The sequence below is a fragment of the Hibiscus syriacus genome, unplaced genomic scaffold (assembly GCF_006381635.1).
Source record: "Hibiscus syriacus cultivar Baekdansim isolate YM2019G1 unplaced genomic scaffold, ASM638163v2 tig00002847_pilon, whole genome shotgun sequence".
NCBI classification, from domain to species: domain Eukaryota; kingdom Viridiplantae; phylum Streptophyta; class Magnoliopsida; order Malvales; family Malvaceae; genus Hibiscus; species Hibiscus syriacus.
Genome location: NW_024061949.1, coordinates 215168 through 287256, shown reverse-complemented (window position 1 = coordinate 287256; position 72089 = coordinate 215168). Strand labels below are relative to the sequence as shown.

At 34.8% G+C, this 72089-nt stretch overlaps 1 protein-coding gene and 2 pseudogenes across 1 annotated transcript; 1 reads left to right on the top strand and 2 right to left on the bottom strand.

Moving 5' to 3' along the window:
• Window positions 1–7298: 7298 nt before the first annotated feature.
• LOC120160134 (cyclic dof factor 3-like) lies at window positions 7299–9826 on the bottom strand. Its single transcript, XM_039170574.1, has 2 exons — window positions 9526–9826; window positions 7299–8877 (listed from the first exon to the last, which is right to left on the bottom strand). Exons 1-2 carry the CDS (start codon window positions 9721–9723, stop codon window positions 7588–7590), a joined length of 1488 nt encoding a protein of 495 aa, XP_039026505.1. The 5' UTR covers window positions 9724–9826; the 3' UTR covers window positions 7299–7587.
• A 22359-nt stretch (window positions 9827–32185) lies between these two features.
• On the bottom strand, window positions 32186–37159 carry LOC120159665 (annotated as a pseudogene).
• Window positions 37160–39191: 2032 nt separating this feature from the next.
• LOC120160125 lies at window positions 39192–43597 on the top strand (annotated as a pseudogene).
• Window positions 43598–72089: the final 28492 nt, after the last annotated feature.

Sequence of the window (72089 nt, the reverse complement as noted above, 5' to 3'; positions counted from 1 at the left end):
GATTTTGATCAGAACGGGACGACAAGCACGCTGGTGGGAGCAGTGTACTTCGCGACGGCCAGAGATGGTTGGACGGTGATAGAAAACGATGGTGGAGGAGAAAGTTAAAACTTTTATGCGCTCTTGTTTGATACAAAAGGGAAAGCTTTTGGAGCTTTAAAATTTGATCCGGGTAGCCTTAAAAGATATTTTAAGCATTAAATTTCAATAATAGTGTCTTAATCTGATAGCTAAGTAGGGTGTGCAAATTACCGACCCGGTTGACCTGATCCGTCGACTCGTCGATCTGGATCTAAAAAAATCGGGTAATTCTCTAAACAATATTATCCGGCCGGGTCGGGTACCCAGCCCGACATTTCTCGGGTCGGGCCCGGATCACAAAATCTAGTTTTTTCGGGTACTCGATTACCCGAGTACCAGGTTAGTTTTTTTTTTTTATTTTATATATAATTATATAAATATAATGAATTATTTATATATGGATTATTATATTTTGTATTTTGAACTTTTAAATTTTATGTTCGGATATTAGAGTATGTAATTCGAAGTTTCGAACATTTAAATTTGTGTATATTTTTTTAAATTAATAATTTGAAAATAAAAAATTAAAAATCGGGTATCGGGTACCCGATTACCGGGTACTCGCAAAATCCAGATATCCGATTACCAAATACCCGTAACATCCAGATCGGGACACGAGCCGAGAAATTATCGACCCAAAAATTTCGAATACCCAAAAATCCGGATACCCGGATTTGCACACCCCTATAGCTAAGGCATGGCCAACCATCCTTATGTAATGGTTTTAATCCTTCACAGCCTCACCTAATTCATTTTTTTGGGGGGCTGATATGGGATAGGAAAACTCAAGGTTGAGTCCTTAACTTTATGAAAATTCAAAAATTATCCCAAAATTTTTAGAAACTCGTAATTCGGACCCCAAATTAAAATAAATAAATTTAAATCAAATTAAATAAAAATATGGGTGTGAGAGAAGAAAAGATAATCATGATATTCGAATAGCTAAACATTAAAAGTATAAAAAAAATTCAAAGCACACAAAATATGATATGAATTAAACGTTTTAAAATATGATAATAACATAAACGAATAATCCATACCTTTTTTTTATTGAATATCGTGTTCACTTATAATCTTATGCATAATCAAATGAAAATCGGCACATTAATTGATTAATTTAAAAATGATTTTTTTAATTTATTTTATTTTATTCACGACATCAAATTTTGAACTTTAATCTTTATTAAAAATATTTAGAATCAATACTTCATCTAAATAGATTAAATAGTAGTTGATAAAATTGTATACTTAACATTAATACGTTATTTCAACCACTTCTCCTTAATTAACGATTTCATTATTAAATTTAAAATTGAATAATGTTTTATTTATTCCTATAGTTTACTTAGAAGTCTTTTATTATTAAAGTAAACTTTCTTTATTTTTTATTTTTTATTTTTTATTTTTTATGAATTAAATTATTTGATTGATGTTGTATTTCTTAATTTATTTTGCGACGTAAGTTTTCTTAATATAAAGTGGGAATCGAGATTTTTTTATATAAGATAATATTTGTTCATAATATTTCTTTGTCATTGATAACATACACATCATGCAGATTTAATTGTTCGAATCTAAATTCTTTAAGAAAAATACACTTTATATAACCATTAATGTCATTCACCCTGTTTTTTGTACTTAATTAATCCCATGAACTCGAAAAATGATTTCAGTTTTCTATTAAAAAATATCATTTGCTTAGCAATTAACACAATATTTTTAGTGGCATCGAAACAATGTAAATAGTATTTAATTAGAGGGTAAAGTATACAAATGGTTTCCAATTATATGATATTACTTTGTTGAGTCATTCGACTATTAAAAGTTACAAAATATTTTATCAACTAGAGGATGTTGTTTTGTTGAGTTCTCGACTATTAAAAGTATAAAATAGTCACTCAACTATTCATTTATTCTCAACTCATCATTTTCGATTAAAATTAACGATAGTCTGGGTTGGACGTTAACCTACTGACTAAGATATGTTAAAATAATCTGGTCCCAGAATCTCAAATGACTATATAGCTTAAACAATTCTGGGTTCAAATTTTATCATATCTCAATCAACATGTTAACTTTCAGCTCAGAAAATCGTAAAATTTTTAATAGAAACGAATAAGTTTGTAACATATGAACAGTTGGGTGATCCCTTTGTAACTTTTAATAGTTGATGAACTCAACAAAACAACTTCCTACAGTTGGAGGACCATTTTATAACTTTTAATGGTTGGGAGACTCAAAAAATAATATCCTATAGTCGGAGGACCATTTTGTATTTTACCCTTGATTAAATTAGATAATTTATATGGTATGAGTCCTGGTCGTTGATGGGTCTGGAGGCAGCATGTGGAACGTTCCCTGTTAAGCTGGACTGGTTCATTATACAAGCCCTGATAGAAGAATGGTAGTTGATGGGCCTGGACTTTTGTGTGCCAATATTTTCTAGGTTTTTAGGCCTAATATGGATAACGGTTTTTTTTAGCTCATTAGGCATTTCAATTTTTATTTTGGGATCTACGATATTTTTTACAGTGTTCATAGAACTCATCACGAAGATTTGTATACAATTATTCTAGTGTTGGTATCAGACTTAGGGTTATTATGATTATTTATAAGTTGATAGAGCAAATATATATGGTTGTCAATTTAGTTATGGTTGTTCACGTAAACTTACAAATGATCACGTCGAGAGATCGTGAGTAGCTTAAAGATATGAAACTCTGAAAATTTTAATTAATGAAAGAGTTCTTTTAAAAAGTTTATTGATAAAAGAATAGTAACAAAATTACGACTTAACCCCCCCCCCCCAAAAAAAAATACAACAATGGGAGGTTCACATCCACACCACCTCCTTTTTTAATTAACGAAAGAGTTCTTTTAAAAAGTTTATTGATAAAAGAATAGTAACAAAATTACGACTTAACCCCCCCCCCCCACACAAAAAAAATACAACAATGGGAGGTTCACATCCACACCACCTCCTTTAACAATGTTCTTTCTTTTCTCGGTTTTAGTTTAATGCATTTAAATAAAATTTTAATATTAATATGTGTTACTTGGGTAAAACTTAATGTAGTGTCATGCACGTGTCCTAAAATCTCAGTGTGCATTTGGTTCACGGAATGTAAGATTATCAGTGGGAATAAAAGATTATCATGGATACGATTACTAGGAATGTTGTATTTTGTGTTTGGTTGGTTTACATAATGTAATAAAGGAATAAAAGATTATTTGAATGTATATTTTACCAAATTGTTTTTATTATATATTTGTTTTTTTACCAAATGTATATTCTACTATAATATTACTATAATTAATTTATATATTTTCTTTAAAAATTTTAAATTCATAAAATTTATATTTTTTTTACAAAATTAAAAAGATAAATAAGTTTAATGAAATGATAAAATTTTATTTTAATCCTTCAACTTCATATAAAATTTTAATTATAATTTTTTTTTGAAAATCTAAAATAGTTGAAGGATAAATTTATTGGATAACTTTCGTAGAATTTTTATTATTCAACGACAGAAGAATGATATTTTTGAAAGAAAAAAAATTAAGGGCATTTTATTCCAAAACGTCGGTAATCCAACAATACATAAGAGAATGGAGTAATCACATTCTCAGTAATATCCCCAAAAAAATCAATGTTGGTAATAAAAAATTACAGGAATATAATTATTGATCAATTAAACAAGGAAATAAGGATTCCATTCCACGATAATATCTTATACCGTGAACCGAACTACCATACAACATTACTTTATTGACAAAAAGGGTTAGCCTCGTAGAGTGCTTTAATTGCACCAATCAACTGCACTTTTCTACTTCAACTCCTAATAAAGCTTTACCTTCCCCCTCTTAATCACAAGACATGATGGGACTATTTGTATACATTTATTTTAATTTTTGAGTAATAATAATATCTTAAAAAATAAATTTATTTCAACTTGTACATCTTCTTTTATGCATAATTTGATTAGTTAAGAATTTATTGATTTAAATTGAGCCGAACATGGATGTGTTTCTTTAACCCTACTTTGGAGTGCATATCTCCACTCAAGAGTTTAGACAACAATAAAAATCACCAAGTTCAAGAGATAAGTTGAAGTGGAGGGTTGGACTTTTTTAGTGCAAATTATTTTATGTTTTACTTTTCAATTTAAAGCCAACTTGAATGTGTCTTCTCATGCCAAAAAGCACCGATGCAATGATTAACATTGGCGTATGAATCGATCGATCTCGGTGGTAAAAGAATTGTTGTTATTCTTTAAGATTTTGAGTTCAAACACAAGAATATAAAGGATGTGAGATTTCAATATTAAATAGTTCAGAGTTATCTTTGAATAAATAATCAAATATCATATGAATACGACATATATATTTTAAATTTTATGTAATACGAGTAATCGACGATGTTATAATTTATATAGATGTAAAATATTTAAATACGATTAATTATAACGTAATTACATATGTATACAATACGAATACCTTCCTACGAAATTAACTTTGAAATATGTGGAGTCAACTCGGCCGAGCCATATGGGTTTGTTGGTTATTGTTTATTACTAATAGATGTGATGAATTTAGTACGATATTTTATAAAGACATAAATCTGTCAAAACTCATAGGGGCGTTTGGATGTGGAATGTGTGATTTAATAGAATTCACATTCTTTCGTTTGAATGGGAGAATGTGTGATTTTATGAAATCTATATTCTCCAGTTTGGTTAGTCGGGAATTTTATTTCTGGTAATGTAATATTATCAATAGTAGATTTTTTGAGGTATATTATCAAGAATGTCATTGCCTCTCATTCCTTAGGTATTGTTGAATTACCGGTGTTTTGGACTTAAATGTCCTTAAAAAATTCAAAAATATCCTATTTCTGTCATTGAATAATAAAAATTTTACGAATGTTAAATTACAAATTTATCCTTAAACTATTTTAGATTTACAAAAAAAAAGTCTATAATTAAAATTTTATATAAAGTTCAGGGTTAAAATAAAATTTTATAATTAAACCTTTTTATATTTTTCAATTTTGTAAAAAAAAATTATATAAATTTTATGAATTTAAATTTTTTAAAGAAAATATATAAATATTTTCCAACTTGTTAAAAACAAATATATAATAAGGATAATTTGGTCAAATATACATTCCAATAACCTTTTATTCCTTTAACCAAACACGATAATCTTACATTCCTGCTAAACCAACAAAACACAAAATACAACATTCTCAGTAATCATATTCCCTGGTAATCTTACATTCCAACTGGTAATCTTACATTCCCACTCGTAATCTTACATTTCGTGAACTAATAACACCACCACCAACAACAACAAAACCCTATTCCCAATATCCAATGAGGTAAGGGGGAAGTAGGGTAGTAGGCTGCCCCCAACGTCAGGTTGAGAACTTCCGTGGAAGACCTCCGGCAGTCAAAAACATTAAAAATAAAGATAAAATACAATGTATGTATAAATAAATCAATAAATACATAGTTAAATAGTCATCATATGCACGTCTGTAATGGGAAGTAATCCTTGCACATAAATCCCTACCTAAAAAATCTCTGCATATAAACAGACATTCCGTGAACCAAACTCACACTAAAAAGTTCAAATCATTTACTTCTAAATTGGATTCAACTTTTGTATTAATATAATATATTTGACTATTTGTCTTTAAATAATTATGTATATACATACTAAGACTGTAAATGAGATGAGACAGATCGCGAGCTACTTGAGATCGTGTCGGTCAAAGCTCAATAAATACTCAACTTGAATGGATCTGATTCAAGTTCATGATTGACTCGAGTTCTTAACGAGCCGAAACGAGCTACTTGATATTCGACTCGAAAAGCTCGTGAGTAGCTCGAAAATATAATATATTAAGATTTTATTTTTTAAAAAATAAATTATTAATAATATTAACATTTATGTGTTGATTTTAAAAAAATGTAATATAAGATTTTTATGTATTTAATGTTTAGGTTCGAGTTTGAGGTTTTAATATAGTTATTTGGATTTTTTTTTTATTTCGAGCCTTTTCGAGCTTCATTTCATGTTTTCGGGTTCGAGTCAAGTATGAAAATTTTAGGCCCGTGAGTTTTCGAATCAAGTCGAACTCCATTTCAAAGTTTTCGAATCGAGTCGAATTCAGCAATACTCGAACTAACACGGTTTCTTCTTCATTTCATTTCCTAGGACATTGACAGGTAAACAGTTAGGACTGACATTAATGTCTTTCTTTTCATTTAAATGCTTGGTAAACCCGGTCACATACGAATTGAATTTGAATGTTATTAACACAATTTGACTCGAAAAATTCAAAGTAAACCGTTTGGGAACACAGGTACATAATGTCCAACCAAACTGAAGTTGTTGTGAACGTCTCTCGACAGAAACTGAAATTAGGTCAATGGAGGAAAAGCAATGGGGCGATTGCTTTCCCGGAAAAAGTAAAAGAAGGAAAGGAAGAGAAAACGATTTGATGGCAAAGTGATTTGGGGTCCAAAATCCAAGCTAAAACTCCCATGTGGTGTCTATTCCCCCTGCTTTCCCAACAAAATATCTAAACGTTTCCTTTTTTCCTCCCACCTTGACGCTACTGATGCATGGACCACATCCGTCTGCTTGAACAAAACATGGGTATGTTATCGAGTTTCGACTCGACCCGACTCTCGAAAACACCTTTTTTATCTACTCAACACATGATTTTGCTTCTCACTGCAGCAAAGTGAATCATATCAATGAGCATTTTTTTGGTTTTGGGGTTTTGGGGGGGGGGGAATACATTTATCAGGGAACACTCGGAGCTAAGCAATTTGCCTTCTCTTTATGCAAGTTGTTTGGATTCCATTGGTGAAAAGGAAAGCTTATTGGTCTCTTCTTTGAATGAAATATTCAAGCTTATCTTCAACAAAAAGGTGGTCCTTCAAAACGAAAACTCCATTTCTTTGCCGTGCCATGATAGCATACACTGTTTCTTCCATTGGTTGTTAGCACTTCCTCGGCTTTTCGCGGTATCTGATACGGATGTGTTCGATTTTTTTTTGTTCGGTCGAATTTAGATAATCGTATGTGCCATATCGGTATCAAACACGAATACTTCAAAGAAAAACCGAGTTGCTTTGGAGAAGATGAAAGTTCGAGAAAAAAGACATCCACTGCTTCAGTATGAAAATTTAGTTCAATGTGTAAAAGATAATTCTCCAATACTGTCATGGTATTTTACATATATAGAGATATATACATGAATACAAACTGAGCAGACCGAGTAAAAATCAGAAGGCATATGCTAACTGTTTATTTTACTGTTACATGAAGAGAATTAGTTTTCCCTGAGCTTCTCATCCTACTGAGGAGAAAAAGAAAAGGCCGGTCTTCGGTCTTTGTCTAAGGAAGCCGTCTAACTCCTGAACTGATCCGACAAGACACCGCCGGTAAGTGGTTTGTAAGTATTTAAGGCCTGTACGGAGCACCTAGCTTTCAAGAGCTCTCATGGAAGTTGAGGGATCTTGATAAGGCTGCAGGGTTTGCTCTCAATACTGGTGATGCTTCAGCTAGGTGATTCTTTCCATCACTCTTGGAATTGAAGGCCTTGAAAAGCCCTCCCCCGCTTAGTGATTCGTTCTTGATCCCGAGTGTTGCCCATATCGAACTTTTCGCTGCTTCACTTGGATCATCGATTCTTAATGTTTTTGGAACCAAAACGCTTCCGTTTTTCTGTTTAGTTGGCTTGTGTTTTTCTGAATCATCTAATTCCGCTGTTGTGTCCCCTTCCCTTGAATGTTTCCCTAACGTCGGATGATTCGGACCTGAAGTTGGAACCTTCTGGTTCGAAGCACTGGAAGATGACTGAGGAGACATCCAAGGAACATTCCAAGTGCCGGGAATCCCACAGTTCCAATAAGCTGAGGCAGGGTAGAACGACATGGGAAATCCAGACGGGCAAAATGCCGGTGGAGGCACCGTGGAATTCCATGGATAAGGCCAAGGAACACCAGGTAAGCAAGGGACCGGTGAAGGAAAGCCGTTAATGTTCCCCATCATATTTTCTTGAATGCAATTTCTACCTCCTTCCTCCATCGAGTTCGAAACCGTGATGGAAGAACCACTCGAGCAATCATCACCGTTTTCCCATCTGTTTGCGACAGAAACCCTTTGTTCTTCGAGGCCATGAAATCCGTTTCGGGTACCATTCAGAACCTTTTTCTCCCCAAGGTTTAAGACAGAAGCCATGGAATCACAAATTGGTGCATCTAGGCCGAAGCTAAGCACCCTGCCATTGCTTTTCAAGGCAGGGTGATGTGCTGCATTAGGAGCATCTATTCGAGCAGCTTGAAGAACCTCCGACATTGAGATGTGTCGGTAGTGCGAAGCAGAGTTCTTGTTCTTACGACGACCGGCTCCCACCGGTACGTTCCTCATCGTACCTCCGGCGGTCCAGTATCTTTGACAGGCTTTGCAGAAATGACGAGGCTGATTAATGTTGTAATTATTGAAGTAGCAAAACTTTGTATCCATGCTCTTGCAGCGGGGGCATGGAAGTATCTGATCAGGCTTTTTAAGTGTTTTCTCCTGTGGCTTGGTTCCATCACTTCGTTCTTTATCGGTCTTTCCGACCTTCGATTTTCCGTTTTCTTCATCGATCGACGGAGTTTTCGGATTTACATTAGTCTCCAGCGATGCTTCCGGATTATTTTCCGATTCATCTCTATGTGAAGCGTGGACGTCATCATCTTGTTCAGTATCAGCAACCTTCCCTGCTAAAGAATCCTGAAATTCAATAAGGTTTCCCAATAAGAAACTTGAAACAAAGCCTTGTAAACCAAAAATATTCTCAGAGAATCAATAGAATCAGACAAATTTCTCGAGAAACAAACAAGTAAAAAAAACATGATTTAAGGGTTTGAAGACCATCCCTCACTCCTTTTTATGTGAAAATTCTTGGAATTTTTAACAATTCAATTAATAAGCTAAAAACTTATCAAGATATTTAAAAATTGATTGGCTAAAAACCATTAAGGAAGTAAAATATAGACATTTGGCAGAAGGAGGACTTCAAAATTTCCAGTATAATATTCTTCTGGTTCCCCAGAACTAATCATCTTCTAGTTCAATAATCAAACCCATGATCAGTAAAAACAGCCTGGAAGTTAAATAAATACAGTAATTCACGTATAAAATTACAGTTTCCAAGAGAATTTCAAAGCTCCAAATATTTTTTTTGGGAGGGGGATAAAAATCCAAAAGGAAAAGGCTCTAATCCTAGCAAAACAAGTAGGAAACCAAAAATGGGAAAAATCCAGGAAAAAAAAAGTAAAATTGGCCCAATAATATTGTCACCATTTCAAGAAATGGGCAATCCTTAAAATCTCCAGAGAAATCAAAAGAAGCTTCATTGTTCAATCGAATTCCACCAACCTGCTCTGTTTTCTCTCTCACTTCATCTCCTTCTTCTACTTCTTCGTGTTCACCGTCATCAAATTCATAGCCCGCTTCATCCTCTACTACTGCCTTGTCGAATTCATCGACGGAGATAGTAGAGACCTCTGCTCCACCAGCAGGAAACCGAATCTTCTTACCAAACAACGTGATCCCGGGGTCTTTATTTTCTTGCATTTTGTTAACAACCAAACAAGAAACACTAGAGAGAATAAAAAAAACAATATATAATTTTTTTTTTGTGTGTGTTGGGGGTTTGGTAAATTGGATTCAAGCGTGTTGAGGTTTTGAGGATGGGTATAAATGAGAGGTGGATGCCACGACATCACCATGGTTTGATTCTCAGCCACAAGTTCTTGTGGCCTTGAGAATTTCTTTTTCCTTGGCTTTTTCTTTTGATTCGGTTGTAGGGTTGCATCCTGTGTTTGTGCTGCCGGCTACTGTTTTTGGCTGCTCTTATCACGTGGACTTATCTCATTGGTCAATCCAGGATAAAAGTGTCTCTCTTTTGATATTTGATGCTACTGCCATGATACTATTTCTTTTATCATTTTTTAAAAGAAAATATTAATATATATTTTTCAATAAACTAATAAATGTTATTAACTATATTAATGTTTTATTGTATGCTATTAAAATAAAGTTCTTATTTTTGACCAAAATTAAAATAAAATTGTTAAATTATATATTATTAAATTAATCAATTCAATTTAACCTATATATAATATGCTGCCAAAATCTTATTTAATACTTGGACGCTTAGTGATAAACCATACTTGTACCTCAATAGACCAAAATTCAAATCTATTCACCCCTTTGATAGAATTCTTTAGAGTTTAGATTTTGTTTTCTAATTTTTTTAAGGATTAAATTTATTAAATCGAATTAAAATTAAGATAAAATAATATAATTTATTTAATATAATAATAATTTTAATCTTTAAAATTTATACAATCCATTTGTTTGATTCCAATTCAAAATAATTAAATAAATTTAACTCTTTATATTTAAAAATACATTATTTTAATCGTTCTTCTTCTTCTAAATTACATCTTATTCTCCCACAAATGTCATATTATTTTTCTGCTATTTTTTTGGTATAATAAAAATTTCACTTAATTTGACGTGTTGAAAAATAGATCAAGTTGATTTTTTTTTTTAAATATAAACTACTATATTTATTGAGTTATTTTGAGTTATTAAAAAATTGATAAAATATGTAAATTTTAGAGAGTAAAATCTTATTATATCAACTACGTTAGATGTTCGTTTTAGTTTTAATGATAACTTAATATATTTATAATAATATTTTAAATGAACGATTTATTTGTAATTTTTCTAAAAAGAACAATTCATTTATTATCACTATATAATTGAATGACCTCGAGTATATTTTACACATTTTATTATTAGTTATGTGTAGCATCACTATTCATCCATCTAATGCACAAATCAAATCATCTTAGATGAGTTAAGTTTGAGTATTGTTAAGCTCGAATCAACTTGATTTCTAACACCCTAATCTAGTGCGACCCGAAGATCCATGGATTTCGATGCCACACAAGACCATTGAGATGGTCAACCCAAAACTCTATTTTCAAAACAGTTTATAATTATCAAAATCATCCATCATATCATAAGCATGATTGAAATAAAGTTTACAAAATAAGGGAGTCTCCCAAATACATACAAATACAACCCATAAGTTTAAAAATTAAAAGAGAGTTATGTATTTTCAAAAAAATAAAATAAAAGAGAGTTATGACTCGAATAAGTACAAGGTCCACATGTAATATATGCCCTCTAAGATAGACTCAAGACATACTCTGTAGTGGTTGATCCAGAATGTATTGTCACGATAAACTCCTCAATGATCCCTCTATTAACATGCACACGAAAACACATTACATACGCTGAGCTCACAAGCTTAGTGCCACGAGAATACTATGCAATACTACATGCATTCATTTCATGAACATGTCGGTGCGTAAATTTATAAACATGCAAAAGTACATATCAACATGAGATAGGCCAAGTAGTGTGGTCATAGGAATTTACGTTCATCTCGGACAACATACTAGCCTATCTAAAATTGAATAGCTTCGGGGTAAGAATCGAAATTTACGTACATCGAAACTTATAGCCCTCAGTCTACTTTGAATCCTCGAGAGGTCGAGGTGAGGTCCAGAATTTACGTGCATTAGAAGCTCATTGCTCGAATCTAGTCGAGCATAGGGTACGGTTCTGAAATTTATATGCATCAGAACTCGTACTGGTATAACCCAAAATTTATGTACATCAGATGCGTACCAAACAAACAATATCCGGAAATTCATAAACAAATGACGATTGTCATAATGCTAGAGTAACTCGAGTGTCCTGACTGTTTCTCGATCAACACACAAAGGTAAATCTTATGTCATTCTAACTTGCTTGATTTCTACGTGAGATTGAGTTATATTGATTGTTTTCACTTGTATCGAGTATTTGTTGTTTATACGAACTCAAAACACCTCAGCCCGAACACCCAAACAAATTAACCAAAATTGCCCAAAAATCATTATGGGTATTAGTACTATGCCAACAGTATCGATATTGGACCCTTGGGTATCGATAGTCACCCGAGTATCAATACCAAATTTTGATTCGTTGTTTTGAAAAATACCTTGGTATCGATACTCTACCCTGAATATCGATACTCCCATGAGTATCGATACCAAAATCAGCTTTGATGTTTCCAAAAATGCCTTAATATCAATACTGACAAGCTGAGTATCGATGCTGGACTGAGAGTGTCGATACTCCTTGAAGAGGCATCGATACTGCCCTTATAAATGACATGGTTTTTAACTTCCACGATGAATAGTAGTAGTACTGTTCTTCCAGCACTGATATTGATGAACCTAGGTGCTCTGTTTTAAGCACGAAAACATGCCCAAAACTCACCCATTCACTCCCCTAAGGCTAGAAAATGTTTTTAAAGTCTTATTTAGTGTCTTAGAGGTTAAAAGGTATCAACTTTCATGATTGTAACACACAAATACAAATTTCACCATGAATTTACTCTAACATACTTACATGAACAAAACATACCAAAATGCACATAACATGATCTAAATACATTATGGTTAAGTTAGAAATGTGTTATCTTGTTGATAGCTTGTTGAAAACGTCCCCAAAATACCCAAAAACTAGTTTTTCCTTCCCCTTACTTTAGAGCTGTCATCATTCTCTTGAACTAATTAGGACAAAGAATATGAGTTATTAACTCATTTCAAAGGTTAAAAATGTGTTAAAGCGATCCTATAACCCAAAACTTCACCAAAAACATATTAAACCCTAAGATTCTATAAACCCCACTTAAAACCACCATTGGAAAAAACTAAGCCAAATCTTGCAAATAGGGTCTTGAATGGAAGCTTAGGAGATGTATATTGTGGTTTTTACCTTGGAATTTTTTATTTAAGAATGATAAAAAATGGACCTTTATCTTGGCTAAGGAGGAAAGAAGATGAAGAAGAAGAGAGGAAGAAGAGACAAAGTTAAGATGAAAAAAAAGAAAGAGGTTAAATGTAATATCATCAACCATTAAGAGTTTTTAGCCTTTCATTCAAAACTTGGTCTAATTACTCCCCTAGTTCCTCTATATTTGGGTCCAGATTAAAAACATCCCTTTTAGAGCTAATTGGACTCATTCCAACCCTAAATTAAATCTATTTGGGTCCAAAGCTTTATAGGTTAAGGGAAATTCATTCTAAATCCCATATGAGGAGACTCGAAACTCTTAACTCGTAATTCAGGGTGTTACAACTCTATTATCTTAATAAAAAATTTCGTCCTCGAAATTTACCTGAATAGAAGAGGTGTAGATACTAGAGTTGTACATCTTTATCGGGTTTCCATATCGCCTCTTTAACGTCATGGTTCCTCCACAAAACCTTTACTAATGGTAACCTTTTGTTTTAAAGTTCCTTAACATCTGCGGCAATGATTCAAATCGATTCTTCGTCATAAGTTAAGTCTTGTCTTCCTCCACTTGCTCAAGGGGAATAACATAGGACGTATCAAATCGGTATCTTCGAAGCATAGAGATGTAAAACACATTGTGAATGCACTCTAATTCTAGAGGCAAGGCTAACAGATAAGCCAATGGTCCAACTCTCTCCAAAACCTCATATTATCCAATGAATCGTGGGGTTAACTTACACTTGCATCCAAATTGAAGTACATTTTTTCAAGGGGAAACCTTGAGAAATACCTTGTCTCCCTCTGCGAACTCTATATTCTTGTGCTTCAGGTCAACATAACATATTTTTCTGTCAGACGCCTCTTTCAACCGACTCTGAATCAATAGAATTTTCTTTCAGTTTCTCGGATCAAGTAAAGGCCTACTATATTTCCGTTGCTGATCTCCGTCCAACACAATTGGGTTATGTACTTGCGCCCATACAATGTTTTATATGGAGCCATCTGGATACTTTCCTGAAAGTTGTTGTATGCAAACTCTACATTGGGTAAGTAATCCTCCCAACTACCTTCAAGATCCAAAACGGCGCCCCTAAGCATATCCTCTAAGATCTGAATAACTCACTCAGACTGTCCATCTGTTTAAGGATGAAAGGCAATAATATATTGTAGTTTAATACCCAAAGTTCTATGCATTTATTTCTAGAACCGATAAGTGAACAGCAGGTATCTGTCAGAAATAATCGAGATAATGACTCAATGCAATATTATAATTTCGTGGATGTACAGCTGAGTCAATCTCTCTAAAATAAAGTCAATCTAAACCAGAAGAAAATGAATGAATTTGGTCAAACGATACACTATAACACAAATTGCATCGTGATAAAACCTCATCATCGAAAGGTTAGTTATGAAGTTCATCGTCACCCTCTCTAATTTCTATTATCGAATCTGAATCGGTTGCAACAATCCTGAGGGAACCTAGTGTTCTGCATTTACTTGTTGGCAAACCAAACACTTAGCAACAAACTCAGACACTTCTCTCTTCATGTCCAACCACCAATACACTGGTCAGAGCTCTTGATACATCTTGTTGCTACATGAATGAATGAAAAGAGGACTACAATGTGCTTCATGAAAAATCTTGTCACGAAGTCGTCTGTTAGACGACACACATAAACGTAATCAAAAACATAGTACACATCCATCACATAACTCAAAACCGGGGGCTCCACCTTAGAGAACTTACTTTACTCGGACCTTCAATCAGTTGTTTGAACCTTACAATCTTTTAACCTCGCACACTAACTCATGCTCAACTCTAAACTTGACCAAAAGATAACCTGAATCCGTCAAACTCATACGTGCTAGCAAAGATCACTACTCTACTACAATTTTTCTACTCAAAGAGTCTGCAACAAAATTTACTTTACCCGGATGGTAGTCGATTACACAATCGTAGTCTTTCAAAAGCTCTACCCATTTTCGTTACTCAAGTTCAACTCCTTCTGAGTGAGCATATATGTAAGGCTCTTGTGATCCATATAGATATTGCATTTCTCTCCCAATTTGTAATATCCCAAGTCAGGGTCAGTGACTAATTGTAAATTTTGAAAGTTTTGTGCTCAATTTAGAAATAAATTAAAAGTCTCGGGAGTTAAGTAAGAATTTTAATATTGGATTAAATAACAAGGATGGATGAACTAAAGGGGCAAAATGGTCTTTTCTTGGGAAAGATTTTTATCTTCCCTTTTTGAGTATTATAAAACGTGGGAAAATATGAGAGAGTTCCAGACTTTTCTTCTTCGTTCTCTCCTTTTCCACCGTGAAGCCATAAGCAAAGGTAAGATCTCTTGTTAGTTGATATTTAGCTGAATTTAGGATTTGGTTATGATTATTGGATGATAATTAAGCTTTAGGAAAGCTTAAATCATCTTAAAAACAAATGATGGTGGAATTAGGAGAGATTAAAGATTAAGAGTTTTTGAATGAAATTCTGGAATAGAGTTCTTTACTCAAATTGGAAGATAAATTTGACTTGTCAATGGTTGAATTAAGAGATATGAAGTGATGGAATTGAATTTAGAACAAGAAAAAAAATTAGTGTGATTCTTGAATTCTATGTAGAGAATTAGATTTTGAAGTTAAAGATGTATTGAATGAGTAGTAATGAGTTTAAGCGTGTATATGTAAGTTAAGAATAAGAAAGGGGATGATATATGAAGTGTTTGAGAGGAAATGAAGTAATTTTCGTGCTGAACAATGATTTCTGGGTTAGAGGGAATCGGTACCCATTCAAAGGGGTACCGATACCCTCTCAAACGAGCAGAATTCCAGAATGTCATGAGGGTATCGATACCCCCAGTAGGGAATCGATACCCCCTAAAGGAAAATTGAAAATATGAGTTTAATAAGTTCGTTTAAGTTGATAGTATCAAACTACAAAGTGTAGGTATCTAATAATTACCTTAAAATGTACATTTATGTAGATTCTGAGCATAAGGCAATTCTGGAACATTTGGCAAGTAAGATCGATCAGGGGAAAGATTAGAGATCGAGATTGACTAGTGAGACCAGGTGAGCATATTCAATAGTATATGGTGTGTGATGGGAATAAGACTTGCGATGAGTCTATTTCCTGAAGTGTTACATATGAATTCATGATTAAAGGCATGAGTTGAATATGAGTATATGTATGTTTGATTATCTGAATTGATATGTTTTGTATGTGCCATGTGGTTTATGTAAAAACACGATTAAGTGTTATTAAGAGAATATAAAATAAGTTATGAAATTATAGGAATATAGAAGATAAGTCGAGAGATGTAGGGAAATAGAAATAGATGTAGGGAAATAGAAATAGATGTTTATAAAGAGTCATAGGAGAACAAATATAAGTAATATGATAATGAAATATAAGACTATGTGAATACATGGTTATGAGATAAAATATGTAATAATAGGAAAATATTATGAAAGTGGGTTCATGAGAAGTGATATGAACTAGGTAAACATGGGTAACAATATATGCATAATGGAAACATGAGTTGGACAAGTACATAGTGGTATGATTTATTGTGAGAATTAGTATAATGGAGCTATATGAAAAGATTATAATGAATATATGAAATTGAATTAAGTAAAGAGATTAAATTAGTACCTAAATAAAAATACTATTAAATGATAAATGTTTAGAAATACAATATAATTTATAATCTAAGGGAATACAAAGAAATGGAGCATAAGGTAGATAATATGATATCAGTTATTATATATCTATATGATATATGTCATCAGGTAATATGAAAGGACTCTGAAAATTGACATAAGCTATGAGAAAGTGTTCTAGGTGTTTCTATGTGTTATATGAAGCATATATGATCATATGTGAACAAGATATGATATGTATGTTTATATGAATATCTGAGAAATGATCTAAGCTATATGATATGATATATGTGATTATATGCACTTTGGGATATATGTTATATGACATGGATCTATGTAACTACGTGAGAAAGTATATAAGCTATGTGACATGTAAATGTGAATCATATGAAAATGTTCTATGAGTAATTGAACTATGTGTTATGTGAAATGATAAGTATAAAAGAAAATGCCCATGTTATGTGTCTTGAGAGCTAGGGGTATAGTTGGCATGCCAAGAGTCGAGGGTCTACGCGGTCCTTCGGGATATATATATATTCTTTAGAACATGTGTGAAGTCTTGTGAGATACATACTTGATCCTTAGTATATGTATATGATTCTTAAGGAATGATATGTGGTCCTTATGGACATTATTATATGGCACTACGGTGCAATTCTACGCGGCACTCTACGTGGCACTTCGGTGCAATTATACGAGCTGTGGTGACAGCATTAGTGCACAACCTCTATAGACTCACATATCTATGGTTCTCACATGTGTATATGGGCTAATAAAGGAAATAATATAAAAGAACCTTGCATGATAGTATGTGATTGATTTGTAATCTTTATGGTGTGAAGTGAGATGTGTGATATGATGATGTGTATATAGCTTGGTTAAGAGGAATTGATGCAAGAACATATGACAAAAAGATAAAGAACGAAAATAAGATTAATAAAGATAATAATAAATACCTTACATATGATTTACATGTTTTGTGCTATGAAACCTGTTATAAGAATATGTGAATGATGTGTGTGTACAAGTGGATAGTGGTTGCATGATAGAATGTATGATTTTGTATGATATAATAAGTATAGATTGTGAATGCATTAGTAGTGGTTATATGTTTTTATGCCTCACTAAGTCATCGACTTAGCGTGTGAGTGTTTCACACGTAGGTTCCGGAAAGCTAGAAGAAAAGTGAAGAGGAGCAAGACCGGTCAGTTACTTCTTACCGAAGATCAAATCAGAAAAGATGTCTTGAATTAGATGTGTAACACCCCCAACCCGTACCCGACCCGGATATGAGTCAGAGATATTACATTGACTTTTAAAACACAACTCTTAACAAATAATAGCAAAATATTTGAACTTATATTAAGAAAATACGATAATATACATATTGTAATATAAGTTTACCAAAATATTCAGAGCATACACAACTTAACCCTTTAATTACATGCCAACTTCCATTTACATAACAAAATGACCTACTGATTAAGTTGCTTCTGATCTGGTGGTTGTAGGAGTAATGTTGTCCAGCTATTTAACGTGTCCCGTCTACTTTCTTGGATCCTACGTGTGAAACACTCACACGCTAAGTCATCGACTTAGTGAGGCAATAATATAATAATAACAAGGAAATGTAAGAAAAATGTCATAATGATATGGAATGAGATGAAAGCATGTACTTAATCAATGTAGTTTACATCACCAATATCCATATCTGTAAGCATATTACTTTAACATTCATGAATTTGTATTAATTATTTTATTGGCCCATGATACCATATTGAGAACCTAAGGTATGTGAGTATTGTGAGGTTGTGCATTATGCTGTCACCACATCTCGTATAATTGCACCGAAGTACCACGTAGAATTGCACCGTAGTGCTATATAATAATGTCCATAAGGACCACATATTATTCCTTAAGAATCATATACACATACTAGGGATCAAGTATGTATCTTACAAGACTTCACACATGTTCCACAGAATATATATATATCTCGAAGGACCGCGTAGAATTGCACCGTAGTGCCATATAATAATGTCCATAAGGACCACATATTATTCCTTAAGAATCATATACATATACTAGGGATCAAGTATGTGTCTTACAAGACTTCACACATGTTCCACAGAATATATATATATCCCGAAGGACCGCGTAGAATTGCACCGTAGTGCCATATAATAATGTCCATAAGGACCACATATTATTCCTTAAGAATCATATACATATACTAGGGATCAAGTATGTGTCTTACAAGACTTCACCCATGTTCCACAGAATATATATATATCCCGAAGGACCGCGTAGACCCTCTACCCTTGGCATGCCAACTATACCTATAGTTCTCATCTACATAACATGGGCTTTCACACTTCACATAATTTGTATCACGTAGACATAGTATTTTCATACCTTTATCACATAAGCATATCATTTCCTGCATATTCATGTCATGTAATGCATATGGTATAAACTTATATCATGTTTCATAATATGGAATGTAATCATCTATTAAAATATTGAATCTAGACTTATCATAAGTCTAGAACTGATTATAATACTATATCCATGCTATGCATATGCACTCACCTATATTTCCTTGCTTTTTCCTCGATCGATCCTACTTGTCGATTGTTCCAGAACTCGTTTAGGCTCGATATCTACATAGTAATTCATTGATACTTATCAGTATACTAATTAATATATTCTAAACTATCATTCCTTAGGCTCAGAGAAAAGCCAATTTCATCTTTTAATGAAGGTATGCATCGATGCACTACTGATGCATCGGTGCATAAAATGCATTTGATGTTGTATTATTACTGGGATGCATCGATGCATGCCTTATGCATCGATGCACTAATTGCATTCGATGTTTCTATTTTAAAAGAGTGCATCGATGCATTACCATTGCATCGATACACCTTCAAATAATTTCTGGGTTTTAAGCTTGATGCATCGATGCACTATGAATGTGCATCGATGCACTCTGCCCAGAATCCTCTTTTATGCCCGAAAATCCACTCTTTTCAGCTTAATACTTCCTATATCATCCCCTTTCTTATTTCCTAACTTTCATATACATAATTAAACTCATTAATATTCATTTATCTCATCCTTAACCTTAATATCCTCTCCTCTTTAGGAATTTCAAGAATCATACCCTATTTTCCACATGTTTCAAATCCAATTCTAACACTTAATACTTCTTAATTAAGCTGATGGCAAGTCAAATCCAACTTTAGAACTTCAAAAACCTTTCTATAACAAAAGTTCATTTATAAACCCTTAATAGAAATTCCTTTCTAATTCTATATCTTTGGTGTTTTAAACTTATATAAGATTTCCTTAAGCTTATATAACCCTCATAGACTCAAATCCAACTTAAAACTTTCAAGAAATCAAAAGCTAAATCAAACTTACCTTTGCTTTTGGCTTCCACGTGAAGAAGAAGAAGAAAGGAGAAGAGAATTCTGGAGAATTCTCTCCCTCTCCACGTGTATATAATTCTATTTTTTTTCTTCTTAAATTATCAAATGACCATTTTACCCTTTATTTTCTTTAATAATTACTAAATAACCTTCATCATATATATCCAATAATCATTGAACTACTTCATTCTTCTACTTTAGTCACCAACTTATGAAACTTTATAATTTGGTCACTAACCCGGTATTGAGAATGTTACAAGATGTATTTTGTATATTGAAAATAGTTGGCATGTAATTAATGTTTTGAATTGTATATATTCTGATTGTATTTGCAAAAACATTTAAGCTCTGAATAGTTCTGGAAATCTTTTGAATAAGTTACATGTATAAAAGTTTTAAATTACTCACTATTTTATACAAGTAAACGTTTTGAAAAGTCAATGTGACACCTCGGACTCGTATTCGGGTCGGGTACGGGTTAGGGGTGTTACACAACAAGTAGTGTCTCAAAATATTCAAAATAAAAACCACTGAGAAAAGCTCCAACTTGTGTGTATGATAGTTTTACTCAAGAGGCTTTATCTGCCAAGACACATAGGTCACAACTTTTCCTTCTTGCATCAAGATGCATCTCAAACTATTTAGTGATGCTTCACTAAATATGGTGAAGTCCTTACCTGACTCCGGTTATGTCAAAACTGGGGCTTGCGTAAGGATTTCTTTTAACTAATCAAAACTCTTATGGTGTTTCTTATTCCATACAAAAGGAATTTCTTTCTGGAGTAACTTGGTTATCGGTATCGTAATCATGGAGAAACTCTTAATGAAATAGTGATGGTACCTTGCAAGGCCTAAAAAACTATGCACCTTAGTGACATTCTTAGGTGGTTCCCACTCTAACACTGCCTAGATCTTCTGAGGGTCTACCCAGATGCCATCGACTGCTACCACGTGACCCAAAAATGCCAATTCGGTCAACCAAAACACATATTTCCTAAAGTTATCATAGAACTGACTTTCCCGAAGTGTCTATAATACGTTATAGAGGTGCTGATCATGCTCTTTTTCAGACCGAGAGTACGTAAGGATATCATCGATGAAGACCCTATAAATTGATCCAAGTAGAGGTAAAAAACCCGATTCATCAAATCCATAAATGCTATCGGGCTATTGGTGAGTACGAACGACATCACAAGAAACTTGTAGTGGTCACACCTTGTCCTAAAAACGATATTGGCATTGTCGACATCCTTGACCTTCAGTTGATAATACATCAACCTCAAATCTATTTTAGAGAACACACTATCGCCCTTAAGTTGGTTGAACAGATCATCAATCCTAGGGACAGGGTAGCGATTCTTGATAATCAACTTGTTCAATTACCGGTAGTCGAATTACAACCTCATCGCTCTATCTTTTTTCTTAACAAAGAGAACTGTCGCTCTTCACAACGAAACTCTCGATCGAATGAAACCCTTATCTAACAACTCTTGAATTTGGTTTTTTAGTTCATTCAACTCTGGTGCCATATGATATGGTGCAATGGGCACTGGAGCTGATCCTGGCAAAACCTCCTTACTAAACTCGACCTCATGGTCAGGTGGTAACCCTGACAACTCTTCCGAGAATGCATTAGAGAATTCTCAAATGGTATAGATAATCTTAATCGTCAGGACGAAAACTCATGTATCCACCTTTACTCAATAATCTCTGAGCCCTGATTGTCAAAACAATTTTAGTAGTGCAGCTTGTACTCCCACTGGTTATGACTACCTTGGTCATATCGTCATTGTAAAGATTAAGTTATCTCACCTTGCACCTCAAACTTATGTCATACTCGGAGAACTAATTCATAACTAATATCACATCGAACTCTTGAAATGGTAGATCCATTAAATTGGCTAAGAAAACTTCACCTTGAAGCTCTACGGGCAACGACGGTGAACCTTGTCAACCAAAACGTCTATTCCTAAGGGACTAGAAACTCTGACCCCTATTTTTAAATCCTCAGTTGAAATATTCCTCTCTCATACAAGGTCATAGCATACATAGGTGTGGGTGGAACCAGGATATACCAGTGCAATAACTAGAACGGAGAAAACTGTAAATATACTTGAGATCATATCTGCATCATCGCACTCCTCTTGGGCTCGCATAGTATACTGGCATGATGCTACTCGGGGCTTCTAAACAGACTCTGATTTGAAGGTACCTCAGTTGTACTGTCTTGAAGTGGCTCTGCCACCCCTGAAAGACCCTCGACCACACCGAACAAACCGGTCAGACATCTGAGATGATGCGAGGGCTGAACTCTTAGCACGAATGCAATCTTTAATGAAATAGTCCAAGGACCCACAGCTAAAACAACCTCCATTCGCTTCATAACACTCTCTGAGGTGCCTCCTACCACAAGTCAAGTACACAGGATGATTTGGTGTCTTCTCTGATCTGCCGGTGTTAGATCCAAAAATTAACTACAAAGGTGTCCTGCAGAAGCCGGATCTACCTCCTTGATCTGAACTATGGGTTGCTCCTCTAGACTGCCCTGACGGTGGTCTCTCTGAACTTTAGAGGTCCCTGGCCTGCTTCGTGGATGTCTAAGACTACCTAGATATCTCTTGAGCCCTTCGAGTCTGTCTAACTAAGTCACTTGTAGATTTCTTGTTCAGAATTTACTCGACTTCCTTAGCCTAACGGTTCATATCCATAAATACACGAGAGGAATTTACTGTTAATTGTGTCTGAATATCTAAGTGGAGGTCATCCCTGAACCTCATGCAACAGTGAGCCTCAGTCAAAATAAGCTCTAGCGCATACTTACTCAATATGAGAAACTTCTTCTTATACTCGAGCATTGTTCGCTCACCCTAGGTCTGATATAGAAACTATTCACGTAAGTTATCGGCGTGGGCCTCTCTGATGTACTTCTGACAAGAAATACTCCCAGGTGGGTCTCTCTGGCCCCATTTTCAGCTCTACGGTCTCTCACCAATCAATCATCCCACCTTTCAAAAGTTCAATGACGCACTCCAACTTGCTCTCGGGAGTGAGGTACAACTGACGAAGCGTGTGGATAGTCTCTCGGAGCCACTAGTCTACAGAGATGGGATTGTCATCCTGAATTTTATAAAAATCAATAATATTGTACCTATAAAGTCTCTCAATCGGAGACTCCTGGGGTGCTATTATAGGCTAAACGAGTGGCACAGGTGACATAGCAAAAAGATTTAGTGCAAACTATCTATAAAAGCTTCGAGGTCAAATCATAGAAGAAAGTCGTCTTATCGACTCCTACGTCCGTAGGTTCCTCTTGATCAGAATCGAGGACGTACTCGTTACAAAAATCTCATGCATGGAGGTATGACTCTCCTCTTGGCCCTCAAGACTAGATACATCATTATCAACCATAATCAAATCCTGAAATTAGCAAGGAAAGAGATGTAACTATTTTTATTCCAGAATATTAAGTATTATTGTCACTCTAGGGGCATGTACTGACATAAACACTTACTTACTCTGACCCCGGGTCTTAGAAACTACTAAACATGGACGCTCTGATACTACTAAATGTAACACCCTAATCCAGCGTGGCCTAAAGATCCATGGATTACGATGCTACAAAAGACCATTGATATGGTCAACCCAAAAATCTATTTTCAAAATAGTTTATAGTTTTAAAAATCATCCATCATATCATAAGCAGGATTGAAATAAAGTTTACAAAATACGAGTCTCCTAAATACGTACAAATATAACACATAAGTTTAAAAATCAAAAGAGATTTATGACTCGAATAAGTACAAGGTCCACAAGTAATGCATGCCCTCTAAGATAGACTCAAGATATACTCTGTAGTGGCTGATCTAGAATATAATGTTGTGATAGGCTCATCGACAACCCCTCTACTAACTTGCGTACTGAAACACATTTCATACGTTGAGCTCACAAGCTCAATGCCACGATAATAACTATGCAATACTACATGCGTTCGTTTTATGAACATGCTAGTGTGTAAAGTCATAAACACGTGAAAGTATATATCAATATGAGATAGGCAGAGTAGTGTGATCAGAGGAACTTACGTGCATCTCGGACACATACTAGCCTATTTAAAATGGAATAGCTTCGGGGTAAGAATCAAAATATACGTTTGGAACTTATAATTCTTAGTCTATTTTGGATCCTCGAGAGGTCGTGGTGAGGTTTGGAATTTACGTGCACCAAACTTTCACGTCTCGAACCTAGTTGAGCATAGGTAATTTCCAAAATTTACGTGCGTCAAAACTCGTACCGTTACGACCCAAAATTTACGTTCATTGGATGCGTACCAAACAAACAATATCTAGATATTCACAAACAAAAGACTATCGTCATAATGCTAGAGTAACCGGGTGTCTTGACCGTTTCCCGAGCATTACACAAAGGCAAATCTTATAGCATCCTAACTTACTTGATTTCTAGGTGAGAATTGAGTTATGTTGATTGTTTTCACTTGTATCGAATACTTATAGTTTATACAAACTCAAAATACCTCAACTCAACACCCAAACAAATTAACCAAAATTGCCTGAAAATCATCGTGGGTATCGATAGTGTGCCAACAATATCGATACTAGACCCTTGGGCATCGATACTCAGTTGAGTATCATACAAATTTTGCTTCGATGTTTTGAAAAATACCTTGGTATGGGTACCCTTATGGGTAGTATCAATACTCTACCTGGATATCGATACTCCCATGAGTATCGATACCAAAATTAGCTTTAATATTTCTAAATATATCTTAGTATCGATACTGACCAGTTAAGTATCAATACTGGACCGAGAGTATCAATACACCTTGAAGGGGTATCGATACTGCCCTTAAAAATGACTTGGTTTTTGCCTTTCGCGAAGAACAGTATCATCATTATTCTTCTTATATAGATACTAACATACCTGAATGTTATATTTTGAGTACGAAAACATAGTCAAAACTCACCCATTCACTTCCCTAAGACCAACAAACGTTTTTAAAGACTTATTTAGTGTCTTAGAGCTTAAAATGTATCAACTTTCATGCTTGCAACACAAAAATATGAATTTCACTATGAATTTACTCTAACATGCTTACACGAATAAAACATACCAAAATGTGTATACCGTGATCTACATACAGTATTGTTAAGTTAGAAATGTGTTACCTTGTTGAAAGCTTGTTGAAAACGTCCCCAAGATCATCCAAGAGGGAGTTTTTCCTTTCCCATTGCCTTAGAGCTCTCACCCTTCTCTTGAACTAATTAGAACAAAGAAGATGAGTTATTAACTCATTTTAAAGCTTTGGAAGGTGTTAAAAACGATCATATAACTCAAAATTTTCCCACAAATGGATTAAACCCCACTTAAACCCACCATTGGAAAAACCAAACCAAACCTTGCAAATAGGGGTTTGAATGGAAGCTTTGTGAGAGTAGATTATGGTTCTTACCTTGGAATTTCTGATTTATGAATGATAAACTAAAAGCTTGGACCTTTATCTTGACTAAAGAGGAAAGAAAATGAAGAAGAATAGAGCAAAAAGAAACAAAGTTGAGATGAAAAAGAGGAGGAAGAGATAAGAGGTAATATCATCAACCATTAAGAGTTTTTAGCCTTTCATTAAAAAAATTAGTCTAATTACTCTCCTAGTCCCTCCACATTTGGGTCCAGATTAAAAAAAAAACCTTTTTAGAGTTTGTTGGGCTCATCTCAAGCCCAAATCAAATCTATTTGGTCCAAAGCTTCATGGGTTAAGGGAAACTCATTCTAAAGCCCATTCGAGAATCCCCGAAACTATTAACCCATAATTCAGGGTGTTACATGATCGTACTTGAAAGCTCATGAGTTTAAAATGGTCAAGTTTGACTTGAAGTCAAAAATTAAAATTCAACTTGGGCTCGGAAAAAATTGAACTCAAAACCTCCTCAGACTTAACTAGATTGAAGCTTGAACTCAAACTTGAACCTTAACTACATAAAAACCTTATGTTATATTTTAAAAAGATATATAAATATTAATATTATTAATAATTTAATTTAAAAAATAAAAATTCTAATATTATATTTTTTTAGTTGCTTAGGAGCTTTTTGAGTCAAGTATCAAGTAATTGTTTTGACATAATAAGAATTCAAGTGAAATTAGAGCTCGAGTTAAGTTCATTCGAATCAAGTGTTGGTTGAACATTGACTGAGTCGAACTCGAGTAACTTGTGATCTGTCATGTCTCATTTATAGACCTACCAAGAAGTACACACCCTTCACCTGAACTTGACACAACCCAAGAAGCATACCCTCTATAGACTCAACTCGACTTAAGGAGTATATTTTCTCCACTCAAACCCGACCCAACCTGAATTTGTAAGATAAAAACCCGTATTTAACCTGACCCAACATAAAACATGTAAAAAAACATTTTTCTTGGATGAAATAGAGAGATATTTTTTAAAAAAGTATACTACAAGTTTAATACATAAACTATTACTTTTACTCCGTTTTGGTACCAAAACTTTATTTTTTTTTTTCAAAATCATACTTAACATTTAATTTAGGTTTCAAATTGGTAATTTGTCATTAAAAAAATAATGAAATGCTAACATTGCATTTTTATTTTTCAATTACGACGTGACATTATCTTATGGTGGCAGTTTAGCATCATTATTAAGTTTTTAATATTGGGTTCCAAAATGAAATATAAACTAAACGTTAGGCATGTAAAAAATAAAATTTGGGTATCAAAACAAAACAAAAGTAATAGTTTAGATATTAAATATGCAATTTACCCTTAAAATATTATAAAGAATGAATATATTATACCAATTATCTCTAAATTTCTCTAATTTATAGAGAAAATTATATTATTATCTCGAGTTAAGTCGGGTTATAAATATTCACTAACAAATTTGACTTGAACCTAACTTTAAAAAAAATCTTACTAATTTAAATCAAATTAAAATTTATTAAGTTCGAGTTAAATTACCATTTCTAAATGTCCTTTGATAGCCTATAGAGGTCAAACCTTAGAAATATATGAAGGTCTTTTAAAAATTTCTAAATTATAAGTCAACAGTGTTAAAATTATGTTTTTACCTTTAAACTTGTTTTTATTTCTTTTTATAAAGTGTAAAATTAGAAATCAATACAATTATAGAAATTGTATTAGTTTCAGCTTTTTAATAGATGAATTATTAGATGAGGTTGTGTGGCTCTTTCTCATGATTATCAGTAAAATGAATTGTAACACCCTCATATCGATATGGGTGACTCAATCCAATCCGAGATGTCACATTAGGGTCACCGGAGTGACCTACAGTAAAAATCTACGAGAAATTATTATTTTTTGTTAAAACATGTAATATAATAAAATAATTTATAATTAAAATACAAGTTCAGAAAACCATTCATTTATTACAAACAGAATTAAAATCTTACAAGTTCCAAACTCAGTGTAAAAAAATCAAATATGACATACATGCCCCCTAATCACACTTGTACCGTACTCTGCAAATAAAGCCTAGGAACTCCCATTATTGATGTTGATAAATGCATTTAATTTATTCTTTTAACCTGAAATGGTAAGCAAAAGAGTGAGCTTTGGGAAGCTTAGTAATACATAACAACCAAAAGATGCTGAAATATATGAAGATAAATAGCAAGCATTTAAAATTTTCTCATTCGTTCAGGTATCTACAGGTTTTCGTGATGAGCTGAGGTTCCACTGATATTTCTTTGGATAACAGACATGTAGCTTATAGCTCAGAGGAAACGTTTAAAAAACCAAGTTCAGGATATTGATACAACGTCTAGTGTGTTCCTTCAAAACCAGACTAAAATGTAATCCTAGTTTAAAAATAGTAGTAGTTATTTCACTAAAACATGTTTTTAAAATCACTGTAGTACCCTCCATCCGAATACTCCATGTGAAATTCCCCAGGACATCATCTATAAGGACTTACCCTAGACCTTTAGGATATAGGAGTCTAATATGAATGATCAGAACATAAGGGATTTACCAACTAGCTGAAAGGGTTTAATTGATATCAGATCTAAACAGATGTTCAAATATTGATAATTTAGGACCATTTAGGATCTCACGTGTATCGGAAAGGTATTTAGGAACCTTTACATCAAAATAAATTAAGATTTTCATATACAACCAGAGCGATTCCATTATTTAGGCCATCAAAGGTATTTCAGATATTTTGATTTCTAGTGGATTCTTAGCAACTTAATCCAATAATGGTGAAACGATGATTTATGATATTCAAGATTCATTTCGATTTATCAGGATATTAAGTCAACTCAAGATGAACAAATCCCAGCACTGCAATACCTATCAACCACTCAAATCGATACACTTCAAAATGTTCACACTTTAATACTGACAGCACTAGTTGAACTGATCATCTTCAAGACCATCATTGAACGGATCTTGAGAAACTGCACGTATTCTGATAGTATTTATTTTATTTATGTATTGCAGCAATCTCCAAGATGACCGACGTACTTGGGTCATCTCCATAAATTTTAAGGGTCGTTAAAATATTTAATACTTCACTAGTACTTCCAAAACTTGTCTACAAACATTTCCTTAAACTAGATCATTAGGGTATTTAGGTTATTTCAGTGCTCGGGGTTATTCTAGTCATTCTCTTACGATTTAGTCTTATCATATAATTCAACCATTTTGAACCATTAACACGTAACTGATACCTTGGTTGGTTTAGTCTTCAGGCATTTGCTTAGGTACCTAAGTATGCTTTGTAGGGTTATTCTCCACTTTGGACATAATTCTCGTCTTTTTACATCATAAGGGTATTTTTGTAATTTTACCTAATAGGGGTATTTTCATAATTTCTTTTCTAAATATTTTCGGCATTTAACCATTTTACAAAAGAAATCAAAGTTTACGGATTCTTATGTTACTTGAATTACCAATTAACCACTATACTTGAAATTATTTCTAGTTAATCTTCTAGCTCCTTATAGGAGTCCAATCAAGTCTTGTTTAATTTACCGCCTTTATACCGTATTCAACATTAGTTTCAAAAATCCTCAATAAGCACAAGACCGATCATTTTTATTCATGGAATTATCAATTATCAACGAATATGATAAAGTATTCAAAATGTAGTAAAATATTATATCGATTTTTTAACCACACCAATTGACCAATTAAACTCCATTTGGTCTCCCTTGAACTTAAATTCGACGTCCCAAAAAGTCTAGAATACATAGCAAAACAGATTACGTCAGAAATAGAACTTAAAAGGAAAAATATTCTAATCGAAAAATAAAGCGCTGAAAAATAGGTTACCATGTTCGAATTTGGCAAAACGGACTATAGATTCGGACTTAGGACGTAACAAAATATAAAATAAGAGTTTTTAGAAATTTTGACTTTTTGGGTCAAAGTTAACGGGTTGACTCAGTTTACAAAAACTCGACGGGAAACGACACCCACACGCGATCGTGGTGCGTGGCGGCACGTGTGACGGGCGGCACGTGTGACGGACGGCACGTGTGACGGGCGACAAGGACAGTGACAACGATCGAACACTTCGAGGGCAACCAAACATCACAAAAAACTCAGATTAGTCTAGAAATTAGTCAAAACTCGACAAAAATTACATAGAAAAACAGCTGAAGTTTACCTAGATGGCGGATGAAGAAAATGATGACGGGAGGGAATGGTACCGGTGTGGTTATGGTCGAAACTGAACAGGGACCTTGATGGCGGTGGCGTTGAGGGCAACCGACGAAGGAATCGAGACGAAAATTTTATAATTTTTAAATAAATATATATATTAAAATCACAACTTCTAAAATATATAATCTGATTGTTACCCCTTTTGTTGAGCAACCCTCACTGCAAGATTGACCCAAAACTTTCATTATAGAAAATCAAAGTCCTCTTAGATTTTTATCTTATGGTGTCGTTCTTGTATATTTTTTTAGTATAATAAAGTTTAAGTCAGAACTTAAAATTCAATTGAGATTTACATAAGAATTTACATATTGTCTACTAAGAGTAATATTTGCAAGATTCGAACTTAACATTATAAACTTTAATTCTTAAATTCTAACCACTTGTACCAACACTAGTTGGTACAGTTATTTGTATAATATATTAACTGAAACTCTAAAGTAAAATATAATAAAAATCTTCTAAAAATAGAAAAAGAAAAACAGTGCAATAGACCGATTAGGTTTTTAGCCATTTTCTTACGTGGAATGCTTCTATTGGAACACTATCTTTTAACACGTTGCAGTCATTCCACGTCAGCGTCACAAAATCTCAATTTTAATTTCCTTTTTAATTTAAAAACGCGTCGTCTAGCCACGTCAGCTCATACAAAATTCAAAGCGGGCCCCTACCGCCCACTTAAAAGGGGTTTCCCTTTAGTTTTTGACTAAGTTGAAAACAATGCAATGGGTTCTGGACACGTGTAAACCATTCATCAAGTTGATACTTGTCCTATCTCTGTTTTGTCCTTTCTGTTCTCTTTCCGGATCAAGCCACGTGTCCCTTATAGGGTAGGAATTCCTTTTTTTAATTTTTAATTAAAATTTTAAAATCGGTACACGTATACAAGAGATAAAAAGGCAGCTTCTGCACCTTTTGTGTCTTTCGGTGTGAAAAGAGTCGACTGATTATTGCAGTAGTATTAATTTAACAGGATACTTATTGGGTGCAATTATCAAATTCGTTCTAATCTAGTAATCTATAGTTTTTTAAAATGGGATTAGTACTTTAATTTAGGGTAAAGAACACAAAGAGTCACCGACTATAGGGTATTTTTTATTAAGTCCTTCAACTATTAAAACTTATAAAATGGCCATTAGACTATAAAATATTACTTTATTAAATCTATCGACTATTAAAAGTTATAAAATGGTCATCCGACTATTTATTATGTTTCAAATTCGTCTTTTTTCATTAAAAAATTAGTCGTTATCTAAGCTGGAGCCTGGATGTTAGCATGATGACTAGTGCGAATCTAGAAATTTTTTTGAGGGTGGACACACATATATTAATAGTATAATTTTTTTATGTGGGGCACTATAGAATTTCAGGGTGGACACACATACATTAATGAAGAAAATTTCGATTTTTAAAAAAGAAAATTCGAATTCCATAAAATTTCAGGGTGGGCACGTGCCCACCCTAATACCAACGTGGATCCGACACTGATGATGACTGAGATATGATAGCCGTTTGAAATTTCATATCAAATTTTATCATATCACAGTCAGTAAGTTAACGTTCAGTTAAGAATGCCGTTAATTTTTTTAACGAAAAAAGACGAGTTTGAAGTATAATGAATAGTTGGGTGATCATTTTAAAACTTTTGATAGTTAAGGAACTCAACAAAGCAACACTCTATAGTAAGAGGATAATTTTGTAACTTTTAATATTCGAGGACTTAATAAAGTAGTATTCTATAGTCAAGAGACCGTTTGTGTACTTTACGCTTTAGTTTATCATACAAGACTTAATTTAATAACAAAATTAAAAAAATTAAATTTCTATTTCAGGTTTATTATATATTGTGATTATTAGTTGAATTGTTTTTTATTAATTATTATTTAAATGTATATTATTTATAATTGTAATTATAATACTTTTTATCATATTCAAAAAATATTATATAAATTATGAAATGTATGATGATTTCTTTGTTTTAGAAAAATATATGGCCAAGAGTAATATGCCAGATTCAATAAGTATTTTATTGATAAAGTTAGATTAGAATAACTAAGGGCGGCCGCGTGGTCGGTGTTGCAGTCTAACAAGCATGCCTTTTCTAAATATATATATATCTTTAAAATTAATTAAGATTAAACAAAGCTAAGCTTTTGGTTGGGATATTTGTAGAAACACTTTGCCTAAAGACAATACTAAATAATATTATAAATAAATGAGTCTTTTTTGTTAAAAAATATTATTTCTCACATATATTGGTTATTATTTTTGCAACATGGAGTTGTGTAATTAGTCCTCGTGGCATGTTTTGGGATGGTTTAATTCTGTCGATGAAAAACTGTCGGAAGTAATTAAATCCAATCACTCGCTCCGCCGCCGTCACCACCACCGCAGATGGAAGATCGCGACTGAGCAGCCGTCAAAATGAGCCTTCTGATCATCTTGTAATCAGCCTTGAAAAAGGCTTGCCTAAGTCTCTTGGTAGCGTATCCCATATCCATGTCCGGCATCTCTTCCACCATCTTCCTCCCCCTTTCCAATACGTCCTCCGCTTCCTCACTTTCCCTTCTCCTTCCCCCTCCTGTAACTCCTGAATAAATTTCACCATCATTATTGAATATTATTATCGGATTCGATTCAAACAGTAAAGTGTGTACGTTATCAGATTTTGAACACATATTCCGCCTCTGATTATGTTGATTTCATCAAATCTGTATATATAACGGATGCTATAAAATCTGTATATTGATTATGTTGATGAGAGTTCGGAGGCTCATAAGTTTCCAGTGAGGCCACCTTCGGATTCCGATTTCCCTACACCTTTTCTTCAACAATGTCAAGCCAACGTTAAGCTCTTTCGCTGCTTGTGATATAGGCATGTAAAAGTACTGTGAGATTGCTTTCCTAGACAAAAACTTTGCCCTAATTTTGCCTTGTTCTTCCCTGCAGTTTGTTCTTCAACCTTGAGCACTGGCTTTTCGTACTTGCGGGGCTCGAAAAAGAAGCCCAGTTCATCCCAGAATCCATTGCCATCTTCACCACCATATGCAATTTATTGATTTAAGATGGACGATTGAATATTGTATATGTAACGAAAAATTATTCACCTTGAGATAATAAAGGATCTGAGTAGAAGCTGTTGATCGAGCTCATCGTAAAAGCTTTGTTGCATGCAAAACGCACGATACTGTTCATCAATGTAATTCCAGCTCGAATTTTCTGCGAATGGGAAAGGAAACGGCTTTTCTTCTTATTTGGCGATCGGTTGAGACTCCAACAGCGAGCAGTGATTTGCCATTTTCTTGTGATGATAAGAAAGACGGAGTCTAGGGTTTTTCCTTTTGGAAATGAGAAGAGGCGTTAATGGTGGAATTATATAGGGAAGAAAAAGTGAAGATCATTGCATTAGAAGATGGTGCGCCGTCACTTGTCATGTCCATGCATGAATCATGATGATGATCACCATGGCTTTGTTCATTTATTACTTGTCGTATTTATGAGGTTCACTAGGTTTTAACACCCAAAAAATTAGGTTAAATTGAAGTGTCGATAAGTTTACTAATCTATTTGAAAATTCTTTAAAAATATGGGGCTTTGTGTTGTAATTAATCCATAAATGTTCGGGTTTGAATACCCAAAACCTGCATTCACGCAATTAGCATTTGGTATTTAAAAAAAATATGGGCATCTTAATTGGTTTTCTCTCTCTCAATAAAATGTTTTTGATTTTTCTTCGATTCATAGTTAACCGAGAAGAGGAGTTCAACACCTTTGGTACCATCGCCATTTGCAATAGGTGAAGTTTCAAATGTTTAGGATTCGCTAAAAATCCTATCTCAATCGATCTTTTTCGCAAACCGGCCCCAATATGTGATTTCCCGCAGTTGAAATTATTTTTCTGCAAATTTTGGTATATTTTCGGTCACCGTAAAGTCCCCCGCGCTCCCATGTGCCACCATGCGCACGTGGGATTCGTCCAACAGTTTGGATCGGTTGAACCAGTCACCCCTTGGACCAAACCAGCTTGACCTGACTCGTTGATTAACTCGTTGACATGATCCGTTTGAGCGATCGATTGACCATTGACTTTGACTGTTGACTATGACCATTGAATTTGACCGTTGACTTATTTCAAAACCACTTATCTGCAAGTTTTTTGACGTCCTAAGTCCGTTTTCGCAGTCTGCTTGGCCAAATTCTGACTTGAAAACTCTGTTTTGCATCGTTTATTGCTTAAAGTCATGATTTAATTAAGTGAATTATGAAATTTTGGACTCACTTTCTGATATTGATTTCTGAAGGTGATCACACTTCTCAGCATCATTCACCAGTTGACCTTGACCGTTCTCACTCAGCTCATTTCGATTTTACTCTTTTATCTCGAGATACGCATAAGTATTATTTAGTGACCTTATCATCTTTTACTGTTTAGAATTATGGATTATGTGTTCATAGACTAGTATTGTTTTAGGTTACCATTCCACAAGACCTAGTACTATTAATGTGGAAAATGTAAGGCCTGGTCGATATGCATTTTTCTCTTATAGGTGTGTCCCCTTAACTTGTTCGATATATTTAACGTGTTATGTTATATGTTGCTTCTGTAAACATTTTTATGATATGATTATATATATATATATATATATATATATATATATATATATATATATGTATGTATGTATGTATGTATGTATGTATGTGACATATATGACTTTTGAATACTATGACATCACCATTAATTTGCATGTTGATACATTCATGATATTTACATGGGATCCTCTATGGAGGGCATAATCTCCGTCCTGATTCTGCATGAGATTTATTCCTTGTACTGATTCTGCATAAGATTTATTCCCCTTCATGATTTTGCATGGGCTTAGTCCCCGTTCTGATTCTACATGGGACCTCATTCCCCATTCTAACATCTACATGAGATAAATTCTCGTTCTGATATCAGCATGAGATTATATCTCCGCCTTGACTCTGTTTGTGATCCTCGTATGAGGGCTAAATTCCCATGTTGATTTTGGTATTCAGTTTTTGATGTCTCTTTGTAAGCTAATGTGCATATTATGTTGATTCGAAACGAAAGGCAACATTGTGAATTTCTGTTGGGACATTCTGCTGGTAAAATATATAAATTTTAATATTGGTCAATTATTATTTTGTTTATTTTTTTATATTTTTTTGCATTGCAATATTAATTGATTAAATTTTAGAGGACACATTGAGCCTTGTAGCTCACTCAGTTTATGTCTTTCTTTTTCAAATATCCAGATATAAGACCAGTTTGGCTATTGGAAGTATGGTCTCAATTATACATTGTATGCGATTTAATATTTATTTTTCAGCCTTCTTAAAATATGGCATGAGTTTATTTTTGATTTTATATTCGGTAAACTTTTTCAGAATAACTTATTAAAAAATTTCGTTTGTGAATCGTATATGTGATCAACATGATCATCCTGATTCAGTGGTAACTCCTATGCTAGGTCTAGAGGGTTACATTTATTTTTAAATATTTTTTAGATCAAGATGATGTGATTATTTTTTTTATAAATTTTAATTTGTATACTAAACTTATTAAGAATATATGATTATTAATTTGGAGAAATAATAATGATGATTAAAGGAGATCCGAGATGAATCATTGAAGTAGCGTTTTGTGGGGATTTGGATACTTAAAAGCTTGTAGAGATGAATTAGACCAGATAATATCCAATACTCAATAAAATTCATCCATCTTATTTTCTTTTAAGATAAATTTTTATCTCTTTTCTACATGTAAGGAGTGAATAATTATTTAGGAGTTATTTTTAGATGAATGAATCTTATCAGTTAAGATAGAAAACCGGATCCATCAAACTTATTAACAATGTTAATCCAAATACCATAAATTCATAAGAATGCATAAAATGACAACTCAAGTGCTATTTTAGAAATATATATATATATATATATATATATATATATATATATTATATATATATATATATATATCATATTGAACATTTTATCAAAACAATATATTACATTAAATATCTTAAAAAGATAGCTACTACGTTTGATATTTTTTAAAACTATAGGTACCAAATGTTGTACTGTTATTATTATATTATTTTACATATTTTTGTTTAATCAAAATTATCATAACTTGTATAGGTGCCAAATGTTGTCTTGCCGCCATAACGATCCCCCTTATCACCATACTTGCCGCCCCTAGCCCCATCACTAGGACACTCCCTAGCGAAATGTCCACGTTTCCCACACTTAAAACACTCCCCACCGTTGGATCCACGACCGCATCATAATCTCTCCCTGACCCATGTTGAGGCTTAGCGCTATCAACAGTTATATTCCGCCCATCCAAATCCATTCCATTCCATTCCATTCATTGCTTCAATAGCTTCTTCCATTGCTGCTTTCTCATCAAAAGTGACAAATCCAAATCCACGGGAACGGCCAGAAAACCTGTCAACAGCTACCTGAATCAAACAAAAGTTAAAGCTGATGATTGACTAAAACATCTAGAAAATAACGAGAAGTGTGAGCCAAACCAAGGAATAGTAGTATAGTACCAAAATGTGTTGAACAAATATTAAAGTACATGACAGTTAATGATGTATCGTTCTTTAAACAGATAATGCTATTACGATTACTAGTTTGTTCCATAAAACATGTTACTGTCACCAAGAGTATGCAAGTCTTTCAGCTTTTGAATTGCCTTCAATCTAAATTGGAGAATAAACTGACATCCGGAGGTAGAAAGAATAGTTTTCATAAAGGAGACGGGTCAAGATTATGCAAAGGAAGGTGGACACTTGGAGGTGCAAACAAATACATCGAAAAAGCTTATGAATTGATGAAACCTACTAACTTGTGTAATTGGAACAATGAACAAAAAACAATGTTTGACCAGGATCAGACTCGATGATGATAATCAGTAACTCAAGGATGTTGTTTTCTTCAAAGAATAAGAGAAGAGAAGAGATGTCCTGAAGAGAGAATTTCATGATTCATTTAGTACCTTAGCGTCAAGAAGATTTCCGAACTTTTCAAATGCATCTTTTAGGCCTCCATCAGAGGTTGACCATGAAAGGTTACCAATAAAACAGCGGTACTCGTCTTCTGGCATACTGTTAAGCTGCATTGTTTTCAGCAAAGGAATACCAAAAAAATAATTTTTCCAACAGCACATGCATGTGAAATTAGTTTGAGATATCTTCTCGGAAAAAACATGCCATCATCAGATCAGCAATGAGAAATGGCAGAGACATGTCCAATAAATAGAATGATTGAGCACAAGCATTTCAGTGTGAGCAACCAAAGCAACTTATGACTGTCTAAACTTCAGTTCATTGCATCCACATAAACAACTTCAATATAGAAAAGAGTAGGCACTCCTACGTTATGACTAATAGGATATTAGCTAACTGTTCCCAAGGAGCACTCATTGGCAAACCCTTAAGGTTGGATGAAATTCCTTGGAATTGGGGGAATTGGAATCAAATTCCACCACTTTCTCATGTTTAGTTCAAGTTTTTCAAGGGAATTGGAATCCCTCGTGGCTTCAATTTTTCATCAAATGAGGGAAAGTGAATTCCATCCAAGAATGGATGGAATTCAATTCCCTTGTTTGAGGGAATTGAAAATTGATCATACCACCCTCATCAATCTTTTGGTAACTTATTCATATGTTGAATAAAAATATTTTTTTTATTATTTCGGGTCGGGTCGAGTTTCTAATTCATATATTCGGGTCGGGTCGGGTGCAACTTTATTTTGGTCGAGTCAGTTTTTTTAAGTATGATATTCGGATCGGGTCGAGTTCGGGATTAGGGTGAAAAATACCTGATCCGAAAATATATATAATTTTACCTTATATATTTAGAAATAATTACAATAATACTCTTCTATATATATATTTTTTAATTAAGTCACTGTTTTTGTTGAATAAAAATATTTTTTTATTATTTCGGGTCGGGTCAGGTGAAACTTTATTTTGTTCAGGTCGGGTCGGGTTTTTTAAGTGTGATATTCGGGTCGAGTCGGGTCGGGGTTTTTTTAGTGTGTTGTTCGGGTCGGGTCGGTTTTTTTAAGTGTGATATTCGGGTCGGGTCGGGTTCGGGTTTAGGGTGAAAAAAACCGGACCGACCCGAAAAAAATATATAATTTTACCTTATATATTTAGGAATAATTACAATAATACCCCTCTATATATATATTTTTTCAATTAAGTAAATGTTTTTATTGAAAAAATAATTTTTTTATTATTTTGTGTCGGGTCGGGTTTCTAATTCATATATTGAATAAAAATAATTTTTGGTATATTTTTTGTAACTAATTAACATACTCCGATTGGAATGTATTGAAATATTGTTCTATCTTTTGGTAACTTATTAACATATTTTGATTGTGATTATTTTAACTTATGATGTTTATTAGTATGATTTTTATAATTTATTGAAATGAATAATCAATCAATAAAATGAAAGTTAAATATTTTTAATTTTTTATAATATATTACTACATGTAAGTCGTAAAACAAACTAAAATAAAGCAAAAAAAATAAGAAGGGTAATTCTGTCATTTTACATTACTGAAATCAAATTCATCTGACATGTCTGCGAACTAAACAGAATATCAGAATATAGAGTTAAATTCCAATTCTTGACAGATTCTAATTCCTTCACAGATTTCAATTCCCTCATAAACATTCCAGCAAACCAAACATAACCTAAAAGTATTTTCGTTCGGAGTCGCATGTTGTATTTTCACGATCCAAGCAAACTGTATTAATTCAATAGCTTGATGTAAAATCGTTAAATGAGCGTACCTATTATCAACTAAAAGAATTATCTTTATAGCATCCAAGCTATCAATCTCGACCATAACCTGTTAGCTCCCAAGCACACAACAGTTCTAAATACGCCCCCGCAATTTAGCAAATGAAAATTTGTCTTATTTTCTGGGTTCGAGTAGTTTGCAAATGGAAACATCTCTTCATTTAGGAGGAGAGAAGAAAATCTCTCTTATCCACTAGTGGTTTCGCCGACATATATTAATTGTTCTTGTCCGAAATTCAAAGAAGTGATTTTCCGATCCTATCCTTTGACGTCCGTTATCCGAAAAGGTTAAAATCCAAACGGCGACGAACTTCTAGAAATTACACACTATTCCTTGTCGTTGGTCGGACGTTAACCAGCCTTCACCACAAAGCTTCGGTTTTTGTTTTAGCCAAACTACAAAATCTTCGTTGAAATCGAGATTTTAATATTTTTTTTAATTTACTTTTACCAAAATTATGCATATTTTTATGTAAAAAAAAAAGAAACTTTTATATTGTCAAATTTGTTTCATTTCCAAGCGAAGGGAAAGAAAAGACTTTTCATTTATAAAACGATAAGCGAAAACAACATTTCGGACTCCAACATCAAAGCGCCATTTACGGGTAATTTGTTTATGCTGTTATGTTTTGGTTTCATTTGATGGATTCGTTCGATTCCGATCATGATTCTGGTATTTTCTTTTTTGGGGGTCTGAATTGATTTTGAATTTGGGAATTTTGGTTGCCCAGAAAATGCAATTGGATTGTTTCCTTTTCCCTTTTCATTTTCGATGGAAAATTAAATATTTTGAGCAAAAGCTGGAAACTTCCCCCCTGGATAACTAAAGCTGAAACCTTTTGTGTTAGTATGCTTGTTTTTTTATATATATATATATATATATATATATATATTTGTTTATTTGGATATCAATTGTGGGGTATAGCCTATAGCCTGTAGGATGAAATTTTAAGAGATAAATAAAGAGAAAATTTTAATTCTACGCGAAAATAAATAATAAAACAAGAGAGTTAACGAGAAAGGAAATTTCATGGCATCTGAAGATCATATCCGAGGGGTTTCAGTAATTACACAAAAAAGGAAAAAGAAATAAGATTTTTTTTCTTATGTCTTAGTTTTATTGTATTCCTAATAGTTAAGTCTACCACTAAGTTTTAAAGTCAAAGCCTTGCGTGTTAATTTGGAAGTACATTCATTTATTCGGACTAACTGAAACTTTTGATGCATTGTTGTGTGTTACAAGGGCCTTTTCATTTTTTGATAAAAATGGGTGATCATCTGGTTTTATGCGTGGACCGTCTTATAACACCTGAAAGTTTGCGATCAATGCAAGAAACTGAGGCTGCAGGATCTTCCGGTGAAGGCTCTTGCCAAGCCTCTGAGCCGGATGCTTGTGCTATTTGTGTTAAGGAAGTGGAAGGACATGGTTCCTGCGACGAAGAAGAACCACTTATACAGACAGCTGAATGCCGAATCTGCCAGGAGGAGGACAGCACTAAGAAGTTGGAGACACCTTGTGCGTGTAGCGGGAGTTTGAAGGTATTCATTGTTTTGGGGTCTTTTGAAACTTCCTATTTCAATTTATTCAGTAAAAGAGTCTCTCTGCCGCAACGATGGCTTTCTATTAGCTCTAGAAGTATTGATTACCGTTAGCTTCAAGTTATGTAAAAAGATATATCAGCTAATGTTTGAATGTCATCGTGACGTGGAGAAAGGGCTTGATGATTTTCCTTCTAACTTTGAAGTACTTTTGTTTTATTTAAGATATAGCTTCACTGGCTTATCTTCGTATTCTTGAAGTTAAATAACATTAGCTGACGTTTTTATTATCCAGTTTGCTCACAGGAAATGTGTTCAGCATTGGTGCAACGAGAAAGGTAATATACTTGTGAGATCTGTCATCAGGTAAACCCCTGCTCTCGAAATGGTTCCATCTTCATTAGTTCACCTAGGAGGAAGAAATCTGCTACCTTTTGTATTTGCATTCACCCACATCAATGTGCATATTCGTGAATAAATATCTGGTTCTAAAGGTTGACAATTTTGATTTAGTTTCATTTTTTGATGAAATAATTTAATAACAATGGTGTAAAGTTGCACGTCTACCAGGTTGACTGATGCTTGCTCTTAAAAAGGGAAGAGGCCTTTATATTCTGGCAGATTTTAATTTGAGATGAGAAAAGACTGACTAATCATACGGTTACGGCCGCTTTACCATAATTTTCATCCCCCTTATCTCAATGAATGCCTTTTGCTTTTTCCTTTTGTTCCCTGTTCGTTTATGTTGACTTGATAGGTTTTTTTGAATTGTTCATTGTAATCTTTAGGCTGAAAACATCTTATATGCTCAAAGATGTTCTCTTTTCTTTGCTATTCTAGGGGAATGCTTTTAGTGGATTTTATTTCCATTGTTGTGAAAAAAAGGTCCTTTTGGCTTGTTGCCTTTTATTCCCATCTTTTGACTGGTTTAGGCTGCATCATATAACCCGTATTGTATGATCCTTTATGCCTCTGAAGGATTTTAAGTAAGAAAGCATTAACTTTGATGCTTAAATCGAGGTGTCCGGATGAAACTATTCAAGTACATCATGGAGCACGAACCAAGTGGCCTCTGTGGTAAAGGAATTGTTGTTATTTCTTGAGAACCCAGGTTCGAGCTGCATAGATGCCTAGAGTGTGATCGTTCAATGTCGAAAGGTTGAGAGTTATCTTTGAATAGATATTGCCTTGTACTTACCCCAAATTTATCACACACAAAAATACATCATCAAACAGTAGCTCAGTTGTTTGTTCATGGATACAACTTGTATAGTCTATGAATCAATTAACATGTTGTTTTATTAAATTATCTGTTTGATCTTTCCCATGTTACTTCATCTCCCTGATTGTCATTTCTCAATCAACAAATTAAATACTCACTGTGAGTCGTGTTTTCCTGCCACATACGGTATTGAATTTATTAAATATGATGTGGTAATATTCATGACATATTTGTTGTTTAAAGTAATTTGTTTTTGCGAGTGGAAAATGAGATGTAAGCTACCTTTTGAGTTCTGAGCTTCTGAAAACCAGTGTAATGTTACTTAACCGATTGCAAAGCTCCCTAGATGGAAGAATCAATTATTCATAAATATCTTGTTCTTTCACTTTTTTAGGGTGTGTACTTCATGTCTAAGGATGGACATAAGATTTCCTTTTTCTTCCGGGAACAATTTGTCGGGTTTATGGAATGGAGTTTTACCATGGTTGTATGCTCCAGCTTTTATTAAATATCTTATTTTGGTGTCGCTTGTTTTCAAATGACATTGTACTTGTAACTATTTTAACCATAATCATCTTTTCACAAGGTGGATGTTGCTCATCAACTTCTTATATTTTCAGCATTAAAGAAGTTCCGCGTTTTTATGCTGGGGGACTTAAAATTGTCTGGCTCAAGGTGAAGTTTTTCTTAGCGGAAAAATATGGTCTTATGTATCAATCTTTCGATAAAATTTCCTTTTTTCTGGTGCATGTGGTTAAATGACAGAAAAGTGTTTTTACAAATATTTGAGCCACAGTTCTCTGGTACAAGTTATGCATTTGATGGTACTTTGTCATTGGCTGCTAGGCGGTGGTTCTTCCCATTCATGTTGTATACGTGTGGAACTGTGTATATTATTCGGCTAATTTACTAACTTTTTCTTGCTAAATATATTTAATTTGCAGCCTTACCACCCGGGATATACTGCACCACCACTGCCCCCTCAGTCAGAGGATGCTACAATTGATATCAGGTAAGTCTCACAACTGCAGTTACATATCCACAACATAGACATGATAACTCTCAGTGTCGCTCTAACTTTGATCTCATTTTTCTTTCTCGGTTTTCGTTATTGATATTGGTTTTGCAACCACAACCAAGAGCCTTTTATGTTTGTGAGGATCTATCTATAGTTTCAGTAATGTGTAGGATGGTCTGCTACTGTATGCTCACAACTTTGATCTATTATTTTTCCAATTTTTTATGTCAATAAAGTGAGGGTTGGACAATCTCTGGTGCACCTTTGGATTTACGTGACCCTTGAATTATAGCCGTGGCAGATGCAGAACGTCATCTTTTGGAGGCAGATTTTGATGAATATGCTGATACCAATGCTAGTGGAGCTGCATTTTGCCGGTCTGCGGTTCTAATTGTAAGCTTTACTTTCTCCATAGAAGTAAAATAATTCATGACCATTTCCTACTTATCGACATATGTTAATAATAAAATCTTCACGGTTCTTTCCCTTTATAGTTTTATGAAATATTTTTCTTATTCTTATTGTTCGAACCCGAGAAATAAAATGTACTGCTGTTAATTTGCTTTTGTACATGTGTGTATCTTATTTTCTCTGTTTATTTGCAGCTAATGGCTCTTCTTCTTGGTATGTACCTAACTGCTGGAGATGGAGATGGAGATGGAGATGATGATGATGCATCTGCATTTTTCTCTGTAAGCATAGGATGAATTTTCAGTAATCATATACTAATTCGCATTGTTCTATTATTTATTCGAATCTGTTTCTATGCTATGTAGCTTTTCCTGCTTCGTGCTGCCGGCTTTCTTCTCCCGTATTACATCATGGCCTGGGCCATCAGCATTTTGCAGCGTCGAAGGCAGAGACAGGTAATGTCTCTTGCAGCATATTGCTTCGTGCTTCATGTTCATGCTGTTTAATTAAACAAAGGATAAGTTGCGGATTACTTGGTTTTCCTCCGGTAAATAATGTTGTATTTTTTCCCTTACTGAAACAGGAAGCAGCGGCTCTTGCAGCAGCATAAGTCTCGTTCATGATGCAAGCCGGACAACACCGTGGTATATAGTTCACTATAGCACCGGGACCTGCGGCAACTCCTCGTCAGGAGGCATTTCAATAATGCGGCAGCCGTTTTCTCCAGTAAGTGGCAATGAAACTATGCATAAATCATTTTACCGGTTGTACCAGCATCGAAAGAAAAACGAGGTGATTCGATTATTTATTACGTTGTACTTTGATTGTTATTCAGAAGATTTGTTGTTTGAAGGGATGTTTATGTTTATACATAACTTGGAAATTCTCCAGGTTTTAATTGTTCAATAAAGTATTTGTCCTCCAATCTCAACATACTGTTATTCAAAATGAAACTTTACCGTCAACGGACGCAATTGGACACACAACAGAAAAATATAAAAAAGAATAGTTTGAAGTAGATTGCATAGGTTTGGACTAGGTATGGGTGTAGGACTCAAACTTAATGGGTTCTAATTCGATCCGATCGAGTCGGATTTTTTTTTAAAATGGGTTTAGGCTTTAGGGTGATCCGACCAAAAAAAATTATAATTTTATCTTATATATTTAGAAATAATTATAATAATATCTATTTATATATTATTTTCTTTCAATTAAATCTTTATTTTTTATTGAATAAAAATAATATTTTTTAAATAAATATATTATTTTGAGTCGGGTTAGATTTAAATTTTATCTCAAAAATATTAGGTTAGATTCGTATCAAGTTGATCGAAAATCTTACCGGACCTATGTCGATCCATAGTTTTGACCTCGACTTGTCCCCGTCCCCCCCCCCCAACAAGTGACGTGATACAATTTCCTTTTTCTCCTTTTTTTTTTTTTTGGCAAATTTACAACATGTTGGAAATCCAACCTCATAATATGAGAGACAATTAAGGAGTTTTGACACAAATAGTAGTTCGGATTCAGAAATTTGAGTTTATAATATCAAATTTGAATCTTATCATCGTCATTTTTTATAAATAATCTGTAATTTTCTATATAAACCTCAATTGGGTCTTAGATATACTTTAATCCTGAGCTGAAGAGCCACCCTTAATCTAAATTTTTTCATATATATATATATATATATATATATATATATATATATTAATTTAATTTAAAATTTATATAATATCCTAGTAGTTTTTTCCGTCTCATACATTGTTTTTCTCTTAATTGTTAAGTCCACTGTAACATTTCTCATGGTGTTATTTTTTTATTAATTTAAGATGATTATAAAACAATATATGTTGGATAGATTCTTAATAAGCGTTCAAATACTTCTATAAAAGATGTGTTTGAACCCATGACGTTTAGAAATATTAATTGTTCATTTAATCACTATGTAAACACCCGTTTTTGTCCGGGTTTTTTTTTCCGTTATTATTATTATTATTATTATCGTTATCTTATTATTTTATTATTATTTATTATTACAATTTTTGCAGGCCTAATCCCTAAGCCCAATTCAGATTACAAAAGGCCCAATCCCGGAGCCCAACAACCCGAAGCCCAACTCAGAATTGGCCCAATCCCGGAGCCCAGCAACCCGTCAGATTAGGGTTTCAAACCCTAAATTAGATTAGGGTTTCAAACCCTAAATCAGATTAGGGTTTCAAACCCTAAAACAATTTAGGGTTTCAAACCCTAAAACAGATTAGGGTTTCAAACCCTAATCCCCTACTCAGCCGCCACAGCCGTTTGACCTTCATTTTCCCAGCCGTTCAAGCTGGCTGCTTCCCTCACCGCCGCTGTCATCGGAGCTGTGAGGAATTCATCCATCCAACAGTGACCGGTCCCTGTAAAAACAGTAACCAAATCAAAGAACAGTGGCCTAAGCTTACCCCAAATCTAAAAACCCATTAAAATAACACCCGAAAATCCCGAAAAATCTGGATTTTATTCACCCAAATCAGAGAAATCAAATCCTATCTACCTAGATATCATCATCATCTCAATGGAAATCCAGATGCAAGCAAGCATAAAAGAAAAAAGAAGAGTAATCCGAAAGGGGGGGGAGAAAAAGAAAAAAAGAAAAAAATAAAACCAAGCAAAGAGAAAGAGAAAGAAAAAGGTCTTACCTTCCGAGTTATCACCGTCGTGAGCTTCACTGGACCAAACCGCTTTTGTTTCAAAGGTAAAGATTTAGTTGTTTTAGTTTGGTTGTGGGAAAAGGGGCTCTGTTTCTATGTTGGGTTTTTTAGGAAAGTAGAGGAGAAAGAAAGAGAGAAGGGGTTTTTAGGGCGTTTAACCCCGTGGCCATCGTTCGCGGTGGCCGGGGCTTTGGTTTGCCACATACGGCGGCGTGAGGGTTGTGGTAGAGAGAACTCTCTCTGTTTGTGGTATTTCGGCTGAGAGAAGAGCAAATGAAAGGGTTAAAGGGAGGTCTATGTGTTTCATATTTAGGGTTAATATCAGAATAGGTCACCGTGATTCTATGATCTCTCACGCGTTTTTTTTCATTTTCGGGGTAAATTACATTTTAAATCCCTTTAGCTTTGTAAGGGTTGTAATATGATCCTTAATGAAATTTCATCTTTCTATTTTGAGCTCTTTATTTATTTCTTGTTCCGTTTTAATCCTATATGATTAGTATTATACTTTCTAAGTGTTTAGATTTTTGGTTGCTCGTTTCATATAATATTCGTTTTAGTCCTTATTTGCATGTGTTGTGTGATTTTAGCTGATGTTCGAATTTGGCCCTCAGATTTATGCATCTTCTGTTTTAGTCACTGTTTTGGTATTTGGTTTAAATATTTTGTTGATCCCTCATGTTTTTGTGTAATTTCAGTTTAGTTCTTTAACTTATGTTCCTTCGATTTTAGCTCTTTAAATTTCTGTATTTGTATTTTGGTCCTTAAATTTCATTTTTTGACATTATTCTAGCCCTTCAAGCTTGGTTAAACGTCATTTTGGTCCTTGAAATTATCATATGTGCTTATTTGGTTTGTATTTTGGTTTGTAATGTTAACTTAGTTTTATTTTAGTTATTTATGTATGAATGTATTTTACATATTTTTTGGTTATTTGTATTATGTAATAATTTTGTCATTTAATGTAAACATTCTATGTCGCATATATTCCCATTTGTATTTTCATTGTATATTATTCGAATAATTTCAAGAACACATATTTATAGAACGGGCGTGGAAAGTATCACTTGATCGAAGTGGTACAATCCGATACGACGTTCAAGCAGAATAAAAAATGCAAATTCTTCCTTTTTACAAGCTTATAGAAATTATTTTATTGTTATTTTTTTTTTTTTTTGATTAATTTATTTGATGTTCATTGTTTAATATTTAAATTTTAATCTTTATTATTATTTCTTCATTGAATCTTAATATGAGTGATGTATGCTTTGGAAAGTATAGTATGATGCATTATGTCAATTTTCGTCATTTTTTAATTTAAAGAGAAATATTCTTTACAAGTAAAATAGACGAGGTAGCTTTCCCTGCGGAGGATTGCAAATCTCGGGATTTCTTATCGAGAAAAGGATTTTTTTTTATTTATTTTAACTAATATTCAATAAATAGATCATAATTTATTTATTATTCTATTTTTCATAATTTTTATTGTATTAATGGTTGTTATGTTAATATTAACGATACATAAATTAAGCATATTTTATTTTCTACTCATGACAATATTATTTAGTGGAAATTCAAAGATAGGATATACTTTATAGATAAGAAATAGATGAGATAGCTTTCCCGTTGGAGGATTGCAAATCTTGAGATTTCTTACCAAGTGAAGTATTTCTATTATTTTAACAAATATTCAATAAATAGATCATATTTTAACTTTATATTCGATTTGTAATTTCCACCATTTTACGACAACATGTAAGCGACACAGTACCAGTTTTTGGGCGTTGTGGGGTGCTAATCCTTCCCCACGCGTAACCGACTCCCGAACCCATCAAATCGAACATTTGGTAAACGCAGACCATTTTTGTCTTTAAAAATGATTTTCCTTAAAATTGTTTTAAAAAGACGTTTTTAGATATTCGACCTACCTAACCCAAAGGTCGATGGCGACTCTTTTCTATTTTATTCAAATCAATTCAAAATCACCCAATTTTTCCAAAATAAAGTCGTAATCGTTTTTTAAAATAATATTTAATTGTTTTATAAAAAATGGTTATGACAGCTTGGCGACTCTGCTGGGGAATGACACGAGAGTCAGGCTGTCGGTTGCTTATATATGGTCGTTATGGTGGAAATTATAAGTTCGAATCTTTAGTAAAACTATGATCTATTTATTGTATTTTTATGTATTATTTTATCTCTTTATTTTTATATACTAACATTTTAATTGTTTTCATTTTTTTCAGATATTTCTTAGTTCTCGTTGGGTGTTATTTTTTATTTTTATTTTCCCTGTTTTTGAGTCAAAGGTTTGTTTGTTTCTCCTCACACACATCGTTTTCATTAGCATAACATGAGCTCTAGACATGAGTTTCGATCCAAATTAGTTAGGGTGATTGCTTTACTCTCGTAAGAATTTATTCTTCGTATGAGTTTTAGCAAATAACCCATGGGATACATACCTTATACCTTCGTAGGAATTTATTCCTCGTATGGGTATAAGGCAGTGAATCCCCTCGAATTGAACTCGGTCCGTTTGAAACCTGTAATGGGTGAGGATTGAGGGTTTGGTAGCCCAAGGGGGCACTGACATCAAGGACGATTCGAGTTCCTTTTTTTTCCTGTTAGAGCTGAAACCATGCATATAGTGAACCATAGAATGGTCACACTAGGTAGAGTCATACTGAACCTCTGTCCGTCAATAGGTACCCAAAATAGGCGTACACAATGGAGAAACCCTCTAACCTTTTTATTTTATTTTATTTATTTATTTTTGAGTGTGTAGAATAGATTTATTCTTTAAAGCATGTGAAATAGAATTTAGGTGCAGTTAGAATTTAATTAATTTAGGAGGGTAGAGAGCATGTTTGGGTAGGACCCTTTTTGAGGAATATTATTCGGGTAGATAATACATAAATAGAATAGATTTATTTCCCGTTTTACTTATCTTTTTATGTTAAATTTATACAATTGTTTTGACTAACTGTTTTGTTTGTTTTGTTTATTTGTTTCATACTGCATAGACATATCATTAGAAAAGGCGATTGATCTGTGAGTATCGATAAAGTGGAAAGATTTTCACGATGGAAAGGAGTTTTCTAAACAAAGAAGTGAGTCCAGCAGATGTAAGGAACTGGTCCGAAGCCAAGCAGAAAGAGCAGGGAGATAGTCTATCAGGGGACTACGTGTCAGATCTGTCTGATTATACACCAGCTTCTTTAAAACAGAATGAGCTTCAGGGATTGAAAACAATTTGGGAAAGTTGGAATCTTATTGAGAGGCAAGCTTTTCAGCAGACTTATGGGGATATATTTCATCTGATATACGTGAAGGTAGACCCGGTTCTCATACGAAGCATAATACAGTTTTGGAATCCGGCCTATAGTTGTTTCACATTCAACCGAGAGGACATGACTCCAACCCTCGAGGAATACCAATTTCTGTTGAATTTGACAAGCGTTAAAGTGGACAAAGTTTACTCCCGGTCGATAAAAGGGCCTTCTTTGAAGTCAAAGCTTGCAAAGATTCGGGCACAAGCGACAAATGGTAAATGATCGCTTGCAACGCAAGGGAGAAAGTGAGGGAGTACCGTGGTCTCACTTACAAAAGATAGCTGAAGCACATGTAGATGAAAACGTGCGTAGAGATGTATTTGCTTTGGGTATATATGGTTTGGTAATCTTTCCAAAATGTTTGGGGCTGATCGAGCTAGTAGTAGTCGATTTGGTTGAGAAGTTAGGAAGAGAGGTGAATCCAGTCCATGCAATTCTTGCTGAAACTTTCCGATCTTTGAATATATGTAGAAGGTTGGGGGGAGGTCGTTTTATGGGTTGTGCTCAATTGCTTACTGTGTGGATCAGAAGCCATTTCTGGAAGGAAGAAAAAGTCAACTATAATCGTTTTTTGAAAGATTATTCTCCTGTCGCTGAGTATCTTACGAAGGAGTGGCCTGAAGTATCTCAGAAAGATCAATGGATTGATTTCTTCCGGAATCTACAAAATCAAAACATAGCATGGCGAACACCGTGGCTGATGCATACACAAATCTTGTTCAAATGTGGAGATTTGGATTGGATTATATTACTGGGATTGTGGGGAGGAGTGGGATACGCTCCTTTGTTGATATTGAGACAGTACGGTGCCCGACAGTTTGTTCCCGTGACTCATGGGTTGACTGGTGCTGAATTTGATTTTAAAGAAGGCAATTATAGAAAGAAAATCAAAGATGTGGCTGATTCTTGGAGGATGACTTTTAGGACTAAAGTGGTTGGAGCGGATGTTATCTTGACGCCTGATTATGAAGCCTGGAGAATCAGGAGGGTAAATGATAAGATACTTTTAACATCTGGAGAGGGATCAAGGTCGATAGAAGAACAAATCAGAATATCCCTTCGAATTTGGAAATCCAAAGAATTGAGTTTGAAATGGAAAAGGCTAAAGATTCCAAGAAAATAGAAGAGATGGAGAGAGAAAACTTCATGTTGACTATCGAGGCTGAATTTCATGCCAGACAGTTTATAATGATGAGAGAACGGAAAGAGGAGGTGGAAGCCGATTTAGAAGACTTAAAAAAGATTATCAAAGGGTGCAGCAAGTGAGAAAGAAACTTGGATCCAGAGAATTAGCGGCTGCAAGACGGCGAATCAAAAGTCTGGAAATTGAGAACAAGTGTCAGATCAAGAAGATAGAAGCTGGAAAAGCAAAAGTATGCGAGCTAGAGGCCGATAAAAAGGAATTGATCAAGCAGTATAAAGCTGAGGCTCGTAGAGCTCAAAAACTCCAAGAAGAAAAAGAAGTCAGCTTGAAAGAATTAGAAGAAGAAAAGAATCAAGTCCAGGGGTTAAAAACTGAGATGAACAGTATAATTGAGGACTTTGAGGACAAAGATCGAAGAATTTTAGAGCTCGAAGAAGAAAGAAAGCGAAAGAAGAGATGTGGTCTGAGAGACAGGGATGGAATCGATTCCTCGATAGAAAGCAGGCAGAGATTGGATCGTGGATGCAGAGATTCTCGACAAAAAGTCAGCAAGTAGATGAGCTCACGGGAGAAATGGGAGAATTACAGATGAGATTCGAACATGAGATGAACCAATCTCGAGCTATGAATGATGAGCTCAAAAGTCATGTATCGAACCTCGAGCAATCCCTTCTGCAAGTGCAAGTTCCTCCCGCTTCAGTGGACATAAGAGTTGCTCTCGAAGAAAACAATCTTCCAGAAGAAATCAGAGAATTGAAAGGTGAACTCCAGAAATGCCGAATTCATATTACCAGTCTAGAAAAGAAATCAAACGCATCAATAAGGGATGGGAAAATACATACGAGCATTATCGATCCTTAGTAGAAGAGCGCGAGCGCATGATGGGGGAAGCTATTGCTCAAATGGGTGAAGTGGCTCGGTACATGAACGAATTAGCCAATAGAGCGGAGATCATCCAACTGTGCACAAATCCGGTTTCTGAATATACAAGGGAGATCATCGCCATTATGAACGAAATTGTAGAGCTGAGTCTGAGGGCTAGGCCTTATATGTAATAGAACTCCTTTGTAATGAGTGAAACTTTTTATCCAATGAAAGTATTTCCGAATGGTTACTGCTTGGGTCAACGCCTTTTATTTGCATTTCATACTTGCATCATTCATTATGCATAAGAATATTCATCATTTATAATGCATCACCAATAAAATGTATCATTTATAGCACATTACCAATAATATGCATTCGAATTTAAAAGAACAATAAAATTAATTTCCGAAGGGTTATGTGACAGACGATTCTGGCAAGTAAGAACTCCAATCCTTATCACACGCGAAGTAGAGCCATGGAGGCCAAGCTTGAATGGCAGGCAAGAAGATGGATCAGTCACAAAAGTCAATTATAGATCAAATACTGCAAAGCCAGGCTAATATGATGAATGAGATGATGACCAAGATGTCTGGGTTACGTACTGAAACAGTTAAAGAACCAAGCGCTGCCCCTGTTGAAGTTTCTAGGCAGGAGTCTACCCCGAGACTAGTTATCTCACCTGAAAAGCTAGGGGAACATCCTGCAGGGTCTTCAGCTGTAAAGGTTCAAATGGCCACGACTAACCCTCAAAACAGTCCTTATGAGTATATTGATGTAGATCCTGAGGAAATGGAGAAACCTAAAACGGAAGTACCGGAGCATTTAAAGGACTGGTGCAAAGGGTTTTTTAAAGAAATGGGAAAGCAGGGTTCTCAAGACGGAATGAATGCAGAGGAATTGAGTCTTGTGCCAGACCTAGTATTACCACCAAAGTTCAAAATGCCGGAATTTGAAAAGTATGATGGAAAAACTTGTCCTGTTGCTCACTTGACCATGTTTTGTCGAAGAATGACAGGATTCGTGAAGGATGATGGGCTATTAATTCACTGTTTCCAGGCCAGCTTGACGGGGTCAGCTGTCAGATGGTATAACAAATTAACCCGAGCTAAAATAGGGTCTCGGAAGGATTTGGCCAATGCGTTTAAAGAACAGTATCAACACGTTACCGATATGATGCCTGATCGTGTTACTCTCCAAAATATGGAGATGAAGCATAATGAGACCTTCCGACAATACGCTCAGCGCTGGAGGGATATTGCTGCTCAAGTGCACCCACCACTTATTGAGAGGGAGTTTATAACCATGTTTATAGATACGTTAAAATCTCCTTATATTGATCATATGTTAGGAGTGGCAACTAAGAGCTTCTCTGATATCGTGATGTGTGGAGAGATGATTGAGAGAGCATTAAAGAAGGGGCATATTGTCGGTAGCCAAACTCCTGCAAAGAAACCCTATGTGAAAAGGAAAGAAGGAGAGGTGAATAATGTAAATTTCTCTGTGAGTAAGCCGAAGATGGGAAATTCTTCTTCATCCCAAGGAGAGACTAAGCGCGAGCATAACAATGAAAGGATGACGTTCACTCCCATACCAATGACTTACAGTGAGCTCTTCCATGGATTAGTCCAAGCTCACGTAGTGTCACCAAAATTCATTGATCCAATTAAACTACCTTATCCAAAATGGTTCAACGAAAATGAGACATGCGAATATCATGCAAATCTCAGAGGACATAATATTGAAAAGTGTCTCGCTTTTAAAAGAGTGGTTGAAGATCTGATCAAGAGAAAAGTGGTGTCCTTTAATGATTCTGAAGCACCATGTGTTGCTGCAAACCCACTTCCAAATCATCAGAATCAGGGAGTAAACGCTATTGAGAAAAATCAGAGAGTTAAAAGGAGAATTGAAGAAATAAGAACACCACTGAAGTGGGTATATGCTCAAATAAAGGAGAGAGGGTTGTTGAGCCCTAGAAATGAATGCTCAATGGAAAAAATAGAGAACTTTTGTGAATACCATGGTGAAAATGGTCATCAGATTCAGGACTGTCAAGAATTCAGGCAAATGGTCCAAGAATTAATGAACAAGCAGGAGTTGCAGTTCTATGAAGAAAGAATGAGTGAGAATGAAAGATATATCTGCGCTTCTGAAGAAAATTCAAGGGAAGCTGAAAAGAATTTAAAAAAGCCTGTCCTGGTCATATCGAAGCCAAATTACGAGGCCAGCAGTGGAAGTATAACATCTAGGGTGGTGATCAAAACCCCTGCGCCTTTTGCCTATAAGAGTAACAAGAGTGTTCCCTGGGACTATACATGCCAAATTAATACTCCGGAGAGTAAGGAGGAAGAGGTTGCTGAAGTTGGATTTTTCACCAGGAGTGGAAGATGCTATGCTCCTGGAAAGGCTGATAAAGCAAGAGATGTGGTTATTAAAGATCCTGAGGATAAATTGAATGAGCCTGCTAAGATTGAGGAGGCTCAGGAATTTTTAAAGTTTCTGAAACACAGCGAGTATAATATTGTGGAACAGCTTCATAAGACCCCAGCGCGGATTTCAATGTTATCTCTACTGTTGCATTCGGAAGTACATCGAAATACTCTGATCAAAGTGTTGAATGAAACTTTTGTAGGGAAGGATATACCAGTGGAACGGGTGGACAGGATGGTAAATCATATTAATGCAGATAATTTTATTTATTTTTATGATGACGAAATACCTGAAGAAGGAAAAGGCAGGGGCAAGGCTTTACACATTACGGCTCATTGCAAAGGAGTTATCGTCTCAGGTGTATTAATTGACAACGGGTCGGCCTTGAATGTTATGCCATTCGCCACTCTAAATAGACTTCCTGTGGATGTATCACAAATGAGGGTTTGTAGCAATGCTGTAAGGGCATTTGATGGGACGGAACGCAAGATAATGGGGAAGATGATTATCCCTCTCAGAATTGGCCCTACAACATTTGAAATAGATTTTGTTGTCATGGATATTCATCCGAGTTATAGTTGCTTGCTAGGGAGACCCTGGATTCACATGGCTGGGGCAGTTCCTTCATCCCTTCACCAAAAGCTCCGATTCATTGTTGATGGGACTCTGGTGACCATCAAAGCGGAAGAAGACATCATTGCCTCTATCACTACAGATGCACCATATGTAGGGGTAGATGAAAATGCACTAGAGTCCTCCTTCCAGTCCTTGGAATTTGTTAATGCTACTTTTATTTCTGAAGGCAAAAGAATTCCCATTCCTCATCTTTCAAAAATACAAAGATGCAATTAAAGGAGACCTTAGCTAGAGGAGCAAGGTAGGGAAAGGCTTGGGAAAGAAACTGCAAGGAATCACTGAAGGTCGGCTCCTAGTTCCTAAAAAATTATTTTGGTCTCGGATACAAACCAACGTACCATGATAAAGTCAAGGATGCACAAAAGCTTAAGGAAAGGAGGAAGGCAAGAGTAAAGGGAGAAGATCTTGTTTGGGGACCCATGGTCATTCCACCACTCTCCAAATCTTTTGTGTCTGGAGGATTTGTGATTGAAACGCTGAAACAGTTAGGGGATATTGAAGATACAGAGTTTGTTGAAGATTTATTGGGAAGCCTGAGCATCAACGTTATCACAGAAGAGTCTACTGGAGAGTGTTCATTGGCATCAATCCGTCCGTGTCCTCCTGGCTATGTTTTGAACAATTACACTGTTGAAGAACTCCCTGTGTTCTATAAGCACTTTTCAAAGTAATGCATAATAACAAATCTGTCTCCTTTTGACCCAAATATAATAGGGCTTTTGTAAAAGGACAAATTGTTATTTGTCATTGCTTTAATGAAACAGTGTTCTTCTTTCATTCTAATCTTAGCAAGTATTTTATTCATCTCTTGAGTATTCTTTATTCTTTATTATTCTCTTAATAAATATTAGATAAAATTTTTGTCCACAGCCAAATATACTCCTTTTGATTCGCAGGTCTTCAGATATCAACTGTTCGAGTAATGATACTTTTGAACCACAAATTGATTTTGAAAATGACATGTGTCTCGAAGAATCTGAGGGTTATAAAGATGAAGAGGAATGTGAGTTAAACTCTGAGCTTGTTAGAATGATGGAGCAAGAAGATAGACAAATATTGCCCCATAAAGAGACAACTGAAACAATAAATTTGGGAACAGAAGAGGATATAAAGGAAGTTAAAATTGGCACTTCACTCTCACCAAAAATAAGAGATGGTCTTATAAGCCTTCTTCGGGAATATAGGGATGTGTTTGCTTGGTCTTATCAAGATATGCCGGGGTTGGAGACTGACATTGTGATGCACAAGCTACCAATAACCGGAATGCAAGCCTGTTCAGCAAAACTTAGAAGAATGAGACCAGATATGCTATTAAAATCAAGGAAGAAGTGAAAAACAATTCGATGCTGGATTTTTACAAGTGGCCAAGTACCCTGAATGGGTAGCAAACATAGTGCCAGTTCCAAAGAAAGATGGCAAAGTTCGGATGTGTGTTGACTACCGGATCTCAATCGAGCGAGCCCCAAAGATAATTTTCCACTCCCACATATCGATACTTTGGTTGACAATACGGCTGGTCATGCTCTTTTCTCTTTCATGGATGGTTTCTCAGGTTACAATCAAATTAAGATGGACCCAGAAGACATGGAAAAGACAACTTTTGTGACAATGTGGGGTACGTTTTGCTACAAGGTGATGCCCTTTGGACTTAAGAACGCCGGGGCAACATATCAAAGAGCCATGGTTACGTTGTTCCACGATATGATGCACAGAGATATAGAAGTGTATGTGGATGATATGATTGCCAAATCACAAACTGGAGAAAACATGTAAAAGTCTTAAGGAAACTATTTTTAAGATTAAAGAAATACCAGCTCAAGCTTAACCCGGCCAAGTGCACATTTGGAGCTACTTCAGGGAAGTTATTGGGATTTGTAGTCAGTGAGAATGGGATAGAAATAGATCCTGATAAAGTCAAAGCAATTTTGGAATTACCTCCCCCTAGGACGCAAAAGGAAGTACGAGGTTTTCTGGGAAGGTTAAATTATATTGCCAGATTCATCTCTCAGTTGACCGAGAAATGTGATCCAATATTCCGATTACTGAGAAAGCAAAACCCAGGAGAATGGGATGATAGTTGCCAAGAATGCTTCGATAGAATTAAGAGTTACTTAATTAATGCTCCTGTCTTGATGCCACCAATCCCAAACAAACCATTGATTTTATATTTGACTGTCTTTGAGAAGTCAATGGGATGTGTGTTGGCCCAACATGACGAAACTGGAAGAAGAGAACGAGCTATTTACTATCTCAGTAAGAAATTCACTGACTGTGAGACTCGATACTCCTCTATCGAAAAGCTGTGTTGTGCTTTAGTATGGACTACTAAGAGGCTGAGACAGTATTTGTTGTATCATACTACCTGGTTGATATCAAGACTGGATCCATTAAAATACCTGATGGAATCAACGGCTCTAACTGGAAGGATGGCGAGATGGCAAATGTTGTTGTCCGAATTTGATATAGTCTACATGAACCAGAAATCAGTTAAAGGGAGTGCTATTGCAGATTTCCTGGCAAGCAGAGCATTAGAAGACTATGAGCCAGTAAAATTTGATTTTCCGAATGAGGACTTAATGAGTATATTTGTTACTGAAGAAGATACTCCGAAAAATGAAGCATGGAAAATGAACTTCGATGGCGCTTCTAATGCTGTGGGACATGGAATTGGGGCAATATTAGTTTCACCTGAGGGAGATCATTATCCTTTTACTAGTAGGCTCGCCTTTGAATGCACTAACAATATGGCAGAGTATGAAGCATGTATCTTGGGTATTCAAGCTGCAATTGAGCGCAAAGTTAAAAGCCTGGAAGTATTCGGCGATTCTTCTCTGGTTATTTATCAGCTTCGCGGGGAATGGATGACTCGAGACTCCAAGTTGATAGAATACAAGAACTTGGTGATGGAGTTGATCAAAGAGTTTGAAGAAATTTCTTTTGCTTACCTTCCTCGCGAAGAAAATCAAATGGCAGATGCCTTGGCTACGTTGGCAGCTATGTTTAAAGCCGATGATCAATCTCGAATGATGCCTATTCGGATGAGTATAAGAGAAATTCCAGCTCATTGTTGCAACGTAGAAGAAGAAGAGGATGATAATCTCCCATGGTATTATGATATTCTCCAGTATGTGAAGTATCGGGCTTACCCAGCGGAGGCAACTGAGAATGATAAACGGACCTTAAGAAGATTAGCAATGGGGTATGTCATTGATGGAGATATATTGTATAAAAAAAGCAAGGATCAGGTGCTTTTGAGATGTGTGGATAGAATCGAGGCCAAGAAAATACTTGAGGAAGTCCATGAAGGAGTTTGTGGAACACATGCTAATGATTCACATGGTTAGAAAAATCATGAGGTTTGGGTACTATTGGTCCACTATGGAAGGAGATTATATCAGATTTGCTCGAAGATGTCATAAATGCCAGATTCATGATAACCAAATACATGTTCCTCCTTCACCACTCCATGTAATGAACGCACCTTGGCCATTTTCAATGTGGGGCATCGATGTCATTGTGGCAATCTCACCGAAGGCCTCAAATGGACATCGTTTTATCTTAGTGGCTATAGACTACTTCACCAAATGGGTTGAAGCTGCCTCTTATGCTAATGTCACAAAAGGAGCAGTGTGCAGATTTCTAAAAAGAGAAATCATTTGTAGATATGGAACACCTGAAAGGATCATCACAGATAATGCATTGAATTTGAACAACGATTTGATGAAGGAAGTTTGCACAAAGTTAAAGATCAAACATCACAATTCGGCTCCTTATCGCCCAAAATGAATGGGGCAGTAGAGGCAGCGAATAAAAACATCAAGAAGATCATCACAAAAGCAACTGAAACATATAGAGACTGGCATGAGAAATTACCTTTTGCGTTGCTTGCTTATCGCACGTCCGTTCGTACATCTACTGGGGCAACACCATTCTCTTTGGTATATGGGATGGAAGCAGTTCTACCTGTTGAGGTGGAAATACCTTCTTTGAGAGTATTGATGGAGTTGAAACTGGACGAGGCTGATTGGGTACAAAGTAGGTTTGATCAATTAAATTTGATTGAGGAGAAAGGCTGAAAGCTATCTGCCATGGCCAAATGTACCAGAAAGGATGATACGAGCATATGACAAGAAAGTCAGACCTCGAGAATTTCGTGAAGGCGATTTGGTACTAAAAAAGATCCTACCTATGCAAAAACTTTCGAGGGAAGTGGATGCCGAACTGGGAAGGTCCCTATGTTGTAAAAAAGGCATTCTCAGGAGGAGCTTTGGTGTTAACAGAAATGGATGGAAGATTTGCCTAATCCCGTGAATTCAGATTCGGTCAAGCGATATTATACTTAAAAAAAAAAAAAAAAGGAAATGAAAAAATGAAAATGAAAAAGAAAAAATAATAAATAAAGGAGGGTTCAAGATGAAAACCCAAATGGGCATCTTGAAACCAAAGGAGGATTCGAGTTGAAAATCCGTAATGGACGTCTCGAATAATCAGAAATTGAAATGGTGGATTCCCCCCGGAAGCCTAACAGTTTAGGGAAAGACTCTCATACTCACACATCTTTTGTACGATCTGAATCTTCGAAACACATGTCAACTTTCAAGAAAGATTTGGAGTGAAGAAGTAAAGGATTCAGCATTTGATATTCACTATATTTGTCCATTGTTTTTTCCTTTGTATATACTTGTTTTCTTGTCCCAAAAGATTGTACTTTCTCATTATCTATCTTCAGTGAAATTTTTGAATTTGATTCAATATCCTCGCATATATTCACCAAATTACTAATCAATAACATCGGTTATTATGTCTTACTCGGAAAAGTGTCAGAGTATGGGGATTTTGAAACAGGTGTTCGCCAGAGAACACATACAAAGGCACGCTCCCATCAATCATTAAACAAATCATTGAGAAAAAAGAGGGTTTAAATTAAAGAAATCAGTTTCAACATAATCATACTTTTCCCAAACAAAGAAGTCCCAATTTAAAGGCATGCAACAAGGAGAGGCCATTCTGAATGAATTTTCTCTGAAAAGTCAATCAATGACCAAAGAATCAAAGAGGCAAGATAAACTCTCTCGGGGTAGATCAGAGGGACAAAGTCAAAGAATATTTAATGAGAGGTCAAGAAAGTAACCAGGCATGGATAAACGCATAAATATCGCATGTTTCGATCAAAGAGTATGAGGGAGTCTCAATGCCAGGAACGAACTGAACATAACCCTTTAAACATGCATTTGGATCATTCTTAGAGCATATTGATAACATGAAATCATAGCATATGACCATTTTTACAGGATCATCAAGACTTATTGAAGCAATGAATCAGTCAACATCAACTGACCAGACTTCCTCATCACGTAGGAGCCGTGTCAACATTAGGATAACCAGTCATCCTCATCACGTAGGAACCGAGTTATCACCCTTCCTAAAGGTGGCCAGAGTTTTTCATCATGTATGAACCGTGTCATCCCCAGACCAGACCTCTTCATCACGTAGCCGTGTCAACCATAGATAACCAGCCGTCCTCATCACGTAGGAACCGTGTTATCACCTTTATGGCCAGATCTCTTCATCACGTAAGAGCCGTGTCAACCTGATAACCAGTCGTCCTCATTACGTAGGAACCGAGTTATCATCCCTAAAGATGACCAGATTTCCTCATCACGTAGGAGCCGTGTCACCCTTAGACGACCAGACCTCTTCATTGCGTACGAGCAGTGTCGTCCCCACCAACAAAATTATCCATTTTTTAAACCAAAAGGAGGAGGACCAGACAAAAAACGTGTTTTCTTGTCGTCTTTGCCCTATTCTTGTTAACACAAGAATATGCAAAGAGGGGCAGCTGTAGACACCCGTTTTTGTCCGGGTTTTTTTTCCGTTATTTTATTATTATTATTATTATTATCTTATTATTTTATTATTATTTATTATTACAATTTTTTTTTGCAGGCTTAGAAGCCCAATTCAGATTACAGAGGCCCAATAACCCGGAGCCCAATAACCCGAAGCCCAATTGGCCCAATCCCGGAGCCCAACAACCCGAAGCCCAATTGGCCCAATCCTGGAGCCCAACAACCCATCAGATTAGGGTTTCAAACCCTAAATCAGATTAGGGTTTCAACCCCTAAAACAAATTAGGGTTCCAAACCCTAAATCAGATTAGGGTTTCAAACCCTAAAACAAATTAGGGTTTCAAACCCTAATCCCCTACTCAGCCGCCACAGCCGTTTGGCCTTCAATTTCCCAGCCGTTCAAGCTGGCTGCTTCCCTCACCGCGCTGTCATCGGAGCCGTGAGGAATCCATCCATCAAACAGTGACCGTTCCTGTAAAACAGTAACCAATCAAAGAACAGTGGCCTAAACTTACCCCAAATCTAAAAAACCCATTAAAATAACACCCGAAAATCCCGAAAAATCTGGATTTTATTCACCCAAATCAGAGAAATCAAATCCTATCTACCTAGATATCATCATCATCTCAATGGAAATCCAGATGCAAGCAAGGATAAAAGAAAAAAGAAGAGAATCCGAAGAAAAGGAGGGAAAAAGAAAAGAAAAAATAAAACCAAGCAAAGAGAGAAAAGAAAAAGGTCTTACCTTCCGAGTTATCACCGTCGTGAGCTTCACTGGACCAAACCCCTTTTTTTTCAAAGGTAAGGATTTAGTTGTTTAAGTTTGGTTGTGGGAAAAGGGGCTCTGTTTCTATGTTGGGTTTTTTAGGAAAGTAGAGAGAAAGAAAGAGAGGAGGGCTTTTATGGCGTTTAACCCGTGGCCTCGTTCGCGGTGGCCGGGGCTTTGGTTTGCCACATACGGCGGCGTGAGGGTTGTAGTAGAGAAACTCTCTCTGTTTGTGGTATTTTGCTGAGAGAAGAGCAAATGAAAGGGTTAAAGGGGTGTCTATGTGTTTCATTTAGGGTTAATATCAGAATAGGTCACCGTAATTCTGTGATCTCTCACGCGTTTTTTTCATTTTCGGGTAAACTACATTTTAAATCCCTTTAGCTTTGTAATGGTTGTAATATGATCCTTAATGAAATTTCATCTTTCTATTTTGAGCTCTTTATTTATTCCTTGTTCCGTTTAATCCTATATGATTAATATTATATTTTCTAAGTGTTTAGATTTTTGGTTGCTTGTTTCGTATAATATTCTTTTTAGTCCTTATTTGCATGTGTTGTGATTTTAGCTGATGTTCGAATTTGGCCCTCAGATTTATGCATCTTCTGTTTAGTCACTGTTTTGGCATTTGGTTTAAATATTTTGTTGATCCTTCATGTTTTTTTGTGTATTTCAGTTTAGTTCTTTAACTTACGTTTCTTCGATTTGCCCTTTAATTTTCTTATTTGTATTTGGTCCTTAAATTTCTTTTTTTTGTCGTTAAAGCTTGTTACTCATAGCCCTGAAGCTTATCATTTGTCTGAAATTATCATATGTATTTGGTTTGTATTTTGGTTTGTAATGTTAACTTAGTTTTATTTTAGTTATTTATGTATGAATGTATTTTACATATTTTATGGTTATTTGTATTATATTTAATTCATTTAATGTAATGTTTATATTTCCAATTGCATTTTATTTTCATTATATTTGATGTTATTTTCAAGAAAACATATTTATAGAACGGGCGTGGAAAGTATCACTTGATCGAAGTGGTACAATCCGATACGACGTTCAAACAGAATATAAAAAATGTAAATTCTTCCTTTTACAAGCTTATAGAAATTATTTTTATTGTTATTTTATTTTTGTTAATTTATTTGATGTTCATATGGTTTAATATTTAAATTTTAATCTTTATTATTATTTCTTCATTGAATCTTAATATGAGTGATGTATGTTTTGGAAAAGTATAATATGATGCATTTTATGTCAATTTTCATCATTATTTTTTAATTTAAAGAGAAAATATTCTTTACAAGTAAGAAATAGACGAGGTAGCTTTCCCGGCGGAGGATTGTAAATCTCGAGATTTCTTATCGAGAAAGGATTTTTTTTTTTTATTTTAACTAATATTCAATAAATAGATCATAATTTATTTATTATTCTATTTTCATAATTTTTATTGTATTAATGGATGTTATGTTAATATTAACGATACATAAACTAAGCATATTTTATTTTCTACTCATGACGATATTATTTAGTGGTAATTCAAAGATAGGATATACTTTATAGATAAGAAATAGATGAGATAGCTTTCCCGTTGGAGGATTGCAAATCTTGAGATTTCTTACCAAGTGAAGTATTTCTATTATTTTAACAAATATTCAATAAATAGATCATATTTTTACTTCATATTCAAATTGTAATTTCCACCATTTACGACGATGTGTAAGCTACACAGTACCAATTTTGGGCGTTGTGGGGTGTTTACCCTTCCCCACACGTAACCGACTCCCGAACCTGTTTTAAATGAATCTTTGGTAACGTAGACCAAATTTTTGTCTTATAAAATTATTTTTCTTAAAATTGTTTTTAAAAGACGTTTTTAGGTATTTGACCTACCTAACCCAAAGGTCGATGGCGACTCTTTTCAATTTTATTCAAATCTATTCAAAATCACCAAATTTTCCAAATTAAAGTCATAATTGTTTTTTAAAAATAATAAAAAATAGTTAAAAAAAATGGTTATGACATATATATATATGAGCTATGACCAAGCAGGAAGATTCATTCGTTCCCTGCAATATAAAGGCCAGAGATTTACCAAACTCTGTTGAAATGTAAAGAAATGTGCTAAAAGAGCTTAACATATTGCATACTCTGTGTGGATAATGATGCTAAAAGAACAACCTTTTTTTTTATGTGTTTAAAGAAAATTTAGAATTTATTCTGAATTGAATTATAAACTTGTTGAATATTGTTTTTCCCCTTTCATTCTTCTCTAAGAAAATAATACAATTATTGTGATATAGGACTAAATTTGTGTTAATAAAAAAAAGGGACTAAATTTGTGAACATGTTTCTTAATGTTTAATTATTTAAATTGTTTTTGATTATTTTAGAATTCATATTTAGGATTTGAGATTGTTTCTCTAATAATATTATTATCTACAAGATTCAAATATAAATTCTATAGACAATATTTAGTTTTAAGTGATAATTAATGAAATTCTCAGACTCAATATCTTGATCATGACAATGATAAATATCGACTTTGAGAAATGATGGTATGATTAATTAGGTTAATTGATTTGTTGTATACCAACTTTTAAGATCAATCACATTAATCAATTAGGTTTAGATTAATAGGCTTTCTTTTTACTTGACTGTTATCTATTGGATTGTCATAAATTTTGGTGTTGAACTATGACTCATCACATTAAAATTGGTCTTAATGAACAAACAATCCCTTCTTTGAATCCGCCAAAGATAAAAGTTTTGGTTAGAACTCCATATAGAAGCCACAATTTTTTCTAAACCTTTGGCTAATTTAGTTGGATTACTTGTGAAACATTCTTCTAATATTAGAAGATTTTAGTTAAATTTTTGTAGCAAATAGTAAGTGAGAATTTCATTCAAGGACTCAATATTTGCTATAAATTCTCAGCCTAAACACTCTTCAATTCACCCAACCTCCCTTGGCTCCTATTAATTTCTCTTATTAATAATGTTTAATTACCTTAGTTATTTTAGTGAGGATGACGGCTACCATTACAGTCACTCAAGCCAAAGGGGACAAGGTGCAGCTTGATGCTAATAAATTGGTATCAAATCAAGAATTTGCGGTGCCTAAAAACAATGTTTTCGGATACTCATTCAGGTAAATGTTAGAAGATAACAATATGTATAATGATCGCTCAATAAGATAAACACCAAAATTTAAATTAAAAAACTCGTAAGAAAAAAACCTTAAGTAGAAGAAGAGAATTTTTAGTAATATAAAAGGAAGAAGAATACAAGAGAATTTGATTACGTGAACATTGGTCAAACATTTGTGTGTTGCATGGCAGGAATTACGAAGTAGAAAGTGAAAGGAAATATTCCAAAGTGGAGGAATTCTGCAAAAACATCCATATTAACCAAACATATGATAACGTGAGGAACATCTTTTGATATACATAATCATTGTTGTTGTCTTTACTGATGACTTGAATGACATGTTAATATAACGAAATGTAGGTGTTGAACATGAGGGAAACATACAAGAAGCTTAATAGGGAAGAAATGGGGATATGGGAACCAGACTATCACCATACTTCAATAGCTTCAAAAACTCCATCTCATACTTAGAAACTATCATATCGCCCTGTACCAAATCCTGAAATTGTTATCGTTTCTAAGTTAGGTATCACTATCCAAGGAAACAGTTCTTAAAGTGCTCCTTGAAGAAATCCCAAGTCAGAAAGTCAACAAGAACACTGCTCACTATAGACTCCCACTAGGAGTAGGCATTTCCCTCCAACATCGAAAATACTATCAAATATCTCCTCAAATAATATTATCGAAATCAACTCTAGTAATATAAAACATAAAGTCATGAGTAAAACGGAATAACATATAATATCAAATGTAATAGTATCAAATATCCATACATCAACAGTCAACGAAAAGGTGTCATAAAATCAGTACGAAAAGGCGTCAACCAAAATAAAGACGGTTCTGAAGATGGTAACATTACAACAAAAAGTACGGTACAAACTGTGTCGATCCTCCAAGTGCCTAATCTAGAGTTCTTATCCAAAAGTATCTTAAAGGGAAAAGTTCAGGGGTGAGCTAGGGAGCTTAGTGTGTCCCAATAGTGCAACATAAGAACATATATAGGTTTAAGAAAATAATTTAGTTTCATAATATGAAAATGATAGTAAAGTTTTCAATAAAACATTTAGTTACCCTCTAACTAAACACCATATGATATTACCCAGAACTATATCCACAAGGACTTATCGTAGGCCCATTGGGCATAGGAGGCAACCTAAGGGAGTATGTCCGCTCTTGTGGGTACTATAAAATGAGTGCGGATATATGTGCAAGTATACACAATCAAACAAGTAATACAGTGATAAGTGAGTATCGTCTCCACAGGGATTGGAGGAAGTCGAATAAGTTCTATCAAAACGCTTTACTTTGTCACCTAAGTAAAGTTAGTGATGGTATGTACAAATGATAATACTGTGGAAAAATGAGATGGATGTTGTGGAAATGGAATGGCGGTAGTATGGTAGCAGATGGTTATGTCATGGAAAATTGAATTGTGTTGAGTGCAAACAAATGGAAATGTCAAGACAAAATAAATTGTAAATATACGAGTTAATTAATAGGACTTTGTCTTTCTCACATAACAAGCTGCTATGGGAATGAGTGATAGGAGTCACTCTGGAAAATCTAAGTTTACTTCTCCGAACAATCTTATCTCTATGCCTCTTCTGTCCAACAAAGTATACTAAGGTGCCCTATGCTATCTCTAGTAAGGGACTCGACAAATTGAAGATGCCCTGGCAAAACCTGTTGGCGTAAACCCCTGCAGTGATCCTATTGGTTTAGATAACATGATATGTCTCGACAATACCTTTTTTCCGGCAGCATTAACATCTAACCTATCGCTCATGCACAACTCCTTTTAGTCGAATGAAATCCTAGCCTTATCTCTAAGGTGGATTAGGCCTAGTTACTATCTAGAACCCCTTGCTTATCCTCCCTAGTTTCTCTCGAACACTAAGGATGTGTTACCTAGGTATTCTCTCGAACCCTAAGAATCTCCTAAGGAATAACTACTTTCGTAGCTCCTACAACCTTAAGGCACTAAGCTTCATAAACAAAACATATTATAGCATAGAAAAATAACCATTCATTGAAATAAAACTTAAACATCCAAAATGAACTCCCACCAAATAGGATTAGTTCATGGTGGGGTTCGAAATACACAAGTACAAAGCAAGTTTTATCCGTTCCTTACAACCCAAGTGATAAAATATTAAAGCAAAGAATAAAGGGAATGAGAAAAAGCCTTCGACGTGCACTGCCGGAGCTTCCCTCGGCCACCATGAACTGCCCCCAGCGAACTAGCTCCTCTCGGATGTCTAGAACGCCACTCCCTCAAGCTTGTCACGGAGAAATGCCACGGCAAGTAGGATTGACGGAGAAAGATGATACATTCTCTCTCTAACTTTTTAAGGTCAAATATGGGTGGAACCAAAGTCTCTAACATTGTGGCTTCATCCTCTATTTATAAGAGAAAAATAACCCTAGGACTTGGTGTTGAAATTCCTAGTAAACCCCAAACCATGCTTAAATCACATAGGTATCGGGCAGAGCATAGCAGTGATCAAGTCTGGGCTGTCGACTGAGTACCCGACATAATCCCGCTACAGATGCCCAAGGACAGACAAGATCTGCAGAGCAGACGATGTGGTCAGCATGATCGGTTGTAACAGTGTCGACCCATCCAGGCGGATCTTCGAGGAAGATTTCTTGGGCAGAGCTCTCGAAAAGTCAGAGGCAGCTGGCTTCAAAAATATCTTCTCGCACTTTAAGCACTATCAAAATGCCAGTCGAACTTGGCAATTTCATTTTTCTCAGCAATCTCCTTATGTCACGGTATTTTCTTTCCTTTTCTCCTTGCTTTTAATTCCTGCACATCATCAAACAAGCACATTTCCCATAAAGCAGCACCGCTTTAAAAATAAAATACCGTGGCAAACTGAATTCCACCACATGCAACTAAATGCTTCTAAATGCATCTATATGTTCCTAAATGAGCTATTAGACACTCAATAACTTAAGTTAAAAGGTCCCAAAATATGACCTTTTACGGAGTTATCACACCCCCAAACTTAAGCTATTGCTTATCCTCAAGCAATGGATAGTAATAAGCAAAACAAAAATACTATGACAAGGTAAGAAGCAGAATAGTCTTATGGGATAAAATTTCAGCCCTCAGCACATATGGCTTCACCATACTAGACTAGTTCGAGAAATCTAGTACTGTCCCCTAGGGTAAGATTCTTTTCTTGGGTGTGTACGTGCTTGTATCCAGTCCCTGCTTAATAAACTTAAAAATTTTCTAAGCAAGCTTTCTTAATTTTCCATGACATTTAATAATTCTTTACTCCCACACTCTAGGTGAAAGAGAGCATACCTTCCAACCCTGAGCTAGTCAGGTAGAGTCATACCGTGACTACTTTCATTCACTCATATGCCCTGGCATAGCGGAGTGTCCCTCTACAGATATGTCGAGGCATTTATTCACAACTTCATTTTTTCAATTTTTTTTCATTTTTTTTTTTCATTTTTAGTGGAGTTTTCATCATTCAAAATTTTATGCCACGACATATAAGAATTCTCTCATAAAAAATTTCTTAGTTTCTCAAGCATGGAAAACATACAATCGTGTATTCAATGGTTTCAAAGAAGCAAGTTCTAGAGTTGGTTCTATCATCCTCAACCAGTCATGTACATTCTATCCTAGCCATCAAATTCATCATCATCGGGCATCCTTAACTAATTCCAGAAAACTATTCAGACAATTACTAAGAGAGAAGCATTGTCCCCAATGCTTACTAAAACTAAGGAAAATGAAACTACATGCTATGAATGAAAAGAAAATGCAAGGTACATTGTCTTTAAGTGAGTGGTAGTGCAGCGGTCGCGCGGTGAGTGTGCTTTCTCAATTTGGTGGGGCTGAAATGTTCGGAGTTAGGTGCGGGTGCAGCTGGAGGTTGTGTGGACCCTAACCTTGCAAAGAAAAACAAAATAGTCAAGAAAAACAAAATAGTCAATTAAAAGGAAGCAGAATAAAAAAAATAACGAAATAAACATTTATTTATGCATAGGAGTAAATCCCAAATGTAACGGCATCCTCAACATGCTTAGTTAGTTTTGACATCGTGCAAGAGAAGTGTAGATTTGTCGCGCTCGACCGGAGTACCAGTGTAGACCAAAATGGCCTACACATATAATAGTTCTGCCTTCAAAATAGTTTGCCCTGGCATTTCGTGTCTTTCACATATAATTTGTAGGACCTTTGCATTAGTCCTCTCTTCTTCAAAGTGCTCTTTTCCTGAAGCTGAATGGTAGTGGAATGAGATCACTTTTTGCTCCTTTTTATTATAGTAACTTGAAATCATTTGGGCACCAAATTCGTTTGAGAGGTCGAGGCCATCCCTATGCCAGTAGCCATCATTATGTATGACCTTATTCTTTCCAAGGCTAGTCAAATAAGGAAGCAAAACAACACTGACGAGAAAATTGACAATGTTAGCAAGCCATAAAATTGTCGCGGCAAATAATAATTTCTCATTAGGGAATTTTTTTCTTAATCTCAATTTCATTCCTTAGTTCTTTCACAATTTCTAGCCTAGAAAAATGAGCAGCTTGTTGGGGTTTAGGATTAGTAAATTCAATAGGATTCAAAGGTTCAAATTTCATACCCGATCTAGCTATGGGTGAGCTAGACTTACTGATATCCTTTGGAATATCCTCGAGCTCCTCTTCGTCTTCTTCATTAAGATTGAAGTGTGTTGAGTTAATCGATCGACGGAATCGGCCAAGAGGGGGGTGAATTGGCAATTTAAAAAATTGGTGGAAGCTTTTGCAAAAAATTGAAAGAAATTGGACAGCGATTTAGAGTGTTTCAACTTTCTCAACCAAAGTCTACGTCCACTACCTTAGCTATTCACACTAAGGATTTTCCAACAAATTCACTAATTTGTTCTTTCTTTTGAGGCCAAAGAGATAACCTTACAACTCCCTCAAGAATATACCCCAATTCTTGAGAACACTCTTTCTCAAAGAGAAGATTACAAATTTGCAAACTTACAAGGAAATCCTCACAAGGTAGAATGTTTGCACAATTCTAGAACAAAGAAAAGAACACTAAAAAATGAATACAATTGAGTACAAGTAGTGTTCTTGAAAGCAAAATGAATATTGAATGAAAAATAGGCTTGAAATGCTCAAACTTGAGGTTTGATGCTTTCTCTTTGATTCTCTCTTGATTCTTGTTGATTGTTGTTTCTTGTTATTGATCAATGGCTTCTAAGCTTAATTAAATACACCTTCAAATGATTTTGAACGTTGGGGATGATTAGTGGAGTCAATAGAGTCGTTTAAGTGTGAAAACAATTAATTAAGTAGTTGGGAGCGTCAATGCATCGATGCATACCCTAGGTGCATCGGTGCATCAGTGTAAAATTCAAATATTTTGACCGTTGGACTCTCAGTGCATCGGTGCAATAAGAGTGTATCGATGCATGAAATGCATTCGATGTTTTGAAATAGCCTGAGTGCATCGATGCATGGTCTTGTTCATCGATGCATCAAATGCACTAAGTGCATCGATGCATGGTATGTGCATCGATGCATAAAATGCATCTGATGTTCAATTAATTCCATGGTGCATCGATGCATGGATTGGTGCATCGGTGCATCACTTTGAAAATTTGATTTTAGGCTTGATTTTGGTTCAAAATACTTTGTGAAAATTGTTTCAAAAATAGTTTAAGTATAAAACACAATTTTACACATTTAATAAGGTTTGAAATGATCTTGAAAGACTTGGAGTAATAATTTGATATTCGATTAATTGAATCGAATATACTTTAGAAAATTATTTGTAAAATCTTAAAATTCATTTAAACTTAGTTTGTTATATCAAAATATCAAAATGTTTTCAACAATCTCCCCCTTTTTGATATAACAAAACTCTTGTGTAATTTTAAGATTTTCTTTGAAAATAAGTTTTGAAATCAATTTTGAAATTACTCACCCTTACTATAACACTTCTCCCCTTTAAAACTTTTAACACTTAACACTTCTCCCCCTTTTTGTTAAATCAAAAAGACTAAAAAAATTGAGTGAAAGAAGGCTTTGAAAAAAAACATAGCCAATTGATTAAACATTTTAATTGAATATAGCTTAAGTTGCTAAGATCAAAGATCAAAAGAGAGGTTAGCCATTAGTGTTCATAATCAATATTCAAATCAAATGTGAAATGGTAAATTGGTCATAATGCAACTAAGATGTCAATAATGCAAAAATTAATAAACATGAAGCTCATAAAGATCAAACCAAATAAATAAAAAGTTCAAACATCCAACAATAGTTAAACAATTCAAAAACAGCAAAATGTTTTAACAATCCAAGTTTTAAGTTTTAATCCCAAATACAATAAAAATAAAATAAGTCTAGTTATCCATAGAATGATCGGGAGGCGGAGGAGGAAATCGGGCTTGCATCTCAAGAGAGAGAGCATCCATGCGTGCAAGCATCTCCCTTTGAAACTCCATCTGACGAGCTTCCAAAGTGTCTAAGCATTTATTTACTGCTTTGTGAGTAGCAGTCAAGTGGGATTCGATGGAAGCATACCGTAGATTAAATGTCTCTAAAAACGAACGAAAATATGGAGGCATTTGATCCTCTTGTGGAGCTGGTTCCGGTGCAAGCTCGTCATCGGGTACGTGATCATCGATGTCTTGTATAAGCTGTTGAAATTCAGGATCATTGTTAGTAGCCGGAGTCGAAGGAGGAGGAGGAAGAGCACGAGAGGAGCTAGGAGCAGCTCGTGAGGAACTAGCTCTCGAAGTTTACTTACCGGGTCTAAAAACCCATTGACCAGTTACCTCGTCTTGTTTCCAATCTACTTTCTTCAAGGAAGTAAGATTGATTTGGTTTTAGAGTGGGATAGGATTGTCGAGAGAGACGTCTAGACCAAGTTTGATAAAGAGGTTACTAAGAAGACATCCATAAACTAATGTTTCGACATGTTTTGAAGGAACAATGTTTATGACATCAACTAGTTGACTGAAGATAATGTGGGGTAGATTGATTTTGATTTTATTCTTGAGACAGTGCATCCACCACAAATCCCTAATACGAAGAGTGGAGTACCTACCTCCGGATTGTCTAAACCACCAAGAGATCATCAGATGAAGAAAACGATCGTGATGAGATCATAAAGTACTAACACTAGCGTATGGAACATATGGATAATCTACAGTTTCATTCTCATTATATATCCCATCATCATCTAACCCAAAACGAAAAGCTATAGTCTCGGGGTCAATATTAATATATTGGCCTAAAAGGTAAGATCTAATGGCTATAGTTCCACATTGAGTTTCGTTTTGAATACATACCGCATTGGAATAGAAAATGCGGACTAATTGTTGATAGACGATAGGTTTGAGCTGAAACAATTTATCAAACTTCCAAGCTTTAAGAATCGGAAGGTATTCAAAGTTAATATATATCATAGCTTGAAGAGAAGGAATACGCTCTTCCCAGATTCTATAAGTTTGAAAAGAATTTTTGTACCTAGAGTACAATTCGTCTCTACGACGCTCAGGCATGTTAAACAAGATCCTAATAGAGATGTAGGTGGAGGAGGAACGGGATTAGGAGGTTGGTTTGAATGAGAACAACTCGACGAAGTCCTAGGGCGTTTGGGATTAGAATGGTTTAGAGATCGGAAAAAGAAAAGAAATAGATAACCTGCAAATTGAAAAACATGTATGCACAATAATCAATCCCAAAACTCAATTGAGTCCGCAATAATCAAGGTTCTCTAAAACAATCCTAATGGGCAAAGTTTTGAAAACTATTTGAAAATATCATTGGAAATATTGCAATTCATATAGTTTTCATAAAAACAATATAATGAAGTCAAAAACATCAATGATTTTCGAAAATAATTTTTTTTAATTTCGAATTTCAAAGAAAATTTTGAAAAATTATGTGTTTTTGATGAAATTTGTTGTAAAATCTAGTTTAGAATCATCATATAACCAATGCCCGATATAATCTTCATCCTAGAACTAATCAAGACTAGCCCTAAGATCGAAATTTGATAAAATGAGTTTTTAGAAAAGTTTACCTTGAAATTTCGGATTGAAAGAGATGTATTGATGTTTTGCACGAATTAATGATTGAAGAAGGATTAGGATTTGAAAAGCTCGAAGATTCCGATAAAAAACCAAGGATTTGGAGCAATTTTGAGAGTAGGAAAGAGACAGGAGGCAAACGGCTAAGAGAGTTTAGTTTTAGGTTTTGAAACAAATGAGAAAATAAGCCTTTTTAACCTAAAACCCGACGGATGCATCGATGCATGACCTTGTGCATCGATGCACATTCAACGCGTGCATCAGTGCATCAGCAAGATGAATCGATGCACATTCAAAGGGA

Excerpts from the sequence above, each read along its gene's own strand:
- LOC120160134 (XM_039170574.1), bottom strand. The coding sequence starts at position 9,723 with ATGCAAGAAAATAAAGACCCCGGGATCACGTTGTTTGGTAAGAAGATT. Across the intron at positions 8,878-9,525 it reads TGAGAGAGAAAACAGAGCAG|GATTCTTTAGCAGGGAAGGT; the intron begins GTTGGTGGAATT and ends ATTGAATTTCAG.